The 63359-nt window shown below is 35.2% G+C and overlaps 2 protein-coding genes across 2 annotated transcripts; one reads left to right on the top strand and one right to left on the bottom strand.

Moving 5' to 3' along the window:
- LOC109826782 (protein FAR1-RELATED SEQUENCE 5-like) lies at nt 6782-8291 on the bottom strand. Its single transcript, XM_020393802.1, has 4 exons — nt 8208-8291; nt 7569-8129; nt 7322-7387; nt 6782-7210 (listed from the first exon to the last, which is right to left on the bottom strand). Exons 1-4 carry the CDS (start codon nt 8289-8291, stop codon nt 6782-6784), a joined length of 1140 nt encoding a protein of 379 aa, XP_020249391.1.
- On the top strand, nt 27376-29039 carry LOC109825520 (UPF0496 protein 3-like). Its single transcript, XM_020392372.1, is given in 4 exon segments — nt 27376-27404; nt 27531-27591; nt 28023-28134; nt 28136-29039. Coding segments are annotated over 3 exon segments (957 nt in total). The 5' UTR covers nt 27376-27404; nt 27531-27539; the 3' UTR covers nt 28929-29039.

The raw sequence follows: 63359 nt of genomic DNA on the forward strand, positions 1-63359 counted from the left end.
TATATATATATATATATATATATATATATATATAGGGAGAGGTTCTAATAAAAACCTAGAAAACTAAAAACCAATCCTAACCCTACAATCTATTTCATCTGATGGTCAAAATTGAAAATGGCAAAATTAAAAATAAATACATCTTAGATACACATCAGCTGTCAAAATTAATGTAAAAGGGGTAATTTAGGAAAGATTCATTAATGAAACACATTGTAATTAATTAGCAAAACCTGTCAAACACTCTTTTTTACGAACAAGTCCTTTTAGTTTCACTCTATCAAGCTTTCTAAGCAAGTTTTCTCTCTCTATCGTCTCATATTCTATCTACCCGAACAACTAAATTCTTCACATTCCGTCGATATCTCAACATTTCGTTTTCTTTCAACATCTCATTACAACTCGAACGAAGACGAATAGCTAGCATTCGACGCTGGAGATGAAGAAAAACAACCCACAGACTCCAAAACCCTCGTCTTCAAGAAGGGGTAAAACGATTCCAACCCGCGTATTAAAAATGCATATTTTTATCAAAGTTTGAACATTTTTCATAGATTCAGTGAGGAAAGTTTTGAAATTTTTAGATTAATCACTTGCATATTGTTGAATAAGTTTTTATTTTTTTTAGCTTTATAAAATGTTATCGATGCATGTTCTAGTTTAGGGTTTTTATTTTTTACAGTTTCATTGTTCTTGTGAGAATAAGTTTTTTAATATTGTAAGATGTTTTCATTTGTTGTAAATGAGTAGCGATTAATTTTGGTTGTCTGGATTTTGCATTATGCACTGTAGTTGAATCTCGATTCACTTGAGTGAATCAAGATTCACTGCAGTGAATCGAGATTTAGTACAATGAATCGTGGAATCACGATTCACTAGAGTGAATCAAGATTCACTCAAGTGAATCGCGATTTAGTGCAGTGAATCTCGATTCACTAAAGCATAGTGAATCTCCATTCACTAAGGTGAATCCAAATTCTTCATAGTGAATCGAGATTCATATATTGGATTTCCTGGCCAGTTGTGGAAAAATGATTGTTCTTTAAACTTTTACTTTATCATGATTGTTTGTTTGTTTGTAAAAAATAGCAAATATGATCTGAGGCCGAGTATATAGGATGGAAACTTTACCAAATATGATCCGAGGCCGTGTATATAGTATGGAAAAATTATATGCTTTATGCATACTAACAGTGAAATGAAACTGTAGCGATGATCAGTTTTTCCTTGTTGTGTTGAGGGATGAGCCACTGAAACAATGTATGGTATGGGATGGAGTTGGTTTCATATCATTGAATCTGGATTTACTTTGCTGAATCTCGATTCATTTTGTTGAATCTGGATTCACTTTGCTGAATCTCAATACATTTTGTTGAATCTCGATTCACTACAGTGAATCGAGATTCACTGGAGTGAATCGAGATCCAGTGGAGTGAATCGAGATTCACTGTAGTGAATCTCGATTTAGTGGAGTGAAACGAGATTCATTTCCGCGAATCGCTATTCACCCCAGTGAATCGCGATTCAGATTATAATATCTTGATTCAATAATATGATTCCAACTTCATGCTTACCATGCATTATTCAAAGGCTGGTCTCATTAAAAAATAAATTGTCATGGGTTTATCAGGTCTACGATCTAGCTCAAGGGATAAACAAACAACATGTGTTGAGATTGTTGAGGTATTTATACCTATACCTCTTCAAGTTCAATTGCCAGATAAAAAGAAATAAGACAGGAAACAGAGGACACCACGCACTGTGAACGTGCCCAGTAGTGACGAGGACTTCATCAACCCCCCAAATAATCCTGCCGGTGAGGATACATCAAAGCGTAGGAGGGATCAAGACAGTGAACAGATCACAAAAGGAAGGAAGAGGATGAAAAATGTTGGTGTACTAAACATCTTTAAATTTTTTTTGTGTATTAACTGATGGATAATTTGATCTAATTATATTATTTTTTTCACAGGCGAAGGTTGGGAAAAAAACAAATGTGAAGTCTGAACCTAAGGAGTTGACTAGGATACGGGTCTCTCCAAAGATATTCTCTGATATGGTTTTGTCACTCTCTGACTCCCAAAAAGAATGGGTGAGACTAGCTGGACTTGGAGGCCTTTTACAATTTGGATTAAAGGAACTGCCACATATGTTGGGGTACCAGATTCTGCACTCCTTTGACAGTGAGGCTGTTGCGCTTAATCTTCCCAGAGGATCAATCAGTATCACAGAGGAAGATGTACATCAAGTGATGGGATTACCTCTGGGCAGGAAGTGTATACCAGCCTTCAGTATTAGGAAGTCAGCATTGGTGGATGAATGGAGGGCTCAATTCACAGACAATGTTGGTTGGAAAATTACTCCAGGGGCTGTGTCTGAGAAACTGAAGCAGAGTTCTAATGTTAACCTGCTTTTTAAACTGAATTTCTTGGTTCTCTTCCACAACAGCATGATCCAATCGCTTAGTAATCTGTATGTTAACCAACAGATTCTAGTTCTTGGTGACAATGTTGATCAGTGCTCTGAATACAATTGGTGTTCTTTCTTGCTTGACTCAATGATAGAAAGCCAACACAAGTGGAAGGTAGACCCGACAAAACAATTCTACACGGGTCCTCTTGCATTTTTGATTGTAAGTCACTTGTATAATATTGATTTATTTTTACATTACTGTAGTTAAAGTAGTTTTACTTGATGATTACTAATTGGTGTGCTTTATTTCTTATCTCCGTCTTTCTAGCTGTTCTATGCCGATCAGGTTCTGTTCAAAGGGAGGAGGTTGGTTGAGAGAACAATCCCTACATTTTTAGGCTGGATTGACTTAGCCTTGAAGGAAAGACAGGCAGAGGAAATAAGTACAAATTTATTTGGCAAATGTGCATTTACAGAGAGGGTTGAACTTGCACCTTCATCTCGAATGCAGAGTGGTATTGGAAACTCGCCTAAAAGTGTTAAGACAATTCGAAAGGTTAGCAAATTAAGTTGCAAGACTTTGTTTATTCAATTTAATCTCAATTCAGTAGGAGTGAATCGAGATTCACTTAAACTGAATGTCAATTCAGTTCAATGAATCGTTTTACTAATACTGAATCTCATTTCAGATCAGTGGTTATCGATTAAGTTAAACTGAATTCCGATTCACTTAAGTGAATCTGGATTCAATGATACTCAATCTCGATTTACTGAAGTGAATCTAGATTCACTGATACTGAATCTCGATTCACTAAAGTGAAACTAGATTTACTTTAGTCGACTCTAGATTCAGTCATTTGAATCTCGATTCAAATACATTGAATGTAATCTCAATCTATCGAATCTAGTCTCTCGCCATGTTAATAATTTATGGTGACCAATGTCTGTGATATTCAAACTACAGGATTATATTAAGAGGGTGCAACGGAGAGCTGCAGAGTTAGAATCTGCAAAAGATAGATATGATGCTGAGTGTGAGACAATGAGAAAGCTGTTCCCCAATGACAACGAGCTCTTTCAAATTCAACAAAGAGTTTCAAATGTTCTTGTGCAGGGGTGTGGACATCGTGGAAGTACCTGTGACAATGAAACAGCTGTGGGAAACATTATTGATGATACCCCTAATGTGAACACCAAGGTGAGTAGAGATATGCATGGTTCCCCTGCTATTGATCCAATATCAGCTGAGTTACCACAAACACAAGTCTCCCCAAATTTTATTCAAGAGGTTGATAAGATTATAGAGTCTGTTAGCATAGGTAAGGTTGACAGACCAGTGAGGCGCAAGCTCAGCGAATCTGGTACCCCACAGACTGAAGAACCTAGTTTTTCTCTTGGGCTGACACATGATACTCAGACTAAGATAGTGGAAATGGTTGATGTTGTTCAGATTGCTAGAGCTTGTGAATCTGAGATCATTGATGACTCTATACGAACAACTGATAAACAAGCTGAAGATGCTGCTGCAGTAGATGAACAAAAAGGTAAAAAAGTTCATGTGACCGAAAATAAGGGACATGCAGGAAGGGGGAAAGGAAAGAGGATGGTGAAGCCTGCAACGTCTCTTCGGTCACCATGGGTGCAGAGGGTATCTCAGATTACTACTAGGCAAAGTCAGCTGGAAAGCATCATATGGAATTGGGTGCATAGAGAAGAAGCAAGGCATTCAGGTGATGATTCTGCTAAAGAAGAGAATTTGTGAGTTCTTAAATCTTATTTGATCTTTTATTTTTAGGTGTGAGACTCACTGTTTTTAGTATTTTGTCGCTTTATTAAATTGAATATTGTTACTGTTTTTTCAGTGAAATGGTTTTTAAGTGGAGACAAATTGAATGTTTCTTACCTGCTTTCAAGACTTTCCTTCCTTCTGAGGACATTGAGGCAAATTTAATCAGCATTTGGTCCTATATTTTGAACAGCAGAAAAAAATGAAGTCTGAAAATTCTCCACTTAGATTCTTCTGTAATGTTGAGACAACCGTACGTATCTTCCTTTATTTAATTTAAAATAACACTTGAGTTGCATTTTATTTAACCAGTTTTATGTTGTACAGTTTTGCAACATTCATCACACAGATGAGTCCAATGATGAATTGAGATACAGTAGGTTTGCTTCCTGGATGGATGAGCAACTTGCTCTGTATCCACATATGAAGTTTAATGAGATTGATATGGTAAAGATTTGAAGATAATGTTTTTGTTCTTTAACCCAATTTTAACTATATCTGTAAAATCTCTGATTAAATTTCACAACCATTAGGTCTTCTTCCCCATAAATGCGTTTGAGCATTTCTACATTGTGTGCTATGGGCTAAAGAATCCAAGTATGGAGCTGATTGACAATAGCAAAAACTGCCCAGACTACAAGGAAAAATACCAAGGTCGTCCTGAGGGTTTGGTATGTTTTTCCACCTTACGTATGTGCTTTAAGCATTTACTGGCAGAATACAGTAATAAGTGAATCTGGATTCACTAGAGTCAGAGAATTCCAGATTCGCTAACTCTAGTGAATCTCGATCACTAGAGTTAGTGAATCTGGATTCACATCTTACTGTGAATCTCGATTCACTAGAGCTAGTGAATCTGTGTTCACACTAGGGAATCATGATTCACTATCTATAGCTAATTCTAGTGAATCCAGATTCACTAGTGTGAATCCAGATTCATTAGAGTGAGTCCAGGTGAACTAACTCTATTAAATCCTGGCGAACTAGATCCAATGAATCGTGATTCACTGTCATGAATACTGTTTCCATATAAACAACCAAAATAATTTGTATATTACATTAGACATTACTGTATGATAATTTGGATTTTTTATGTGACACTGATTACTTTTGATTAAACAGCACAAGAATTTTGTGAGATATTTGGCACACAAAAAACATCACAAGTCGAGTGAAATAAATACATTAAGGCCTGACAGACTTGAGATGGAGTGGAGAACGACCAAAAACGAATTTGATTATGGTATTTTTATCATGAGACATATGGAGACCTACATGGGCGGTGGTACAGCAAATTGGAACTCTGGTTTCCATAGAGAGGGTGTAAGTATTTAAACTAATAATGTATTGATAATTTACAGTTAGTCTTTATGAATTAGTAAAATTTAGAATATAGCTACCGAATCTTGAACTGATCTTTTGTTCATATCGAAAGGAGTGATTAAAAAAATCAGCTACATAGACTGAGGTCTATATACTATTACCAAATTCTTACTGATTCAACAAATGAATTGGCCAAAGAAGTCATCAGGAAAGCCCAACAGTACCATGCTGAAACTGCCCACAAGATCTCAGAGAAAATGATATTCTGTCATCAGCATAATTTTCTATGTTAAAGTTTACAGTTATTGAGTACATTGGCAATTAATGTTATAGAATATAACAATTTGTTTTGAACTGCTTTTCTATGTAAATATACTTTATAATATATAATAGCTTTGTCATAATTTTATTTCTAGATTTGTGAATAGTTTGGATATATAAAAATACTGTGAAGGTAATGAATGCAATTGGAAGAATTTCGATTTAAGCAGAGAATGTGAGTTATAATTCAAGGTTTTGTGTAAGATTCAGTAAATTAATCATACTTATTGTGGATTGTATGTTTTTAATCTGGAATCACTGGTTCAATATTATCTTAAGTTATTAGTAATTTATTTGATTGAATCTAGATTCACTATAGTGAATCTAGATTCAATTCAGTGAATCCAGATTCACTACAATGAAAGATTCAGTAAATTAATCATACTTATTGTGGATTGAATGTATTTAATCTGGATTTACTGGTTCAATATTATCTTAAGTTTTTAGTAATTTATTTGATTGAATCTATATTAACTATAGTGAATCCATATTCAATTCAGTGAATCCAGATTCACTACAATGAATCTAGATTCACTACAATTAGTCCAGAATCACTTAAAGCGAATCAATCAAATAATTGGATTGTTTGATTGATTATAATGAATCCCTATAGTGAATCCAGATTCAATTCAGTGAATCTAGATTCACTACAATGAATCTAGATTCAATATAGTTAGTCCAGAATCACTTAAAGCGAATCAATTTTAATTTGATAACTGCATACAACTACTTTATCATTCCTATTGAAATAATACAACTAATAATAATGAAATTCACATGCTATATGAGTACATCTCTATTCAATATACTAACATGACACAACGTAACCATGTAATTAATAATCTAGTAAATATATGTTGTTAAGAATTACACAATTCAGCAATTCTAATAAGAAATGTATTACTAAACATGATTTTGAAACGAAATATGACAACTAAATTAAACATCACTCTGCTGTAATGTTTTCTTTAATGGGCATGTCCGTGTGTCATGGAAATCGAGTTTTTTGCACATATTACACAGCCTTGGCACCTTCTTCTTTCGTTGACTAATTGATTTCTCATAATCACCAACAATTCTCCGTCCACACCCCTTGTTTCTACCTTCAATGGGAGGTTTAACATTCACTTCAGCTGGTATTTTTGAGCTAATAAAAAACTTCATTATATCATTTTTGTTTTGTGTGTCAGATTTCCAACTAGATTCACGCAAACTGTGCTTCAACTCCTTCAACTTCCCTTCCAAGTAGTCAAGTCTCTCACCATCTAAACCTGCCAAACTCACACAGGATTGGAAATCATACCATATATCATTCAACTTGTGATTTGTAACTTCAATTGCATTGCACTGTTCTGATATTTCCTTGAACTGCAATGAATGCCTCATCTCAGCACCTTTTGTCCATCAGTTCACAACAAGATGTCTTGGTATTTTTGTTACATCAGCTTGGTTCAGTGCAAAAAAACCATGTCTACATACTATACCCATTTTCTCAAACATCCTACACGTACATTGCACATCATTGTTCAAAACAGCATGTTTCACCTAAAATTCAAAAAACAATGTATATTAGCACCGAATAAAAAAAGAAAATGACAAGCGTATGAAATAGTCACTGAATCGCGATTCAGTGGTGTGAATCGAGATTCACTTCATTGAATCGCAATTCACTCTATTGAATCGTGATTTAATTTTTATTTTTTCAATCACCATTATTAACTTTTACCTCAAACATTTTTCCATGTCTCTTTTTGTCATTTATAGAAAAAATCTTCACACCATCTTGTTCTGATATACTGTTGATACTCATATCATAACAGGATGATATTATCTCTTTCTGTACCTCATAAAACATTGTTCGAGTGTACAACTCTACCGCATCCCTCTCCAATAACAATGGCGTGTCCATTCTTGGCATCGACTTTGTTCCTTCATAGTTTAATCTTACGTTTGTATGCATTTGCTTATCCATAGCACTCTCGTATCGGAGGTAAAATTCTGTCAATGTGTCAGATCTACGGTTGAATTTGTCAAAGAAACTGTTCTCACTCTCTGATATTGATGTAGTACGAAATAACCCAGCCATTGGATCATCAGCATAATAGGTTGGAATCCATGACTCCCGAATGTTATACAGTTCACACAACCATTCATTACTTTTAAGCTTAAATTCTTTCATAACATCTTTCCAACCTACTTCAAATGTTGCTGGATCTATATCTATACTCCAAATCAGTGCATTTATCTTCCTCTTGAAATCATCCATCTTTGAAATGCATTTTGCCAACTACAATATAAATATATAACAAAAGATTCAGTATTTATCTAATGAGGATTCATGATGTTTATATGTGGGATTCATTACCTTTTGATTAAATTTCTTCATGATGTGCCACATGCACAAACGGTGACGTGCTTCTCTAAAGACGGTTGGTATAGCTTGTTTCATGGTAGGGTACTGATCTGTAACAATACACTTTGGCTCGCGAATCATGCATTTCATGAATACCTCAAAAATCCAGACATAGTTGATAATCACATTTTATTACAGTTTTATACCCTCATTATCTATTTTATATGAATAAATATACCACTAATAATTACTTTTATCTTTAATTACAGGTTAATGAAGAATAAATCTCAACCTCCCATCTCTCAACAAAAACCCATTGACTAAATGAAGAAATGATTCAAGAAGCCAAAGTAAAATTTTCGAATTTGTGAAGGCCCAAAGCAAAAAGATTACACAAGGGAAACAAGACCGGATGCAAACAAGATTGGATTTTTATGCAAAGTTGGAATGAAATGGACTTGGATGCAAAGAGTGAAATGAGTTGGGCTTTTATGCAAAAGATTATGAATTGCTACAGTGACCGAACTCATCAAATGACCGGACTTATAGTGCTGCTGGAGACTTGGATTTTCATGTGAATGGACCGGAATTGATTTTTGTGAAATAAAGTTTCATGGACCAAATTGTTGACTGCCAAAGAATGGATTGCTTCATGGGCCGGACTTTGTTTTGTTTGAAAATCAAATGGGAAGGTTGAGGACCTGGACTTGATTACTTCATGGGCCGGCTCTTCATTTTATATTTTGAAAATCAAATGGGAAAAATGAGACCGGACTTGGAATTTGGACATCTACAGTGGCCGAAAATCAATTGGACCGAATTTCTCTTGGAAAATCAAATGAAGATTGGAAAATCAATTCAAAGGTGGAGATTGTGGCTTGGGGCTCAAGACAAATCCAAGGGCTCATATTCATTGAAGATTACTATAAATAGGGGTAGAGAGTGAGGGGTTAAGGGTGTGAAAATTTTGTAAACTCCTTTTGGAGAGGAGGGCTACTCTTAATTGAGAAGGCCTTCCAAAAATTGTAACTTTAGTTGCAATTAATAATAATAATTTTTTCCTCTTTAAATTTGTTCTTTCTCCTCTTGTTGAATGATGAGGATGGAGATGAAGAGCAATTTGAAGGTTTGCATTTCTTTTCTCTTTTATTTCTTTTTTGTAATTTCTTTATTATTGCTTATTAGTTAGATTTAAATTCATGCTTGTAGTATAGATTTACTTTCTTGTCTTTTTTATTTTCTTTTTGCACTTTAATTTGTAGAATAGATTTATTTTCTTGCATTTAATTTCTGCAATTTATTTTGTAGTTTAGATTTTTATTTTCTTTGTAATTAGATTTATTTTTTGTTCATAGTTTAGATTTCTCTTTTCTTTTTATTTTTGTAATTAGTTCCTTTTCTTCTTTCTTTTATTTCTTAAGATGTGAATTTAATTCTTGTAGGAAATTTAGAATTATATGAAACTAGTCTAATTTCCTTTATATTGTATGAATTATTCTCTTGCACTTAAAATGTTCATGTTTAGGATAATCAACTAGAGAACTAATCGGTAGAAGAAGAATTTGATAATCTATGCTTTCCTTAAATGGTTTGATAGGTTATGCTTATGAATTCTAGGATTATTATCATGTTGTTGTTCTTATCATGAATAGTAATTTTAACTTAGATGATAATTTGATAGGTTACACTTTCCTTAAATGGTTTGATAATCTATGCTTAATAAATCTAAGTTGAAATATGATAAAAAGAGAATAGTTTATATTTTGTAATTGAAATTGGTTAGTGGATTATATTCTAGATTTCTTACCTCTTTTGAATCCTTCATCTTAACTTTCTTAAATTTTCTTTTCATTTTTGGTTTTATTTCTTGATTTTATTAATTCATATTTCTTGCCTTATGATTTCATTTATTCTTTAATTCTTCCTTCTCTCCTCTAAAATTCAATTTATTACCTCTTGCATATAAATCAAAACAACCACTCATACAATCACACTTATTCTTTATTCCTAATTGTCACGCACAAAATATAAGAACCAAGTTTAATAATCTCTTAAAATCACCTTCTTCGTGGGATCGATATCTTTTTATACTATAACTTGATAAATTGTGCACTTGCAATTTTGGTACATAATTATGCCGCATCAAGTTTTTGGCGCCGTTGCCGGGGAAGGTGCTAAAATAGGATTTTATTAACTTGATTCTTTAACTTGTGTATTTTTCTTGTGAAGGAACCGCTTGGAGCTTGAAAATCTTGGATTGAAGATCAAGAATTTGGAGCATTGCTTTCGGGTAAGTCTTCTTTCTAGTTTTCAATTCCACCCTCTTTAGCTAGCTTCACAATTAGAGACAATTAGGATTTAAAAAAAAAGATTTTATTTATTAAAAAAAACTAATTTTCTTTCTTCTTTCCTTTATTAAAATAAAAAAAACTAAATTTCTTTCTTTCCTTAAAAGAAAAAAAAACTAATTTTCTTTCTTTCCTTAAAAAAAACTAATTTTCTTTCTTTCTTTAAAAAAAAAATTTGTTTTGGTGTATGCAATTTTGGGTTCGGGATAATTTTCATCGCTTAATCCGTGTTGAACCAATCCAAGAAATGGCAAATCAACCAGTTCTTCAGGATATGTGTTACCCCACCAGAAATGCAATTCCATCTTGCATAAGACTCCCCGAAGTAAATGGAGCAAATTTCGAGCTTAGACCGCATTTCATTAACATGCTTCCCAAATTCCTAGGTAATGAAACAGAAGATGCATATATATTTATCTCGGAATTTGAGGAAGTATGTATTATGATAAAAATGAGAGAATTAACCGAAGATGCGATTAAGCTTAGATTTATTCCATTTGCTCTAAAGGACAAAGCTAAAAAATGGCTGTACAGCTTACCGATAAATTCTATCTCAACTTGGGAGGAATTTGTCACCGTTTTTCTCAAGAAATTTTTCCCTATTCACAAAACGGTAAAGCTTAGGAACAGCATTCAGAATTTCAAAATTGTCCCGGGAGAGCCATTCTGGAAATACTTTGACCGATTTAAAGATCTTTTAATCCAATGTCCTCATCATGGTCTAGAAAAATGGCGATTGTGCCAAGTCATATATGAAGGATTGGACTATTCTTCAAAAACATCTTTAGAATCGATGTGTCAGGGAGATTTTATGAGAAAAAACGCCGATGAAGCTTGGGAATTCCTAGAGAGTCTATCCGAGAAAACAATGCAGTGGGAAAACTGTGATGACAGGGTTTCATCTGTTTCCCAATCTAAGTCTAGTGGTCTTTCCCTGGAGTCAAACATTGCATCTGAAGCGAAGATGGCGACGATTCTGCGGAGGTTAGAAGCCTTAGAAGTTAAGGAACGAGCTCCGGCTCAAATCAATCATATTTCTGCCCCGGGATGTCATAACTGTCAGTCTCCTACCCACGTTTCAGAGGAATGTCCTCTTCTAGGAAACAACCATGCTTTAGAACAGATGAACGCTGCATTCCAGCGCCCTAGAAATGATCCATTTTCTCCAACCTACAATCCAGGTTGGAGAAATCATCCCAATTTTGCTTGGAACCAAGGAAATTCTCATGGAAACCAAAACTTTATTCCCGCGTCAAACCAACAATTCCCTAGGGGAAACACTGTCCCATTCAACGCACCGAACAATTTTTCTAACCCACCTTTTCCAAACCAACATCCTCATCCTCACCAGCCTACAAATCCTTCAAATTCTGATCATGACAAACGTTTGAGTGTCTTAGAAAAGGGTTTAGAAGCTATGATCAAAGCTTCTACACAAACTACCAACATGTTGACCCAATCATCCACCACTCTAAATTCATTCATGCAAACCACCGGCCAAGTGCTCAACTCGAACACACAAGCCATAGCCCGGTTAGAAACCCAACTTGGGCAACTAGCCGCTGCCGTGAGTGAGAGAGAAAAAGGAAAATTTCCAAGTCAACCTGTTGCAAACCCTAAAGACACTGGATCCAGTTCCAACAACCCAGCTCAACTGAATGCAATTCACACTCTGAGATCAGGAAAACAAATAGACAATCAGGTTAGAATGCCACCGGATCAAACCCCTTCTCCCATTCAAAACACTCCTTCCGATGACCAAAATGCTGAACTTGAGATTGAGCCTGATCTAGATAGGTATAGGCCCGTTGCCCCCTTTCCAGATAGACTCAAACCTAGGAAAAACTCCCCGCAGGTTGAGAAAATCCTAGAAACGTTTAAACATGTCAAGATCAACATTCCTCTCCTAGATGCAATCGAACAAATCCCTTCTTATGCAAAGTTCTTGAAGGACTTATGCACTAAGAAAAGAACCACCAATGTCCCCAAGAAAGTCTTCTTAGCTGCCAACCTCAGTGAAATTTTTTCGAAACCCATGCCATTGAAATACAAGGACCCTGGTTGTCCCACAATTCCATGCGTCATAGGTAACACTCACATTGATAAGGCACTTCTAGACTTGGGAGCCAGCGTCAACCTCCTTCCGTATTCGGTCTATCAACAGCTAGGTGTAGGAGAACTTAAACCGACAAGATGCACTCTACAGTTAGCTGATAGATCTGTAAAAATTCCCAAAGGAGAGGTAGAGGATGTTCTGATCAAAGTTGGAGAGTTCATTTTCCCTGTTGATTTTATTGTCTTGGAAACGCAGCCCGTTTCCAATCTCAAAAGTCAAATCCCCGTCATTCTAGGAAGACCGTTCTTAGCCACCTCAAATGCTTTGATAAACTGTAGAACCGGTCAGATGAAACTATCTTTTGGGAATATGACTGTTGACCTCAATATCTTCAACTTAGGGAGACAGCCTAGTGATCCATCTGATGAACCCATGGAAGTGAATTTCATTCAAGGAATATCCAGTGAACAACAAGAGGGAGAGTGTGAGTCTGATTCAAATGCATCTGATTTAATGATTGAGGAGCTTTCTGATGACGAACTTGAGATAGAACCGCTGGTCAATCATGTTTTTGCTGTTGGCTGGCAACGAGAACCTTTAGAGATAGAACCCCGAGTCCAGCTTCGCCCATCTGTGGAGGAACCCCCTAAGTTAGAGCTCAAACCTCTACCCGAAAATCTAGAGTATGCCTACTTAGGGGAGAACGAGTCTTTACCAGTTATCATTTCTTCTGAGTTGACTACCGGTCAAAAGGAAGCTCTCTTAGCTGTTTTAAGAGAGAATAGGGAAGCCATTGGATGGACCATGGCTGATATCAAAGGGATTAGTCCAACCATTGTTCAACACCGAATCCATTTGATAGATGATGCCAAACCTACTAGAGATGCTCAACGTAGGTTAAACCCAGTGATGAAAGAAGCCGTTAGGAAAGACATTCTGAAATGTCTCGATCATGGGATCATTTATCCCATTTCTGATAGTTCATGGGTGAGTCCAGTCCAAGTTGTTCCAAAGAAATCTGGGATCACCGTGATCCAAAATGAGGCTAATGAGCTGATTCCCACTCGAATCCAAACCGGATGGCGAGTTTGCATTGACTACCGAAAGCTCAACTTAGCCACTCGGAAAGATCACTTCCCTCTTCCTTTCATTGACCAAATGTTAGAGCGTTTAGCAGGACACGAGTTCTACTGTTTCCTGGATGGATATTCAGGTTACAATCAAATCCCTATCGCTCCAGAAGATCAGGAGAAAACCACCTTCACTTGCCCGTATGGAACATTCGCATACCGACGCATGCCTTTTGGCCTGTGCAATGCACCGGCCACATTCCAACGTTGCATGATCAGTATTTTTTCCGACATGGTAGAGCGATTTCTCGAAATTTTCATGGATGACTTTTCCATTTTTGGTGACACATTTTCCCAATGTTTGCATCATCTTAAACTGGTCCTAGAACGGTGTAGGGAGAAAAATCTGACTCTCAATTGGGAGAAATGTCATTTCATGGTCAAACAAGGCATTGTCTTAGGACATGTAGTTTCCAATAGGGGAATCGAAGTGGACAAAGCTAAGGTAGATCTCATTTCCAATCTCCCTCCTCCCAAAACTGTCAAAGATGTCAGATCGTTTCTTGGTCATGCTGGTTTTTACCGACGTTTCATCAAGGATTTCAGCAAAATTGCTAGACCCTTGACCAATCTCTTAGCCAAGGATACATCATTTGTCTTCTCCCCCGACTGCCTCAAAGCTTTCGAATATCTGAAAAAGGAGCTAACCACTGCTCCTATCATTCATGCACCGGACTGGACCTTACCCTTCGAACTGATGTGTGATGCATCTGATTCTGCGATTGGTGCTGTTTTAGGACAACGGTTTGATGGAAAACCGCATGTGATCTACTACGCCAGTAGGACTCTGAATGATGCCCAGCAAAACTACTCTGTCACAGAGAAAGAGTTTTTAGCTGTAGTCTTTGCCTTAGAAAAATTCAGGTCCTACCTCATCGGTTCCTTAACCAAAGTTTTCACTGATCATGCCGCACTAAAGTATCTTTTGACCAAAAAGGATGCTAAAGCACGGCTCATTAGATGGATTCTCCTTCTTCAAGAGTTTGACATTCAAATTCTTGACAGAAGGGGAACAGAGAACCCCGTAGCAGATCACCTATCTCGACTCCCAAATGCACCAACATCAACCGTTCCTATCAATGAGCATTTCCCTGATGAACAACTCCTAGAAATCCAATCTGTTCCCTGGTTCGCTGACATTGTGAATTACATAGTCATGAACCAGATCCCTTCTCATTGGTCCAAACAGGATAGATCTCGTTTTCTCTCCCAAGTAAAATACTTTTACTGGGATGATCCATATCTGTTCAAATACTGTCCTGATCAGATCTTTAGGAGGTGTGTTCCCACAGAAGAAACTAGGAGTGTTCTATCCTTTTGTCACGAGCAAGCCTGTGGGGGCCACTTTGGCCTGAGAAAAACAGCTGAAAAAGTTCTCCAATCTGGGCTGTATTGGCCCACTCTCTTCAAGGATTCATTCGAGTTTTGCAAAACCTGTAACCGCTGTCAGCTTTTAGGGAAGGTCACTAGAAGAAATATGATGCCGTTACAACCCATATTATCTGTTGACCTTTTTGATCTGTGGGGTATCGATTTCATGGGACCATTTCCAAATTCCTTTGGAAATGTCTACATTCTAGTAGCCGTTGAATACATGTCAAAATGGGTTGAGGCGGTAGCTTGCAAAACTAATGACAACAAGGTCGTTGTCAAGTTTTTGAAAGAGAACATTTTTGCCCGGTTTGGAGTACCTCGAGCGATCATCAGTGATAACGGTACACATTTCTGTAACCGTTCTTTCGAGGCTTTGATGAGGAAATATTCAATCACACACAAATTGTCAACTCATTATCATCCCCAAACCAGTGGACAAGTAGAGGTCACAAACAGGCAGATCAAACAAATTTTAGTTCAATCACACACAAATTGTCAACTCCTTATCACCCCCAAACCAGTGGACAAGTAGAGGTCACAAACAGGCAGATCAAACAAATCTTAGAAAAAACAGTTAATCATAACAGAAAAGATTGGTCTGTAAAATTGTGTGATGCTCTGTGGGCGTATAGAACAGCTTTTAAGGCCAATTTGGGGATGTCACCATACAGATTAGTGTTTGGGAAAGCTTGCCACCTACCAGTAGAATTGGAACATCGAGCAATGTGGGCAATAAAACAGTTAAATTTTGACTCAGACTCAGCAGGTAAGAACAGATTGCTCCAAATAAATAAGTTGGAAGAAATTCGGAATGATGCATACATAAACTCAAAATTTTACAAAGAGAAAACAAAAATTTTTCATGACAAATCAATTTTGCGAAAAAATTTCTCTCCAGGACAGAAAGTTTTATTGTACAATTCAAAATTGCATCTTTTTCCGGGAAAATTGAGATCAAGATGGACTGGTCCATTTTTTGTTAAACAAGTTTTTCCACATGGAGCTGTCGAGATAGAAAATCCTAAAAATGGTAATATTTTTAAAATAAATGGTCAACGTCTGAAACCATTTTTAGAATTTTCTACGCTCAGAGAGGAAGAGGTGTTGGTTCTTCATGAACCTCATTATCTAAAAAAAAAAAAAAAATTGAATAAGTAACATAAAAAAAATAAATAAATAAATAAAAAATAATTACTTACAATTTTTCTCTTATTTGATTTCTTCATCCTCATACTAACAGTAATTGCAGATCATTATCATCATTGTCAACTGAACAACTGTAAGTTCTTCAATTTTATCTGCTTTACTTTGTGCTTCAGCGAATTTGCATTGAGGACAATGCAAAATTTAGGTGTGAGGGTAAGAAATACATATTTTCCTCTTTATTTTACCCTTTTAGTTGTTTTTTTTTCTTTCCAAAAAAAAAAATAAAAAAAAATAAAAATATTGTCACTTGCCAAGTTAATAGAGTTAAGTAATAATTGATCAAATTATTAGATTTTAAATTTTCTAATTCTTAGTTAGTGACATATTCAAGTTCACCTTTTATGATAACTCCAAATAAAATTCTTAAGAAATGATTTTTCAACTAGTATACTTTGCTTAAGTCTTACCTTAGACTTTTAATTAAAAATAATGAAATTTTTGCATGCTTAACTTAGAGTTGAAAATATTTTTTTCAAGTCATCTTGATTTACACATTTTTTTTAAAAGACTATATATACTTACACATATATATATTAAAAAAAAACTAACCTAAAACTCTTTAATTCAATGTGATTCTATCTTATAAAGCCTAAGTTGACTGAGTAATTAAGTCCAAGGAGTATCTCTATACTTAATGACCTAAGCCCAATTGGGTTGGGATTCATTGGCCAAAACTCGTTAAATGGTCACTTAGAAAGCCCGTTAAAATAGAAAACAATCACCAAGAATTAGAGAGTGAAAAAAAAAAAATATATATGTATATAACACTAACCATTGTTTTTATATATATACTGTTGTTTTGTATATATGGTCTTGAAAAACAATTTTTGATCAAGAGACTTGAAAGTTATTTAAAACAAAGAGTTGGCATGTTCTTTTCAAAACTTTTTAATTAAATTTCTAAGATTTGACTTGGTTTTGTATTGCTATAATGAAAAAGATTTTCTAGGGGATTTACATTGGAGTTATATCCTTAGAGTTATATATAAAAATGTTTTCTTGAGTGATAACTGGCTCCAATTAGATTATCTAAAAGTTATCAAGTGAATTTAGTTATTTACTGACTTCTTTAACTTGGCAAGTTGACCGAATTTTGTGGGTATATTCACTGCAAACCCTCACGAGACTACAACTCGTCCACTAGGGTAACCTAGGGGTTTAAAGGCTTGTTGTATGCGCTAAATACAACCGCGATTCCTGCGAAAGTGAGTTAGGATTTTCTTTTTCTTTCTTTGCTAGAGGACTAGCAAGAGTTTAGGTATAGGGGTTATTTGATAATCACATTTTATTACAGTTTTATACCCTCATTATCTATTTTATATGAATAAATATACCACTAATAATTACTTTTATCTTTAATTACAGGTTAATGAAGAATAAATCTCAACCTCCCATCTCTCAACAAAAACCCATTGACTAAATGAAGAAATGAAGATTTTTTTTTTCTCAATGGGCCGCAGCTCTTTGAACCAAAGGCTGAAGATTAAATGAAAAAAAAATAGAAGAAGACCGGTTGCAGCTGGCCTTTGAATGGGCCAAAGAAATGGATTTTGATTTTCAAAAGAAAATCAAAATGAATCATATGCCATTGGATTGCTTCATGACCGGACTTGGGCATATGGACCGGACTTCACTTTGCTGCTGCAACTTGATTTATTTTTGGATTTTGATTTTCTTTTGAAAATCAAATAAATCAAAGGTGGAGATTGTTGCTTGGGGCTCAAGACAAATCCAATGGCTCATATTCATTGAAGATTACTATAAATAGGGGTAGAGAGTGAGGGGTTAGAGGTGTGAAAATTTTGTAAACTCCTTTTGGAGAGGAGGGCTACTCTTAATTGAGAAGGCCTTCCAAAAATTGTAACTTTAGTTGCAATTAATAAAAATAATTTTTTCCTCTTTAAATTTGTTCTTTCTCCTCTTGTTGAATGATGAGGATGGAGATGAAGAGCAATTTGAAGGTTTGCATTTCTTTTCTCTTTTATTTCTTTTTAGTAATTTCTTTATTATTGCTTATTAGTTAGATTTAAATTCATGCTTGTAGTGTAGATTTATTTTCTTGTCTTTTTTATTTCTTTTTGCACTTTAATTTGTAGAGTAGATTTATTTTTCTTGCATTTAATTTCTGCAATTTATTTTGTAGTTTAGATTTTTATTTTCTTTGTAATTAGATTTATTTCTTGTTCATAGTTTAGATTTTTCTTTTCTTTTTAATTTTGTAATTAGTCTTCTTCTTCTTTCTTTTATTTCTTAAGATGTGAATTTAATTCTTGTAGGAATCTTAGAATTGTATGAAACTAGTCTAATTTCTTTTATATTGTATGAATTATTCTCTTGTACTTAAAATGTTCATGTTTAGGATAATCAACTAGAGAACTAATCGGTAGAAGAAGAATTTGATAATCTATGCTTTCCTTAAATGGTTTGATAGGTTATGCTTATGAATTCTAGGATTATTATCATGTTGTTGTTCTTATCATGAATAGTAATTTTGACTTAGATGATAATTTGATAGGTTACACTTTCCTTAAATGGTTTGATAATCTATGCTTAATAAATCTAAGTTAAAATATGATAAAAAGAGAATAGTTTATATTTTGTAATTAAAATTGGTTAGTGGATTATATTCTAGATTTCTTACTTCTTTTGAATCCTCCATCTTGACTTTCTTAAATTTTCTTTTCATTCTTGGTTTTATTTCTTGATTTTATTCATTCATCTTTCTTGCCTTGTGATTTCATTTATTCTTTAATTCTTCCTTCTCTCCTCTAAAATTCAATTTATTATCTTTTGCAAATATTCACAACAATCACTCATCACATTCACACTTATTCTTTATTCCTAATTGTCACGCACAAAATATAAGAACCAAGTTTAATAATCTCTTAAAATCACATTCTTCGTGGGATCGATATCTTTTTATACTATAACTTGATAAATTGTGCACTTGCAATTTTGGTACATGTTTATGCTGCATCAATAGTTATCAATGTCCTCTTTAGCTATCAATCCTGCTGCAAATACAAAACACTTCTTATAATTGTCGAGACCAGTGAATGGAACAAACTTCATGTTGTACCTATTGTATCACATACAAAAAAAAAAGATTCACTATGATATATAATTCCAATATTGAAAATCGTAAGAGATTAACTATAAAATCTTACTTGTTTGTGGAATATGTAGAGTCAAATGATATCACATCTCCAAATACATCGTAATTTCTTCGTCCAATAACATCTGCCCAAAAAATACGAGTTAATCGACCCCCTTCATCGACTGCATAATCATAGAAAAATATATCACACATCTCCTTATTATCCGTGAACTTCTCGATGATCATTTGAGCATCTCGATCACCAATATAAAGCTTCACATCCCTACTCTAATTTTTAAACTCGGTACACGTATCACCAACATTAGAATAATTTCCACACAACTCCTTAGCAAAGTTATATGTTTTGTTAGGCCCCATGTTGGCTTTTGCACCATCAAATATAAGTTTCTTATGTGCGAGACCCAGAACTCTATTTGACTTCAAAAATTGTTTCCCACTCCCGGACACCAAAAAATGAGAATGCTCTTCAACGAATGAGAGAACATTATATCCTTTCAAACCATCGAACTTAAAAACAACTTTAGCTTTGCAACCACATCTACTAGATACAGTTCTCCTTCTCTTTTTCGAAATGCTACTAAAATCCTCAAAATCAACATCCATCTTTGATTCATTGCTGTCAGCTCTACTGCAAACAATGTGTTTAAGAAGAACTGTACCGTCAACATCCATCTTTGATTCATTGCTGTCAGCTCTACTGCAAACAATGTGTTTAAGAAGAACTGTACCGTTCTCATGTTTCTTCTCTGTATGCCGTCTGATCTCAAACCCACTTTTACGTCCATACTCGGTAAAACTCTATACCATCCTCTAGTGATCGGAAGCTTTGGTTTAGATAAGGTTTAAATTCAGCTTCAACCCGAGGTTTCCAATACATACCACCACCTGGTGATTGAAAAGGAATCGAGCTAACTTCATCTATTCCATCTTCCCCAAAATCACTGTCCGATGCATTTATAACATGTGGTTCCTTTATTTGTTCATTGCTGCCTATAACTGAAAATAAAACAACATAAATCATATGACTAAGTTTTGATATACTGAATCTGGATTCATTACAATGAATCTGGATTCACTGGAGTGAATCTCGATTCACTGTATTAAATCCAGATTCACTACAGTAAACATGTGAATTCAGGTGAACACGTTCTAGTTGTTAGAGACTGCAGTAATCATAATGTATTCACATGTTTACTATAGTGAATCTGGATTCAATGCATTGAATCCAGATTCACTACAGTAAACATGTGAATACATTATGAAAACCACTACAGTCTCTAACAACTAGAACGTGTTCAACTGAATTCAAGCTCTCCAATTAAATCTACATAAAATATTTAAGAATGTAAGCTCCTAGATAATAAGTCATATGACTAAGTTTTGATATACTGAATCTGGATCCATTACAATGAATCTGGATTCACTGGAGTGAATCTCGATTTACTGCATTGAATCCATATTATTGCTAATTAATCTGGAGTGAATCTCGATTCACTGCATTGAATCCAGATTCACTACAGTAAACATGTGAATACATTATGAAAATCACTGCAGTCTCTAACAATGAATCTCGATTCAATGCCGTGAATCTAGATTAACAACTAGAACGTGTTCAACTGAATTCAAGCTCTCCATTTAAATCTCCATAAATTGTTTAAGAATGTAAGCTCCTAGATAATAAGTCATATGACTAAGTTTTGATATACTGAATCTGGATCCATTACAATGAATCTGGATTCACTGGAGTGAATCTCAATTTATTGCATTGAATCCAGATTCACTAGAGTAAACATGTAAATACACTATGAAAATCGCTGCAGACTCTAACAACTAGAACCTGCTCACCTGAATTCAAGCTCTCCGTTTAAATCTCCATAAAATGTTTAAGAATGTAGCTGATGGATGATGAACGAGAGAGCTGAAGGACGATGAAGGAGATCTGCTGGTTGTGGAGTGACTAGAAGACGATTTCTCGATTGAGAGAGAGCTGAAGGACGATGAACGAGATCTGCTGGTTGTGGAGTGAGAGATCTGCTATTCGTGACTGATGGGTTGCCTGAGCCGTGAGATTACATGGGAAAATGGAAAACTACACTTGCATGGAGAACTCAACAGACATGCATTCATTACCTCTCTTTGGTGGCTGTTAAGTTTACCTGATTACCATTAGGCAGCTGTAATAGTATTATAATCGCAGCCATTGGATGAATCTAGATCCAATGGAGAGGACTGGTTTTTAGTTTTTAGGATAGTGAGGTTTTTATTTGAACCTCTCCCTATATATATATATATATATATAATTCTCTCTTGTTCTCTCTTTTAAGTTTTTTGTTTTTTGTTTTTAGTTTGAGTTTGAGATTGAGTGATGCTTGCTTTCAAGTTTTATTTTGAGTGTTTGTAAGATAAGTGTGTGCTAGTACTACTACTCCGATGCTGAGCAGTTCATCACCGAGCTACTGGTTTGTAAGTTTTTAAGTTTATTTTCCATCAAGTATGTAAGTGTCTCTTGTTAATACTACTACTTATAGTTTGCTTCCACCGTTACTGTTCATTATTGTTTATGCTGTTACTGTTCATTAATATTCATTACTATTTTTCTTTTCTTTTTGATATACATGTGAACGAGAAGAAGATATAGCTATAAACAGTATCTATATCCTCTCCTCCGTCTACACAGTATACCCCACGAGCTAGCTCTGTCGTATCAAGGCTAAAACAGTCTTGCTCACGATTAGTATCAGAGTCAAGTTAGCCGGTGGTGGAGTCGGCCAGTGGTGGTGAAACCTAAACCCCGGCTCGCCGGTATATATATATCCTCTCATGCCACCTCTTCCGCCTCCATGGCAAATTGTTCTACTAGAGGGAAGAGAGCTTATAATGATTGAAGAGCAAGGGTGAGGGTATATGCCTGCGATGAAGTTCAGGGAATTGAGTGGTGATCCTAAAAGAGAGGAAACAAAGTTTAGGGGATGACTGGAGCTTGGTCAAAAATGGAAAAGGATAAATTTTACAAAAACCTCAAGACTTTGCGGCGTTTCTCATGAAATCCTCCTATCTTTTTCTTTATCTGATTTGATGAGTAGATCATGATAACATGTTCCTCTTTAATTGTATATACCCATACCTATATAATTATTTAATGAAAATAGTGGGGGCAAGCAAAAAAAAGGGAGGATGAGAAGTGAACATTTCTTCTATTCGTATTGCATCCAGAAGGGTAGAATCATAATTTTATCGTATTTCCCTTTCTTTTCATTTCTCTTTTTTTCCTAGAACTTTCTAAAATATTAGCATGAGCTTTATTAGTAAAGCTCATTTATAATATATTGATTATATTACATATTATAAGGGAAATATGAAATGATAAAGTTTTTTAAATAGATATAAATAAATACAATAAAAAATAATTGGAAATTCATATGTTCCAATGTAAATATTATCGAAAGTGTATATCTAGATACTTAGATAAAAAATTATCAAATAAAATAATTTAAATAAAAAAATACTATTCTAAATAATATTATTTTAGAAAATTACGTCATTCCTCAACTTGGTATATTTGTAACAGTTAATTTCATATAAAAGAATATAAAATATAGCTTATCAAATAAACAAACATCATAAAAAGATCTTGCAAAATTTTATGATACTTTACAAAATTAAAATAATTAAGTTTTAATTTCTGTTGCACGTGTATTTGAACAAGTAATAATGCTAGCACAATATGTTTTCCAGTAAGTGATGGCGGTCGGCGTTGCCAAACAGGCCTGAAAATATTTACAAGGTCCAAGTTTAGTTGGCCCAAAGGTTGGGCCAAAGCCTCAACACTCCCGCAAAACTCTAGTAGCATAACGGTTGCTGCCAAGTCATACAGAAAACATTTTAAACTGCCACATCATCCAAACATTTGGAAGATGCATAAGCTTACGTGGCATATTGTTGTGTTGACACGTCATCAACAGAAGTGCTGGTGCATGAGAAACGAGAAATTGATTGCGTGGCCCTTACACTGAGGGCCCGTTTGGTTAGTTTATTTTGAAGGGGAAAACTGCCACAGATGTCCCATATGTGGTAGCTTTCAGGCAAAATCGCCTCTAAATTATTTTGAAGGGAAAAGCTGCCACAGATGTCCCATATGTAGTAGCTTTCAGGCAAAATCGCCTCTTTTAGAGGCGATTTTCCCTGAAAGCTGTCACAGATGAGACATTTGTGGCAGCTTTCAGTCACTTTCCCCCTAAACGATTTTCCCTGAAAGCTGTCACAGATGAGACATTTGTGGCAGCTTTCAGTCACTTTCCCCCTAAAAAACGGGCAACTAAACGGGCCCTGAGAAATACACCTGCTGGCGATGTCCTTAAAATGCGGAGAGTTGGAGAGGTTGGATTAAATACTTTCTTACCCAAAGTTTGAACTGCTATGTATTTTGAACCCAAAATTTCAAAGTTATGCGGAGACACAAGTAAACAAATATTTTTTTGAGACAAGTGAATACATAGATAATTATATGAAATTTTTCTCTCTAAAAACTAGTGAGGAGGGCACGTGGCAATGCCCGTGCCGGCTCCATTTTGGGTTTATGCAAAGTAGGGGTGTGCAACGGTCGGTTCGGTTCGGTTTTTACCAAAATTTGAACAACCGAACCGAACCGCGGTTCGGTTTTTACCAAAATTTGAACAACCGAACCGAACCGCCTATAATTCAAAACCGAACCGAACTGTATTACAAGTCGGTTCGGTGCGGTTCGGTTCGGTTTGTTCGGTTCTAACTTTATCAAACTTCTTATCAAACAACAAACTGTGTTAAAAAAAAGATATCAACAAAGTAGGAGATTATGAAGCATTAAACACTGATATAATGATATTGTTTTTAACCCATAATGATTCAGAAAATGAGTTTAGGGTTTGAGTTTTTGACTCTTTGGGGACGGATCAGGTAGGTTTGAGATCGAAATGGGTAGTATTGCACTATATTCGGTCGGTTCGGATCGGTTCGGGTTAAAAAGTTTTCAAACCGACCAGAACTGCTCTACTCATAAAACCGATTTTTCTGGATCGGTTCGGGTCGGTTCGGTCGGTTTTTTCGGTTTGGACCAAACCATGCTCAGCCCTAATGCAAAGGGTTATCTAGAAATTAGTCCTTTAAATTTTCAATGATCGATGACAGTCTCCTTAAATATTTAACATTTCTCATAAATTATAAGTTCTCTTAAACCTTTGAAATTGCTCACAAGTCGTGAGTCCTTTAGATCCCAAGGGGTCTTGCAATTTTGTCCCTTAATGACCATAATACCCATTGTGTAATATTTTTTGAAGAGTTACTTGCAATATGGTTTTTTAAAGTTTAAACTTTTCCAACTTTGATATTACAAAGTCTTTTCGACACTTCGCTACCTCAAAGGCTAAACTTTTTTTTAATAACTTTGATATCCCATGTTTGCACATTCTTTATCCCAAAATTCACATTCTTTAACTATCATATCCTAAAGTTTCCTTATTTTTAACTTGGTCCGATGTTTATCTTTGACATGATTAATAATAAGACGTACAATTGTGCCACATGAGTAGAAGGGACAATTCCACTCTATCCCAATCAAATTTTCATTATCATTTCAATAATATAAAAAGACTGAAGAAAATACTGAAGCATCAGTAGCATATATTCACTTTCCTCTATTAAAAATGAGGGCTTTAAAGACTGATACTTTACAGAAAACTATCACGAGCAATTCGATCTTTAATTTACCACTAACAAGTTTGCCACTTATGGCCCATTTATTATTTGTCACTCATTTATGGTCCATTTAGTCCCTATGCCCATTAGCTCCTTAAGTTGTTACAAAGCTTCAAGAAATGTCCCGAGAGCTTCCCAACTGAGAGCTTAGATCAGAGGAGAAATGAGGCTCACTGTAGTGGAATTAGGAAAAGTGGACTTGGAGGTGGAGGATGGGATGATATTCATGCAGTGACTTCATCCATGAAAGAAAGGGAGATAAGCGGCATTGTAAGGGCATTATGGACATTTCATAACCTAAGTAGGTAACATGGATGACAAGCACCGTAGCAAAATTACCTCTTTATAAGTAAAGGAGATCAGCCGAAAACATTCTTCATAAAAAAAAAAGATAAGTTGAGAAACAAAAGTGAGGGTAACCAAAGGCTACTGTAGCACTAGACTCTTTTTATATAGAGATCGAAAACATTCTTTATAAAAAAAACCAGCCACTGTTCAAACACTAGTGGCCAAGAGGGGAGTAGTCTAATTACTGTTGCAAGACGACTCTTCATCCCATGACATGGCTCAAGTGGATGATAACTTCTCAGGAATCAAAATGTTGATCTAACTCTCTTTTGTACTTACTTACATACAAATATTGTCTAATCTCTTTTTGGTTTTGATGTAAGTACTAGCTCCATGGTAGCTAGTGACGGAGCCATGTGTAGCTTGCCCTGGGTAGTTGCCCAGGGCAAGATTCAACTGCTAAAAGATACACTAGGCAAAGGAAACTCAAATGTACCAAAACCAGAAGAGAAGAGTCCACTTGTAAATGGAGTTGGGAGTCAAATCAAGCCAGGTAGTGTACTAAACAACTATGAGAAGAAAGAGAGGCCATGAGGAAAAGAAGAAATTGAAATGCTACGAAAAGGGATGGTAAAATATCCAAAGGGAACGTCTCGGAGGTGGGAGGTAATCTCAGAGTATATTGGCACCAGAAGATCAGTTGAAGAGATACTGAAGGCAACGAAGACTGTTCTTTTGACAAAGCCAGATTCTACTGGGCCCATCAGTCCTCGGCTGCATCCACGGATTTCCCGACAATGTGTTCCCCAAACGCAACTTGACAGTGCTCAACACAATCGCCAACATCGGCCTCCTCTACTTCCTCTTGCTCAACACAATCCCTTTATTTTTCGTCCAGGGTAAAAATAATCCTGGCTACGCTACTGGTGGTAGCTCTAAACAATGTATACTCTCCCTTTTATCCTTTTCTAGCCTGTTTAGTCTGAGTTCTCTGTTACAACTTTCTCTTTCCTTGGTAATAAGTGTCGGCTATAGCCCTCTCCTTATTCTTTGGTATGGACAAATTATTTTCTTCGATATTCAGACTATTCACTTCTAAGTTAGGATAAGTTTTTGGTAACTTAATGATACATGAACAGAGTGCCTCACCTTGTTTCTTTCTGTCAAAAAAAAAAATCAGCGAAAAACAGAGGGGGGGGGGTGGGATATCTGACCCACCTAAGTAGGACGCCACAAATGAAACCAAAAACTATTGTATCAGTAGCATCTTTTTATATAGAGAGTGAAATATACTGTAGATATTTCTCATGAATAATGCCTGGTTATCTAATAGTATAGTTTTGAGAGAAATCTTACCAATTTCCTGATATTTATTCCCCCCCCCCCCCCCCCATTTTTTAAAAGTAGATGCTATATATATTTTGATCATAAAAGCCAAATTTAACAATGCATATATTTTTTTCTTATGTAATCTATCATTTCAATTTCTATATTTACTTGTGGTATGTTGTATGCTCTAACGTCATAGATATCTCAGCAGATGGGGAGGAGCAGAGAGTAGAGAGTATGCGTGTCATATTGATGTACTTTAGCTAAATTCTCAGCATGTAGATTAATTTTTGGTTTTGTCACAAACTTAAATGACATTTGGATGTAAAGGAAATTATTTCCAAAATTTTGGACATGGAAGCAATCTCTCCCGAGCTGTACTTTTTCAAAATTTGCCACTAAGTTTCCCTTGAGTAGCTGCAATCTTTTTGCTTTACTTGCAAGCCTCCGCGAAAACACTTTAGCCAATCCTCCAAGTCTCCAACACTTTCAATAACCAATTATTATTGCGTGGCCTTAATTCAAGCCTTCAAACCAAAGCCCCTCACAAAACAAGAGAGAGGGTTGCACATTTTGTGACTTGATTCTAAAGTTTGCACTACCTACTCGCAATACATAAATATTTATCTGGTTGGTCCTTTAATGCCTATAAAAGCAAAGTTCCGTCCTCTTCTTTTCTTCTTTTACTTTTAGTTAATGTTAATTATATTCTCTCCATTGCTTGATATTTGTTATTGTTATTTATTTATTTTTCAGTAGAAGAAAATGCGTATGAGTTTCGGAATTTTTCGAGGTTGCAAACACCAAGATCAAACAGTTATTTAGTACTTTCAACGGGTTATTTTTTCCCCTCACTTTTATTGAGGTTTGAGTCTACGTTTTCAAATTCAAGTAGGCACATTAGTTCGGATGAAATTGTTTTGCATTTATGCCCCAATGCTAAAACTATACGGTTAAGGTTTAATGTCAAATATGCATAATTTATCTGGCTTACCTTCTATGGTTAAATCATGATTTTTGTGAAGTTTTTAGGTTAAAACATCCTAGTATTAGACATGTAGTTTGCGGGAACGAACAATTATCGTGCACGATATAAATCTTCCAAATATAATGTGGTAAAAAAGATGAGGGATAAAAGCTCACACAATTACATTCTACCTCCAACTAGATATTAGCCTTGTTTTTCTTTATCTGGAACGAAAATTTACGCTGTATTTTTTTTTAATCCAAACTCCCTTTTATGACCAGTGAAATGTGACCCGGTGGCCCCCATCTCATACACAAGCGTCAACCTTCGCGAGGAGTACGCCAACGCGTTCCGCACAGAGTCGTACAACGAGTTGTGGGCCCGGGTCCTCGACCCCCGACCAGCCTACCGTCACAAACATTCTCGCCCGCACCCACGCCAGCACCCACCCAATCGCCCGTACTCTCCTCGCTAACTTCTTCTCAGAGACCGCCGACGCCTCCCTCCTCTGTGGGCTCTTACTGAAGGGCATCGACCATATCCGTACCCGTTATCGCCCGCTAAAATCCGCCATCGGATCCGATAACCCGCAGTCCGTTAACCAGCTACTGACCGACTTGAACCCGTTTAATTCTTCGACCTCAGCTCAGTTTCAAGCGGTCCAATCTGGCTCGACAGGTTTGCTCAAGCAGCTCGAATTAAACCGGAAGAAGACCAGGGCAAAGTTGCGGGCAGCTACGCGTGCGAGGCACGGGTCAGCGGTCCTGTTCGTAGCGCTGGTGACCGCAACTTCCTTGTTCGGCGCGTTCGTCGCGGTCCACGGGCTGATTGCCCTTGCCGCGCTCCCTGGTCTGGTTCTTGATTGCGGTCGGTTAGATCGAACCCTGGCCCAGCTCGACGCCGCGACCAAGGGGATGTATATTTTGAATCGGGATTTGGACACGGTAAGCAGGCTCGTGGAGCGGTTGACCGATGAGGTCGAGCACGTTGTTGGCCTGGCGAAGTTCTGGGAGGAGGAAGGGAGCCTGATGAACGAGATCAGAAGAGAGGTGTCGAGGAACGACGCGAGTTTCAGCCAAAAATTAGATGAACTCGAGGAGCATTTGTACCTCTGCTTCTTGACTATCAACAAGGCTAGAGGGATCGTGATGAAAGAGGTTTTGGTGGGGAATAAATTGCCAATTTAAATCTGATTTTACAATGCTGTTTGAGGTTACATTTTCATGCGGTGAGGATTGTGCAGCGTTAAATTGTTGGAATAATAATGTAAAGCGCGCAATTAATTTTTTTTTCCCTTCTCCTTGTATAAATGTCTGGTAAATGTAATATGCCTGTTGGTTTCAAGATAGGAAATTCGAGTTACCTTAAATAAAAGATAGGAAATTTGAGGGTTAAATGAGTACACTATTCTTTTTAGGAAACCTCCGTGTTGTGAATATTACCTTTTGCTTGTTTTACTATCCACTTTTGACGATCATGAATATTATAATTTATGAACTTTTTTTTTGATATTTTAGTATTATACTTTCTGACCTTTTTTTATATCTTACATTTCAAATCGTATCATATAATATCATACTTATTCTCTTTAAAAGCACAAGTTCGGGAAAATTTTTCGATAGATAAAAAATACCCTTAGAATTCAAATACTAATCCATTAAGTAAGAGTAAGTTGATAAATTGATGAATTCTTATTGGATATACATAGTATGAAGATAAAGATATATAGTTTAAATTAAAATGTAAACCTGAATGAAAATATTAAATGTCAAATTTAAAAATATCTATTCTTTTTATCAAATCTCCGTGTTGTGAATATTACCTTTTGCTTGTTTTACTATCCACTTTTGACGATCATGAATATTATAATTTATGACCTTTTTTTTTGATATTTTAGTATTATAATTTCTGACCCTTTTTTATATCTTACATTTCAAATCATATCATATCATATCATATCATATATATACTCTCTTTAAAAGCACGAGTTCGGAAAAATCTTTCGATAGACAAAAACACCCTTAGAATTCAAATACTAATCCATCAAGTAAGAGTAAATTGATAAATTGATGATTTTTTATTGGATATACATAGTATGAAGATGAAGATATAGTTTAAATTAAAATATAAATCTGAATGAAAATATTAAATGCCAAATTTAAAAATATCTACAAGATGAAGGGCGTATATATAAAAACCAAATAAATTAACGAGACAAATAACGTCTGTCCCAAAGGTCGAACCCAGGAACAGTACAGACCTACAAATGTACATAATGTGGACGAGATATTTGTAAAATCCACCAAATAAATTAAAGAGACAAAAGTTATTCTTAAAATTATAAAAAAATAATTAAAACAAACAGTTGCGACCTGATGACACAACGTGGCGATCTCTCTCTGACTAAAATTCATAATCTATTTACCCTTTAAAAGAGGGAGTTCATGAAAAACTTTACCTACCCTAAATTGCTCTTCAACAAATTTAAATATATCAAAGTTATCCCTCTGCATTCAATGACATGTTAAAAGGGAATTAGTTAATGTGAGCAGTAATAAATAATTTGATATAATAAATAATTTATGAAATTATTTAATAAATTATTAAATATTGATTATTTAATAAAGTAATTTAATAAATTAATAAATTATAATAAATAATAAAACTCGTACGAGTTTGGCGTCGACAGTTTCAATCCCACGAGTTTAGTGCTTTAGAGGAGATTTATTCGTATAACATCTTCTTTGTTTTTATATTTATATAATAAATAAATATATGTCTAAAATGGTTCCGCCTCCTTTACATTTTGAGAGGGGGCTATTCGCAAAAAGGGTCGGCTGCTATTCTTTTCGCTTCTCCTTCCATCGTTTCTCCTCTCTTTAGAAATCAAAAGCCCTAGAATATCCCCGTCGGTTACGCCTTCTCTCCAGTAACGCTTCTCCTCAGCCAGCGTCGTCCCACGATCTTAAGCCATCAATTGCCCAAGATGATTACTATTGTCATCATCATCAACGCAACGCCTCCGCCATCTCCTAAGTTCTCACATTTGCCATCATCTATCTCTCATCGGCCTGCAGCTTTGGAGTTTGGCATTGAAAAACTTTTTATTCTCCTTTATCAAGGTACTATCTCCCTTTCTCCTCTCTTTTAATTGTCGACTTATGAGGTCAAAGTACAATTAAAATCGATTTTGTTTGACTTTATCGACACTCAGCTCGCAAAAGTGCACTCAGAGACGAAAGCTCTAAGCTTTCGGCACAACTGCGCTTCTCTTTGTGCTCTGATGCTTTATTATGCCCAAAATGGAAAATTTTCCAATGCCCAAGCTTTATGGGGTGAGATCATAAGTAGTTCATATAAGCCCAGCATTGAAATTGTTTTCGCCCTTATGGAAGCTTATGCAAAGTTTGGGGAATTTGATGAGATAGTTAGAATTGTGCTGGAATCCTTTATCCATATTAACACTTCTATAATGACACATATATCTGTGCTATACTAAATTATATAATTATTACTCTATAATAATATGCTGTACATGTAATATAATCTCTGTTTATGTCACTACTGTAAACCCATCTTCATTGTGCTTTGCATAAATCAAGAAAGCTCCATCAAATGAAAACACAAAAAAGATATGACACAGTCTTACAAATTCAAAGAAATTAAGAGCAAAACAAAGTCTTAAAATAAGATAGAAAATTCAAATGAAGGTTAAATTAATTGAATCCAGTCTTTAACGGAGAAACCGCAAACAAAATCTACTTAAAACCGCTATAGTAGGATTGTTGCATGAGATTTAATTCTTGCATTTGAATTTAGTTTATTTTCTTGCACTACAATTAGTTTTTATGGCAATTGATATTTTTCTAATTTTTTCTTTTATGTTACAGGAATAAGTATTTGAAGGTTGTTGATTTTCCCATTTATCCAGGTAAATATTAATGTTTTAAAAAAAAATGAAGTTGGTTTATTGGATTATATATTTATTGATTGAATTAAAATAGAAAACAGAAATTATTTTTTGGTATGCATGCTTTTATTTAGTTTAAATATATGTTAAATGCTAAACTTTCAATTCTAAAGAGATGTTCTTAGCATCCTCAAGGCATCGTCATTTACTACTTGGGTGTTGGATGATTTATTCTTAGGCTTGAATTCAAAACAGATCTAATTATAAAGTCTGTCAATATAGTTTATAGTGCTTATTGTAGAAATGTAGAATTATATTGTATTACTTTTCTTTAGGAACTTATGTACTTTATTTATATTTATATGTTTTTTTTCATGTTTTGTGATATAAACCTTTATATCATAGAAAACTAATTGATATAATTCGGAAGCGCATTTTTGATTCTAGCAGACGAAATTTCATTGGTCTAATTTTTGGCTACCCGATATATATTTATTGTATTTACTATCTAAATTAAATAAAGATGGAGATAATATCGAGCAAGTCCTTACATTTATTTTTGACCATAGAGGCGCCATATGAAGCCAAGGTTACTCATCTTCCTCCAATTTTCTTGCATTTTTGTTGGTTCCAACTTTGCAGAAACTGACAATGTATCTTTTATTTTTGTTTTAACAAATACTTTGCAAATACTTTGCAGAAACTTTGCAAAAACTGTAAACCTTCTAGAAAGTTTTTAATATTTCTGTGTATTATTACAGTAGACTATTGATTAATTATGAAAATATCATGTGATGCACAATGATAATACAAAATGTAGGTATGCAGTTAAAATCATAGTTGAAGATGAGACGGGTACTGCAAGAGTGACACTTTTTGATGCAGCAGAAACTCTTATAGGATGCAAGGCACAAAAATTCATGGCTGATATAAAAGAGGTAACTTCTTACTTTATTATATTTTAAACATATAAAACCATATGTTTCATGTATAATTAATTAATTGTTTCCTAATTAAAACAGAAAAATAATCAGAGTTCGTTATTCCAAAAGTTTGTGCTAAACATTGGAAAGACATACACATTCCTTGTGAAGTTAGATGAAAACTCAAAGGATGAACGAGCACAAGGAAAGACAATAGCACAAGAAATTCAACTCCAAGAAGACAACACAATCAACATTGAAGACGATGATGCAATTCTTGAATTACCAAAAAAGAAGATAAAGGTCGAGAATGAATGATCAACGAAAAAAAGTTTAACATGAACAATTTTAAATTTTTAATACATTTACAAATATGTTGGAGGAATTTTATTTATCTTTTTGTATGCTTTTATGAGGATTAACTTATGAATGTTATTTGTTAGAACAATTTATGAATTACAACAATATGCACATATTGTTGTCTCATAAATATTGCATGCTTTGATTTTTTTGCTGTTATTAGCTTAAACTTATCGCTCAATTATGTCAAGCTAATTACATATTTAACAAATACTTGACTTTATTACTTTTAAAATGCATTTGAAATATTTTTGGGTTATCTCGACACAATGTTATGTTGACGAGTCTTTGAAAAAAAAGGATTCAAATCATGGACAAATTCTATAAGATGTTATTCAAAAGTGTAATGCCAAATATTTTTGTATGATGGCTTTCATGTGTGTGGATTGACTGAGATCTATGCCTATCGTCTGCATCTTTGTTCTGAGCTCCCTCCTAGCGAAATCTGGACTAAGAAATCTGGACTCTATGCCTATCGTCTGCAACTTTGTTCTGAGCTCCCTCCTCGCGAAAGGTATTCAAAAAATACATTTGTTTGTTAATTTTATTTCTTTATTAATAATCAATTTCAATATACATACCATTTGCTTTCACTGATAACAAAGTGTTTGGTGGGATAAGTTCAATAGCCATAGAATGGATTATACACGACCACATCTCATTGACCTGACATACTCAACACGAATTGTCATCATAAATCTCACCTTCAGAAACTTTTCGTTTTGGAATATCCAACCAGTTTATTGCAGGTTTTTTCCCTTGTATCTTTTAAGACTTGATCAACTCTATTTTTAAATCTACTTGTTGATGCACGAGTGAAACTTTAATAAAAATACAACAGACTTGAGAATATTTTTGCTGGATTAAGAGCCAAGTCTTTCTCCAAAATGTCATAATCATTGGCCCGCTTGATTATCCAAACACAATTGTAATAGATCCAGGTTAGTTTCATAATTTTTTTTAGTACATTGAATAATATATTTATTGTTTGCCTTTAAACATATAGCATTTTATATAAGTAACAAAAATCATAATATATGTCTTTTGTTTTAGATAGAAAATATTATTGCGTTTCTCATTTAAGCATTAATAATTAATTTAGAAGTTAATGGTCTATTTGACTGTATTTTTGTCTTTGATAAAAACTTAGAGATGCAAAAACTGCATCAAATGATTGTAGAATCATCTACCTTCTGGTGACTTTTGCCTTATAATGTCGTTATTTTTAATGTTATAATATCGTTCATAGTTATGTATTTTTCTTATATTCTATGCCAGCATATGGAATTTATTTGTTGGCAGACTGATTTGCTATATGGTGAGGTTTTTGCATATGTTTCTTGTGTCTTACTTACATTTTAGTTTGTGATGGTTCCATTAATTTGATATATGTTCCCAAACAACAATTTTTCTACTTTGGGCATGGTTAGCATTATTCTTGTTTCTTGCTTTTCATTTGGGGAAGAGGACAACATGAGCAATTTTTCATGCTTAGCACATTGGAAAAAATACTCTTACAAAAAACCAAAATGGTCTTGAACTCATGCAACATAAGTCTTTCAGTCCTATTAATATAACTATCAGTCTTCTTCCATGTATCCTGCTTGATCGGTTATTGTCCATAGTGTAGTCGTAAAAGCTATAATTATGTTTTCTGCGTTGTTTATGTGATTAAGTAAATTTATAAATTTCCTTGCTGTGGTAGGAGCGAAGCGCCTTGTCAAAGTAAGCCTAGGAGATGATGATCAGTGCATTGAAGATGACTTCACTACATGGTAACAACACGTTCATGTTGCTGCTAAACTTAAAGTAACCATTAAATAAATTGTGCTGCTTCCTGATTTGCAAAGAAATTCCTAGATAAATTTGCTTTTATTATATTATTGTGTTTAAATGTTCCATATGCTGAAGTTTTGCAAGTAACAAGGTATATATTCTTACAGGAAAAAGCAATTATGACCAGAATTAGATCAGTTGCTTTGAGATCAAGATGATGCCTTAGGTGCATCTACCACTTACACAGCCAATGTTACTGAATTGAGGGTTGTGTTTGTTGACTCAGAAGCCACATCACATTTGGAAAAGAAATAGAGTCTTAAAATTGGTCATGTCATTCATGATATTCATCATCCATGCAGATACTAAAGGAATGTTTTATATTGAGACATGGATTTAAGTTCATCTAATAATGGAATAATACATGATATCCGATCTTCAGAGCTAATATAGTTGTGCGGAAAGAGCTCCACACTCTAGCTTCTGATCGTTCTTGCATTCATCTGGAGTTTGACATTGCTCGAACTGGTCTTGCGTAGCATCTTCATTATTTTGAAATACCTACAAGACAATATTTTAAATGTTGCAATGTTTTGACATATTACATTTTAACAATAATTTTCTTAAGTTGCAAAATTAGACTTCAATTAATTGAAGCTCTCTGTTTGTGTCATCATAGGAAACAGCTTGGAGGAAAACTTGGAAGCTCTTTGCAAAGTAATCTCGGAGTGAATACTCTTGGTGATCTAATTAATTTCTCTGAAGAAAAGTTATAAGAGCTTTATGGCATTATCACAGGGTTGGTGACTTGGTTTATTTACCATGATTGAAGGATATGTTTGTATGACATGTATGTTCAATTTTACCTACCAGATAAATGAGTAACTTGTGCAGCAAGTGCAAGCCTTTTATTCTACTCTGATATTATGTTGCTTATTTACATAACATTTTGAATCCATTCACAAGTATTTTATTCACAGAAAATGTACAATGTCATAAACATCATTATTTAAGATACTGCAATATAAAATGATTTAGTACATGTACTCGTTTGCTTCCATTATTGGTTTTGAAATACACGTATTACCAGTGAAATTTAAGATAAATTTCAAAATTTTACCACGTGCATTGCACGTGTAATCCAACTAGTCCTTTTAAAAGCACGAGTTCAGAAAAATCTTTTGGTAGACAAAAATACCCTTAAATTCAAATACTAATCCATTAAGTAAGAGTAAGTTGATAAAATGATGAATTCTTATTGGATATACATAGTATAAAGATAAGGATATAGTTTAAATTGAAATGTAGATCTGAATAAAATTATTAAATACCAAATTTATAAATGTTTACAAGACGAATGGCGTATATGCAAAAACCAAATAAATTAACGAGACAAATAATATTTTCCCCAAAGGTCGAACCCAGGAACAACGCAAACCTACAAATGTACATAATATAGACATGATATTTGTAAAATCCACCAAACAAGTTAAAGAGACAAAAATCATTCTCAAAATTATTAAAAAGGAAAATTAAAACAAACAATTGCGACCTGAGGACACAACGCGGTGATCTCTCACCGACTAAAATTCAAGTAGTTCACGGTACTGTATAATTAGTTTTAAAGTTTAATTATACTATTATTATTTAAATAGAATTCTATTTATTATTGTTATCCTCTCACATGTAACATCACGTACTAATATATATAAACCAAGAAATTACAACAATTTTTATAGCACTTTCATCTCCTTCTATAGGTATGTGCCTTTGTTATTTTATTCTTATTAGATTACATTAAATTATTTTAAAGTAATTAATTATATTATATATTTAGTTTTTTTTCATATAAGAAAAAATAGCATTAATTTTCACAACACTTTCATCTATTTTCTTCTTATAAGGTTAGATTAGATTATTTTAAAGTAATTAATTATATTGTATGTTTGATTTTTTTCAGATCAGAAATTATAATAATTTTAATAGCACTTTCATCTCTTTCAACATGTATATGCCTTTATTATTTTATAAACAATGAATTATGAAATTGCAACAATTTTCATATTATTTTTATTTATTTTCTTCTTGAAGGTTGCTTGCATTAAAAAAGTTATGTTAGAGGGCCCATACAGTCTGTTTTTAGTTTAAGATTGTCAACACATTTTGTCTCTGATGCATATCAGTTATGAGTAATAATATAATTTGATTAATCGAAGTATATCCTAATATATTTCTGGACAATTACCTTGTCCTTTTCTCTCTATTATATACCAACTTGATATCATAATTAATGTAGACAATGAATACACTACAGTAAATTTGCCTAGGAAAAAAATAAAGGTGGAGAAGGATTGATATCGGCTCAACTAAATATGAAAAAAGAAGCAATAAAAGATAATATTTTTTTAAAATATTTTATAGTAAAACTTAATGTTTTGAGTAAAATTAGGAACTTTAGAAGTGATTTTCATGCAAAATTTTTAATATGCTTAAGTGAACGATTTTGTCATATAAAATTATACTAGAGTTGTCATTAATCTTTGATATTTATTTTTTTATTTAAGTCAATCAATAATTAAGATGTCTTGTAGTCTTTTGAAAAGTATGTGCTCTGTGCTGAGCTTATAGAAACCATCTTAATATTAAGTATTTGGTTATATTTTTATTAACACATCAACAATATATTATTCTATTTTTTTCAAACGTAACACTACATTTAATGACTAAAATAAATAAATTGGAGATCGATGATTTGATCGGATAAACAAATATGTTACATGAAGTTTGATATAATTTAAAAAAATAAATGTTGTGTATGCAAGTATATAAAAGTATATTGATCCCAGTTTTACACACAAATCTATTTCATATTTTTTTTTAAAAAAATGTTTAAATAAAATTTATGGGAAATATATGTTAGATCTAATAAAAAACTTGAGATCTAAACCATAAAGCCATGATTAATTCGAAGAGATTTACAAGAATCAAAAGAGCGGAAGCTTATACCTGAATCCATAGATGAAACTTGAGATGGGTTTTGGATCTTCTAACCTTAGGGTTTATATAGCCAAATTTCTCTCTAGATGGGGGTGAAAAGAATTAGAGAATGTAACCCTAGATTAGGGACCATAACCCCTTATTTATAGATGTTGTACTTTTGTAATTTGGCCCCTCATCAAATCACAATTACAACCTGGTATCTGCACATATAACCCCATGACTTATTTAAATACCCATTAACCCAAATTAATTGATCACTTTAGTGGGTTATCCTGAAGGATAGCAATACATATTAATTAATCATATGTGCTCACAAATAGATTTATTAGATTAAATCCAATAATCTCCCATTTGGGCACCATATGATTCCTTAAATTGTGTATAACCTTATGAGCTCAAAAATTGCTATCACTGAAAAGGTATTTCCGAACAATCTCGTCCATTGACTATATCAATATAGGATCAAAGCGGCCTTCGTCACATTTATCGTGACTCGACCCATCAATGGTCACATATACCAATACAATCAAACGACATAGATCAATCATGGATGTGCAGCATGAAAATTACATGCAATGTGATCAGTACATGTCTATTTTCAACTGGTCCTCCTTTAGTGAGGTCAAAACCAAACATAATGTAACAGAGTGTCTTAACTGAATACTTTATTCTGATCAGACAATACAACCAAACATAAAGCACCAAAAATTACAAACTCCCACTAAATCATGATATCCTCAAATAACACCACACCCATATGAGCAGTGTGCTCATGAAAGACCTTGGGTGGTAATCCCTTAGTAAGAGGATCATCTATCATGGAGTTTGTCCCAATGTGCTCTATGGATATCTGTCCACTCTGTACCCTTTCTTTCACAACCAGGAACTTAATGTCAATATGTTTTGACTTAGTTGAGCTCCTGTTGTTGTTGGAATACATTACTGCAGATTTATTGTCATAATATAACCTTAGTGGTCTTTCCATATTTTCTAAAATACGCAGTCCCGTGACAAAGTTTCGCAGCTATATTCCCTGATTGAATGCCTCATAGCAAGCTACAAATTCTGCTGCCATAGTGGATGAAGCTACAAGTGTTTGTTTGATACTTTTCCATGATATAGCTCCTCCCGCTAACATATAAATGTAGCCTGATGTAGACTTTCTGCTATCTTGGCATCCAGCAAAATCAGAATCAGAGTACCCAATGATCTCTAGCTGTTCTGATTTTCTGTATGTGAGCATGTAATCTTTTGTTTTCTGAAGATACATCATAACCCTTTTGACTGCTATCCAATGATCCATACCAGGGTTGCTTAAGTATCTGCCTAACATCCTGACAATGTACGTAATATCTGGATGCGTACATACCTGAGCATACATTAGACTTCCTACAGCCGAAGCATAAGGAATCTTCTGCATTTTCTGAATTTCAAGGTTACCTTTAGGGCACTGATTGAGACTAAACTTGTCTCCTTTAGCAACAGGGGTGTCACCTGGTCTGCAATCTTGCATGCCAAACCTTTTAAGTACCTTATCGATATAGCTCTTTTGTGATAATCCAAGAATACCCCGAGAGCGATCTCGATGTATCTGGATCCCTAATATAAAAGAGGCGTCCCCAAGATCTTTCATCTCAAAATTCTTTGATAGAAATCTCTTGGTTTCGTGCAACATGCCTATATCATTAGTGGCAAGCAAGATGTCATCCACATACAGAACCAGAAAAATATACTTACTCCCACTGAACTTGTGATATACACAGTCATCAACAATGTTCATCTCAAAACCGAACGAGATAACTATTTGTTGAAACTTATGATACCATTGACGAGGAGCTTGCTTGAGTCCATAGATGGATTTCCTTAATTTGCAGACCATATTCTTTGGGTCTCCCGACACAAAGTTTTCTGGTTGCACCATATAGATCATCTCATCAATGTCTCCATTGAGAAATGCAGTCTTAACATCCATCTGATGTAACTCAAGATCATAATGAGCAACAAGTGCCATGATTATTCTGAAAGAGTCTTTCGATGAAACCGGAGAGAAAGTCTCTGTATAATCAATGCCTTCCTTTTGAGTATAGCCTTTAGCCACAAGACGTGCCTTATACCTCTCCACATTACCATTTGCATCCCGCTTGGTTTTAAAAATCCATTTACAACCAATTGGTTTTGCACCTTCTGGTAATGGGACAAGTTCCCAAACCTTATTGTCTTGCATAGACTTATACTCTTCATTCATGGCATCAATCCACTGTTGAGAGTTAGAACTTTTCATGGCCTGAGAGAAGTTGATTGGATCATCTTCTAACATTCCACTACTTTCCTCATGTTCTTGGAGAAATACAATATAATCATCCGGAATAGCATTTCTCCTTTCTCTCGTGGATCTCCTTAATGGCACTGGTTCTTGAGGTTGTTGAGTTTGTTCTTATGGAACAGGGAGTTGTTCAACATTGTCATATTGAGGTTCCGGATTTACTTCTTGAGCAACAACAGGTATAGAAACCTGAATATTGTCAAAAGTAACTGTATGGATTGGATCTGAAGCCAATTCCTCCTCAAAACTAATGTCTCTAACCTTATTTCTTCCCCCAAACTCAACATCCTTAAAGAATGTTGCTGTTCCCGTCTCAAAAATATTCTTTAGTGTGGGATCATAAAACTTATAGCCCTAGAGCGTTCAGAGTACCCAATAAAGTAGCTGCTAACTATTTTGGAGTCCAATTTCTTTTCATTTGGCCTATAAGGCCTGCCTCAGCTGGATATCCCTAAATATGTAAATGCTTTAAACTGGGCTTTCGACTAGTCCAAAGCTCATAAGGTGTTTTAGCAACTGCTTTACTTGGTACTCTATTCAGAATGTAAGCTGCTGTCTTTAGTGCTTCTCCCCAGAGAGACTCTGGTAAAGAAGAATGAGTAATCATACTTCTTACCATATCCTTAAGAGTCCTGTTTCGTCTTTCAGCTACACCATTCATGCTAGGTGAACCCGGCATTATGTACTATAGGACGATACCACATTCCTCTAGGTATCTAGCAAATGGTCCTGGACGTTATTCACCTGAACCATCATATCTGCCGTAGTACTCACCACCACGATCAGATCTAACGGTTTTAATTCTTCTGTTGAGTTGATTCTCAACTTCAGCTTTATAGGCTTTGAACATGTCCAGAGACTCAGATTTTTCATGAATAAGATGTAGGTGCCCATAGCGTGAGTAATCGTCTATGAACGATATAAAATATTGTTGAACATTCCAGGATTCCGTAGGGAATGACCCATAAATATCCGTATGTGTCAATTCTAAGACATCCGAAGATCTGTTGGCACATAATCTCTTAACTTTGGTCTGTTTTCCCTTGATACATTCAACACATACGTCGAAGTCCAAAAAATCAAGGGAATCCAAAATGCCATCAGACACAAGACGCTCAACTTTACCTTTTGAGATATGACCCAAGCGCTTATGTCATAATGTCGCCGAATTTTCCTTATTTAATTTACGCTTAGTACCATGTGATTCCACATGCAAGGATTCATTATAAGAAGCAATTATATCAAGCAAATATAGGTTGTCATAAGTACTCAAGTAACCGGTTCCCACAACATTTGAATTAAAAGATAAACTGAATTGACTGTTTCCAAATGAACAAGAATAACCTGATTTGTCCAATACAGAAACAGAAATTAAATTCCGTTTAAAAGACGGTACTACAAAAGTATCTTTCAAATCCAAATAAAAACAAGTTCCTAACAACAACCTAAAGTGCCCAATTGCTTCCACATCTACCGATTGTCCGTCGCCCACAAAGATGTGTCTTTCAACATCACTTGGCTTTCGGTAGCTCAGGCAACCCTGCATAGAAACACTTATGTGAGTAGTAGCACCAGAGTCTAACCACCAAGTGTTTCTAGGTACTGAAGCTAAATTAACCTCAGAACAGACCAAAGTAAGGAACGTACCCTTATTAGCACGCCATGCGTGATATTTTGTACAATCCTTCTTTACGTGTCCAGCCTTGTTACAGAAGAAACAACCCTGATTATCCTTATGTTGTTTCTTCTGAACTGGACCCTTAGCAGCTTCCTTATCATTCTTCCTTTTCTTGCCCTTATCCTTAGAGGCATAGGCCAAATGAGCACTTTCTGTCTTATCTTGCTTCAACCTGTCTTCTTCTTGCACACAGTATGAAATGAGCTCATTTAGAGTCCATTTCTCCTTTTGACAGTTATAACTGACCTTAAATTGGTTAAACTGTGCAGGAAGAGACAACAAAACCAGATGCACTAATAACTCGTCACAAAGATCGAGTTTAAGTGCCTTAAGCTTTGAAGCAATATGAGACATTTCCATAATGTACTCCCTGATATTTCCTTTGCCCTTATACTTCATCGAAATCAAGCGAGCTAAAAGCGTGCTTGTTTCTACCTTATCGTTTTTCGCAAAACGCTTCTCAATTTCGGCAAGGAAATCTTTAGCCTTAGTAATCCCTTCGGATTCTATGCCCCTGAAGGCTTCCGGAACGCCGCGCTTAATGATCATAAGACTCATGCGATTTGAACGCTCCCACTTCTCATGCTCCTTCTTTGCATCAGGAGTGCTATCCGCATTGAGAGGTTGGGGTTGTTCAGTTCTTAATGCATAGTCAAGATCCATGCAGCCAAGAACAATTAATATGTTCTCTTTCCAAACCTTGAAATTTGTCCCATTTAGCATGGGAATTGAGTTGATGTTAGCAGAAATTATTGCAGCAGATGCATTAGCTGAAATAAAACAAAAATGCTCACATCAATAACCATAATTAGTAATCAATAAAATTCAAATAATAACAAATCCCATCCAAGATATCTGGCACAACATTAATATCAAGTCTTTGGACAGTAATATTAACTTGTAAGTGGTATCTTGTTGCAATGATCAAACATTGACAATAACTCATGTCAAATAATGAAACTATCTTTGGATCGATTCATTATTCACATGTAAACCTTATAATTGTCACACGCTTATCATCGCAGATGTGTATACAGTCTAAATAAATATTAACCTTCCTTTGGGCCGATTAAATATTTACACAAAAGCATACACACAAACATCTCACATTCCTCATGAACAATGTACACAAGAGAGGTTACTTTGGCAACTTCTTGTTTCAATTAATCAATTAGAGTGAGAGATAACCTTAATACCTTAGTGTCATAATATTTAAATTAAATAATTGATTAAAAAACCAAATTAGATTTAAATTAAAAGGTTTTAATTTAAATCAACTGAATTTCCAAAAAAAACTTAATTGGGGTCTCATAGCTTAATTAGGGCCCATAACTTAATTGAATAAATTAAGTATACCAAAGTGGACCCATGAAAAGCCGAGGCTTAACCATAGTGAACACGAAGTTCGCTTGACTTCGAACGTGATGTTCGACTGTATTGAGTACAAGACTCACTTAAGCACGAACGCGAGGTTCGTCTGAAGATGAACGCATGGTTCAACTTAAGAACGAACACGAGTTTCGTTAAAAAATGAATACAGAACGAACACGAGGTTCGTTTGAAAAATGAACACAGAACGAACGCGAGGTTCGTTTGAACTATGAACGCGAGGTTCGACTTGAATTGAGCGCGAGGCTCACCTTAGAGCTGAGCGTGAGGCTCACCTGAGATCTGAGCGCGAGGCTCAACTTGAATTGAGCGCGAGGCTCACCTGAGAACTGAGCGCGAGGCTCAACTTGAATTGAGCGCGAGGCTCACCTGAGAACGAACGCGAAGTTCGTTAAAATTGAGCGCGAGGCTCACCTGAGTTGAGCGCGAGGCTCACATGAGAACGAACGCGAAGTTCGTTTAAATTGAGCGCGACGCTCACCTTATAACGAACACAAAGTTCGGTTGAGGTAACCACCTCCTTAATTTTCGCCACGATTAATCGCACGAACCCTTAGGGTTTCAATTTAATTTTCGCCACGATTAATCGCACGAACCCTTAGGGTTTCAAACTGAAACCGCCGCCGCCATTGCTCTGGCACCCAAGCGGTCGAAACCTTAGGGTTTCCTGACGCCGCCGTCGGGGTTGAGAGCGAGGCCGCCAGTGAAAGTTCGCCGGCGAGGAGCACAAGACCGAAGATCAAACCCAAAAAATCCGAAAATTCCTTTTTTATTTACTGTTCATCCGGGAAAATATGTTACTGTTCACCCCAAAAAACATGCTACTGTTCATCCGAATTTTTTTTTCAGCAGCAATTACTGTTCATCCGAGAACAGATCTTAACCCAAAAACCAGAGATTTAAGATAAAAAAAACCCAATTTTAAAACTATCCCTAAGAATTAATCAAAGGTGGCTCTGATACCACTTGTTAGATCTAATAAAAAACTTGAGATCTAAACCATAAAGCCATGATTAATTCGATGAGATTTACAAGAATCAAAAGAGCGGAAGCTTATATCTGAATCCATAGATGAAACTTGAGATGAGTTTTGGATCTTCTAACCTTAGGGTTTCTCTAGCCAAATTTCTCTCTAGATGGGGGTGAAGAGAATTAGAGAATGTAATCCTAGATTAGGGACCATAACCCCTTATTTATAGATGTTGTATTTTTGTAATTTGGCCCCTCATCAAATCACAATTATAACCTGGTATCTGCACATATAACCCCATGACTTATTTAAATACCCATTAACTCAAATTAATTGATCACTTTAGTGGGTTATCCCGAAGGATAGTAATACACATTGATTAATCATATGTGCTCACAAATAGATTTATTAGATTAAATCCAACAATGTACTGATCCATATTTATAGATTTTAGCTCAAAATGAATCTGACTTATTTTATAGTAAGAAAATAAATAAATTTTAAATAATTTTGATATTTAACCACATGTCATTGCACGTGCACAAGAACTAGTCTAATAATAATCTATTTGATAAGTAAAATCACAGTTCATACACTTGTAGTTTTGACAGGAAGGGAAAAAAAAAGGAACAGGGAAGGAAGAAGAAGAAGAAGAAAGGAAGAGGGAAGAGAAGAGAGAGATTCTTTAAAATGTAAAATTATTAAAATGTGTTTCCTGACGCAATTAAATAAAAATTAAAGCTCAACCATGAAAATTGCTACCAAATACTGGACTTCACTAGAAGGGCGTTTTTGTAAGAAAAATACCCATTTCATGGACCAAATCTAAACTTCGATAAAAATAGGAAGTCTTGAAGTAATGGCCCATGCAGGTCTCGAACCTGCGACCTTCGCGTTATTAGCACTGAGCTAATAGGCCATCGCATTACAAAACTTCTTGATATTAATATGTTCCAAACATTAGCACGTACACAGTAGAACACTTGACCCAACCCAATTCCGCAAAGTTTAGAAAGATGGATAAACAACTCATCCATGTTACTCTTGTATTACCACTAATAAACGTATGAGGTTCTTTCTTGGAAGTTGTCAAGAAAAAGTGTGAGTTATCATGAACCCTATTTTTTTTGTTTGTGAGAGTACAAAAGTAATACAAATTTTATAGTATAGTTATAACTACTTTTTTTTTTAATCAGAGGTCACATGGAACTTCTAGTACTACTGCCTTAGCATGAACTCAATTATATCCCAGTTCTTTCCACAATTTAGTGATACTAGTTTAGTGCACGTGTTTTTGGTTTTTGATTTGTCTCGTAGACAAAAAAAATGAAAAAAATAAAATATTTAAAGTAAAATACTTTTTCTAAATGTTTGCATATAATATTACATAAATTTAAAAGTGAAATTACAGTAGAAATGATTTAGTAAACCCATGTGAATCGGGATGGATGAACATTGCCTGATTGTTAATTGTTGACATCTTAAGTTGAGTATGGATACAGTTGTGCTTGAATATATGTATATTTTTGAGGTCATCAATAAATAATTATCCATTAGTTTAGAAAATTAAGACTTATTAAGAAAAATTAACATTAGCAGTTAAGTATTTTAAAGAAGTTTTAAATATTTAAATATAATATAAAAGCATGTAAATACAAAAGTGTAAGGAATATAAGAGATTTAGTGAACCAATAAGTCGTCCTTGAATTCGACATCTGTCATCGGCTGAAAAATGAGGATGTGAAATATGTGAAGTTCACATTATTTTAAATGATATTTTTGGCCTACCTTTAGCAGCCAAATTTTTTCTTTATTTTACACTCTCTTATTTTGGAGCTTATCAAGGATCCAACATATTCTCTTTTGCATATTAGCACAGATGTTAGCCAATTTCAGTTAAATTTTCAAAAAAATTAATCTTTTTGGATAATTTTATATTTAAAACCTTAGATTTAAATTAATATTTTAAACAGTTTATGCTAAAATATGTTTTTATTGAAACAATGACTATTTATTAGAAAAATTTGGACATAAGTAAGTGCATGTTTGACAACTTGGTCAGTGCATTATAACCCACTATTTCATGTTTGGTAACCATTTTTAGAGTGGATTATTTTGGATTATAATCCACCAAGAAAGAATCTAGGATTCCTAAGTTATATTTTGTTTATTATCACACATTATTTTGGATTATAATCCACCAAGAAAGAATCTAGGATTCCTAAGTTATATTTTGTTTATTATCACACATGTTTGATCAAGAAATGACAAAAATGAAGAATCTAGGATTCCTAAGTTATATTTTGTTTATTATCACACATGTTTGATCAAGAAATGACAAAAATGATCATTATTATTTTTATTAATTTTGTTACTCTTTTCTCCTTCCACTTTTAAGGATCTCCCCCCTCATGTTAACAAAAAACACATGGATCATAAAATCACCCTCTTTACCAAACATCAGAAAGGATTAAATCCACTAATGTTACAATCTAGTAATGGATTCTAACCCTTGCGGATTATAATTTTGAATTACCAAGTATGCCCTAAGTTTTTCGGATTTGGATCCTCTCCAATTGTGGTAATTAGAGAATATCCAATCACTCCAATCTTAACCTTCTATTTCAATTCAAATGGCTGAAATGAAGCCATGTTGAATTTCACTCTTGCAATACCAGTTTTCATGATAGTGGTTTTGAAGACAATAGTGGTTTTAAAATAATATTTAGAATCTTACATGGCTTTATCACAACCGTGCAAATTGAAACGAAGGGATATGATTGGGGTAATTGGACATGCTCCAATTACCATCTTTAATTAGCACATAGTTGGAGAGGATCTCAATCTAAGTTCTAGTTCATTTACCTAAATTTTAGGGATAATAAATTACCTTTTAGTTTCTTTATTTAGAAAATCTTTGGACTTGTTTTCATACATATGAGCTAAGGTAAATTATGTTTCCTATTCCACATTTTCTATTTTTTTTATTATTTCCTAAACTAAACTATTTTTTGCTTCTGTTTTGTATGATAGGATAGTCATAGAAGTTTCCATAGCGATCTAGATTCCATAATTCTTAAAATCTAACGAACATACTAAATTCCATAATGCTCATTTGTTTGTGAGGAAGCTGTAGACGGGAAACTTCAACATTGCTATAAGTTACCAAATAAAATGTGTATCAATTATACAGTTTTTATATTATAAGATTTTATGCAACTTTTATATGATATACTTTAGTTTTCATAAAGCTGTATATGTGAATTAGAATGGATGAATGGTTGATCAAGCCATTATTGTTTGACTTTAACATCTGAGTATCGATAAAATTATACAATATAAAAGTTGCAAAAATATGTAAAAGTTTGTATAAATAATAATTTTAATGAATTTTAATAATTTTAATTTTATATTTAGAATTTTAATAAATAATATAGTTTCGATGGCTTCACCATCATAGATTCCACGCTTCACTAAGTTTTTTAGTTTTTAATTTATTAGTAACGATAACAAATTAATAATGATATTATTGAATTATTCAGTAATTAAAAATTAATATTTTAATTTCACAACTAATGATATTATTATTTTGGGGTTTTTCCATATTAGCCCCTTAAAGTTTCTTATATTGAATTAGTCCCTCAAATCATTAAAATTGCTATCTGGCCCATTAAATTTGAAGTTATTTTAAATTAATCTCTCAAATTATTGAAATTACAATTAGATCCCCCATTTTCTTAAGTTAGTTTGAAGTTATTCTCTAATGTAAAGTGCGGAAGCAGCATTTAAAGAGTAATTAGTTCCCCAAATTATTGAAATTGCTATTAGGTTCTCAAAATTCTTATAAAATATTTTAAATTAACCCCTCCAATTGCTATTTATACTTTGATTGGAAGGACTAATTTCAAAATCAGCTAAAGAATTAGTGCCATAATAGCAATTTTAATGATTTTAGGACTAATTTCAAAATAAATTAAGATTTGAGCAACTTGACAGCAATTTTCATGATTCGAGAGACTAATTTCAAAATATAAAATGTATAAGGGGCTAATTCTAGTTTTAACTATATTATATTTAGGGACTAATATGAATGATTTAAGTGACTAATTTTACAAATCCAATCATTACAACTTATTATTAATTTGTACTATTTATTATAAGATTATTAGCAATACTTGGAAATTACTGATAAATGTATAACATATTTGTTACGCACTAATAATATACTATAAAAAATAATAAAACAAAATTTAAAATTAATAATAATTAAAATATTTAATATATTTTTAATTTTTACTACTTTTACAAATATATTTTGAGAACACTTTATTTTTAATTTATAATTATTTTTAATAATATATTGTAAATTTAGTCATATTATTGTTTTTACAACTTTAATTTTATTTCTCATCATTTTAATGTTAGTTTACTTTACTACATTAAAGTTTAAAAATATTAACAAATAGATTAATGGTTTAACTGCTTTTTAATTTTATAAACAGTTAAATACAATCAATGGTAATGCAAATCCACAAGAACATGATACGTATCCATTAATTTTCATCCAAGTTATTATTCTATCCTTATCAGAATAAACAGACATGAAAAAAGTGAAAGAAAATAGTTACAATATTTCTTTTCTTCTTTCTTTCTTTCTTTTTTTTGAAAGAACAGTTACAACAGTTCAACTATTGACAAACCTCTCTTTAAAAACAACAAACTCACAAAATAGAATTAATTAAATCTTACAAGTTGGGCAATATACAGTCAGTTACAACAGTTCAACTATTGACAAACCACACCACCATATGTTTGTCCGCCATGCCTAGCTCCATCGACATCATCGCTGGCTCCCCTCTACCTAAAAGTTCGGCTATGCTGCCAGTTCCTCCCCCACCTTCATGCTCGGCCAGGGGGTCAACGCTCACTATACTTCGTGAATTGTACCCGCTTAGGGCCCACATGCTTCCGTTAGCACCACTGCTAAGTCCACCACTACCATCTTCACTGGATGATTGCATACTCTGTCACCATTGCCAAGCTTACCATGCCTGCCATCATGGCCGAAGCACGATAGTTGGTCCTCTAAACCCAAATTTTTCGAAAATATAGTTGCATTGGTAGAGCAAAGGAGCAGCAAGAAGAAAGAAAACATGAATAATAGTACTAAGTTATTTTGATTGAGTGTCAGTTTAATTTAATAAGAGGAGGTTGGGGCTTATATACGGGTTAGAATATGAAAATAAGGGGAAAGTTGGAGGGTGTTGATTTATTAAGTAAATGATTAGTTAGAGAATGTCAAGAGTTGTTTAAGATGTTGTTCGACCTTCATGTAACTAATACATCCACTAATTTTGATTACAGGCTGATCATTCAAGGGAAAATGTATGTCGATTTGCTATCATTAATATTATGTGAGAGAATTACTTCTTCATTAGCATTATATGAGATAATATTAAATTTGATATTCACGTATGCATCATCCACTTTTCTTATATGCATCGAAATGTCATTTTTCATATTCATATTGATATTATTGTTGTCAATTGAATTTTATATTGTGGTTATTTCTAGAAAAAGTTTTAATACCCATTACACTTTTATAATAGTATAATATAAGACTAATCATTATAATTATGTACAACAATTTATTAAATAAATAATTTTAAATTTTGTATAATTAATAATTCTTTATAACAAATTGTAATATATTTATGAATTTTATTATGATTATAAATTATTACTATATACTAGTGAATGACCAAATAATTTGAGAAAATGAAGATGTACATAGTTAATGAAAGGTTATGGATCATTAGTTTTATAAATAATAGTATAATTATGAGTTATAAAAAGTTGAGAGGGTAAAAAAGAAAATTAAAAGTTTTGACATGTGTATTCTCTTTTATAAGTGGTATAGATATAGATATAGATAAATGGATATATCAATTTTAGCAACCTATATCATGGGTTTTGTGATCAGGTCTCTGCAACTTCATTTTAAGGCTAGACCATATGTAAATATCATCATCATAATCATCATTTTCTTGAAACCTTAATGATATCCAACTGCAGGATGGCTGTTGTTTCATATTTTCTGATACTGATGTTGCATTGTTTATCGTATACAAACTATTACTGCCAAATTGCCAATCCTCATTACAAATTCAAAGTTCTGTTATAGTGAAAGTGAGTTTAACACGACGTTAAGAGTAACACATGAAAAATTCTATTGGACTAGAAATCACAATTATTGATATTTATAGAGAAAATTAAATGAACAATTTTACCAGCCTCGGAGAAAGCGTGGCCAGCCACTGTCCTAAAGAGATATCTGCCGATTTCGTACGATCAGCCAAGGAGAAATACTCCTTAGGTGTACGATCCATTCTCTATCGGAACTCTAATGTGCGAGACCACGTTGGGGATGAAGACCCTTGAGTAAGCAGCCAAAAAATCGTACCAAATATTTGATGGAGGAAGAAGAAGAAGAAGAAGAGAAAAGATGAGTTTTTAGTTTCTGTGTATATTTTATCTCCTCACAGGGTCTCTTTTTATAATGAAAAAAAGGACCCGTTATGTGACGCCCCTGGGTTCACACAAGGCTGCAGTTCGAGGTGAAACCAGAAATGTCAAACCTGCCATGCACCACACCGTGCAATAACATGTTTCACCATCACAATTACTATCTCTCTAGTTGAATCAACAATAGGTGTAGGTACAAAGCAAGTAAAAGATTTTATAATAAATACATGATGAAATGATAGATTTTGGATTTAGACATCTCATCAACCAAATAAGCTGGAATACAAAGTCAATGTCTGAAATGGATAATAACAGTCTGGAGATCTCAACATGTCTCAAAATACAAAACATCTGATACATGAAATAAGGCACACAGCCTTTACAACTCTAGAATAATAAATCTCTCAAGTCTAAAAATATCTCGAGTGGAGTACAAAAATGAAATACATCTAATAAGAGGATAAGCAGGCACTAATAAAGAAAAATCGCCCTCAACCTACGACTCTCCGGGCTCCGGGCTCGTTACCTGAAAGGGGGAGGGACAACGAGCGTCAAAGCGCTAGCGAGCAACATCACAACCAACCCCAAGGGGTAGGGCTCATTGTATATAAAAATACAGTTAATATATAAAAATATAAAATTATTTATACTAACAATAGTGGGTTTTAGTACTTAGAAAATTACAACACGAGCATAGGTACGTCGAGCGAAATAATCCAAACAAGGAAACCCTCATGTATATACTTTGTATCTCAAATTGTAAATTCCTAAATACTAAACCCGAGGTTTTACACAAGAAACAATAAAGAAAAGAAAATCAAACCCATCTCTACCGATACAATTTAAACGTGTCAAAGCAATAATAAATGTCATGTCCAGCCTAGGTAGCTATCATGTCCCAGCTTCATATAATATGTCGTGTTCCAAACTCGGTTAAGAAACATACTCAAGGTTTAGCAATTATCCAACATAAGACTGTAATAGATTATAGTCCAACACGAGGACTCAAATGGATTATAGTCCACACGAGGACTTTAATGGATTATAGTCTAACACGAGGACTTTAATGGATTATAGTCCAACACGAGGACTGTGTGTATGAAACATGGAATACTAATAGTATAGGTATACATATTCTACCCTTGTACATGCCTCGCTGTACAGATCTAAGCTTGTGTCAGAAAAGTCATTTTTACATGTGTAGATAAAATCATAAATACTACAATTTAATACCCGATAAACAAGGCAACTTCTCATGTTCAAAAATGATAAACGGAACCCTCGATCATATATGAACACTGTATGAAAGTATAAGCACAGTAGGTGATCAAGGAGAAACACAACGAAATAGGAAAAACTTCGATGAGTCAACTCATAATCAGCTATGAGTCGACTCATGACTCATGGGTCGACTCATGAACTGACGAGTCGACTCAGCAGACACAAATGAATAACATGGATTGACTTAGTGAGTCGACTCATGACAGTCATGGGTCGACTCAACCTGATGAGTTGACTCATGAAGAGTCATGAGTCGACTCACGGGCTGAAAACTAGATATTTTACAACTGCAGCTCGTCCATCTCGTTCCATACTCCAACTATACTGATCTTCACCTCCATAACTATCAATTCTAGACTATGAGGCAGTGATAAATTCATGTATAGCATGAGAAACGAACACTAGCATGTTAGACCTAACTTTTAACTCCTAAACATGAGTGAAAGCATTTAATCAAAATAAAAAAAAAAAATTCCAGATCTGGGTTTTCATCAAAAACTTGTTGGTGAGGATTTCAAATCTGAAACACATGATTTCTAGCATTCACCCTAATAAGAGCATTGATTTATACTTGAAAATAAGTCTTAGGCTCAATAAAACTCATGAAAAACGTTTGTAAACTTAAAAAAAAACATGGGAGAGGATTGTGTGAGATGTTACTCGCCTCAAGTGCTGACAAATCCCCAGAAGATGATCCTCCTTCAATCTGAACCGTGAAACCCCACCGAGAATCCTTCGAAACGCCCCAAAAACGCCAAAATCCGAGCTAGGGTTTAAAGAGGAGAGAGAGGAGGGGGCTGAGATTATTAGGGTTCAAAAGAGGGTTCTGAGAGCTTCAAAATGAGTATATATACCTAGGGTAGCAACCGGGTTTGGTATAGATAAAACCCAACTCGAAACAGAACCGAAACTGGCGTCTGCACGCCCAGCGGTCGACTGCCTGACAGTCTGCACACAGATTAAGGTTTGGTATAATAGCCATAACTTTTTTATACGACCTCGGAATGAGGTGATCTAAGATTATTTAGAAAGCTGTTGAAGATACCTACAACTTTGGTCTTTTGAGTTTTTCCATATTATAACTGAAACAATATGTAAAACACATAAACTCTTAACTAGCCATAGATTTCCAGATTTATACATCGAGCATGAAATGTGCATTTGCTCTTATATATATATACATATATACATTGAATTGATCTCAAATCAATTTCTAGCATACTCAAACATCATAATATATTATTTATAAATGTATAATATATTTATTAAGAATTTTACTCTTGATAAGCATATATGGATATTTATATTTAACAGTCCAGGATGACTATATTCCCACTCAACCCTTAATCGAATGGAACTAGTACGTCGGGCGAAAAATCCAAACAAGGAACCCCCCATATATATACCATGTGTTCCAAAAGATTAAGAATTAAGTGAAAATATCCTCATTCTAGCGTTAAATCTAAATATAACCACACAAATAATCGCACACATAAATCAATCCACTTCCTCAATAGGTGTAGGAAGTCGCGCGACATAACATCTTCGCGCTCCCGAAAATCATCTTCGATGTCTACACTTAACCATCCAAAATGTAAATACCCCCACTTAACCCCTAATTAAATAGAACAAGTATATCGAGCAAAAAATCAAAACAAGGAACCCCTCATATATATACCATATGTTCCAAGTACTTAGGAGATAAGTGTTAATACCCTCATTTTAGTGTTAAGTATAAACATCACCATACAGGTAACCATAAGCCATAAACAAGTCATACAAAAATTTAATTTACTTGATCAAACAATTGTGGGTAGTCGCGATGTATATCCTCCTCGCACTCCCGAGAAACCTCCTCAACTCCTTTCCGATTCCACTGAATTTTCACCAAGCGAAAAATATCTTGTTTCTAAATTTCTTGTCTTCTCTAGCAAGTATACAAACTGATATTTCAATCGTAGTCAAATCATCCTGAAGCTAAATCTCTGATGCGTTCAACACTCACTGCTGCTCTTATCATGAAATTGCTTCTTGAACATTAAAACATGAAATACTTTATGTACACTAGATATCGGTGCTGGAAAGTTTAGTCCATATGAAATAGCTCCAATAAGCTCCAAAATCCGAAACGGTCCAATATATCTCAGCTCAAGCTTTCTCCGCCTTCCGAATCGCTGAACGTCTTTCATAGATGATACTTTCAGCACAACTAACTCTTCAAACCTGAAACTCTAAATATCCTCATCTCTTATCTGCATAGCTCTTTTGCTGACTCTGAGCGGCTAGAATATGTTCTCTGCTCAATGTTACTTTCTCAGTAATCTGTCTCATAAGCTCTGGCCCAAGCATTAAACTATCCTCCGGCTCTACCCAACACATAGGCGATCTGCAATGCCTCCCGTACGATGCTTCATACGGGTCCACACCAATTATCGCTTGATAACTGTTGTTATAAGTGAACTCTATCAGTAGAATATGATTCCTTCCATCTACCTTGAAAGTCAATGACATAAGCCCGCAACATGTCCTCCAACATCTGATTTACTCTTTCCGTCTGACCATCCGTCTGTGGGTAAAATACACTACTGTAAGAAAAATCTACTGCCAAGTGAATCTTGGAAACTCTTCCAAAAGTGCCTCTTTAAGTCCTTATACATCTTAGTTATTCCTGGATGTACTGAATCGCGAATTCATAGTCCTCAATAAACTCAATCCACCGTTGCTGTCTCTGGTTGAGTTCCTTCTGGAAGAAAAGATACTTCAAACTCTGGTGGTCGATGAACAACTCAAATTGCACTCCATACAAATAATGTCTCGTGACTTCAGTGCAAATATCACTACTGCTAACACCAAATCATGAGTGGGGTAGTTCTGCTCGTGCACCCTAAATTGTCATGAGATATATGCTTCTATCCTCTGAGTCTGCATCAAGATGCCTCCTAAACCTGCCAATGATGCATCTGTGTAAATATCTTGTTTCTAAATTTCTTGTCTTCTCTAGCAAGTATACAAACTGATATTTCAATCGTAGTCAAATCATCCTGAAGCTAAATCTCTGATGCGTTCAACACTCACTGCTGCTCTTATCATGAAATTGCTTCTTGAACATTAAAACATGAAATACTTTATGTACACTAGATATCGGTGCTGGAAAGTTTAGTCCATATGAAATAGCTCCAATAAGCTCCAAAATCCGAAACGGTCCAATATATCTCAGCTCAAGCTTTCTCCGCCTTCCGAATCGCTGAACGTCTTTCATAAACGATACTTTCAGCATAACTAACTCTTCAAATCTAAAACTCTAAATGTCCTCATCTCTTATCTGCATAGCTCTTTTGCTGACTCTGAGCAGCTAGAATATGTTCTCTGCTCAATGTTACTTTCTCAGTAATCTGTCTCATAAGCTCTGGCCCAAGCATTAAACTATCCTATGGCTCTACCCAACATATATGCGATCTTCAATGCCTCTCGTACGATGCTTCATACGGGGCCACACCAATTATCGCTTGATAACTGTTGTTATAAGTAAACTCTATCAGTAGAATATGATTCCTTCCATCTACCTTGAAAGTCAATGACATAAGCCCGTAACATGTCCTCCAACAACTGATTTACTCTTTCCGTCTGACCATCCGTCCGATCCGATACAATCGTGTCTGAAACTCCATGAAGTCAACTATCTCCCCAACAAATATCCTCGCATATGCCTCAGCGGTATAAGTAGTCCTCACTGGAATGAAATGTGCTGACTTTATTAGTCTATCCATTATCACCCAAACATAATTATTTTCTTTCTTCGACTTCGGCAATCCTACAATAAAGTTCATAAAAATGTTCGCCCACTTCTGTTCCGAAATGGGTAAAGACCGAAGTGTTCCTACCGGTCTCTGATGTTCCACCTTCACTTGCTGACAGGTACGACACTTAGCTATATACTCTGGAATCTTCCTACGCCTATCACTCCACCAAAAGTGCCTCTTTAAGTCCTTGTACATCTTAGTTGTTCCTGGATGTACTGAATCGCGAATTCATAGTCCTCAATAAACTCAATCCACCGTTGCTGTCTCTGGTTGAGTTTCTTCTGGAAGAAAAGATACTTCAAACTCTGGTGGTCGATGAACAACTCAAAATGCACTCCATACAAATAATGTCTCGTGACTTCATTGCAAATATCACTGCTGCTAACACCAAATCATGAGTGGGGTAGTTCTGCTCGTGCACCCTAAATTGTCATGAGATATATGCTTCTATCCTCTGAGTCTGCATCAAGATGCCTCCTAAACCTGCCAATGATGCATCTGTGTAAACAACGTATGTCCTGTCGCTGCTCGGAATAGTCAAAACCGACGCTGTAGTCAACTTAGTCTTTAAAGTATCAAAGGCCTTCTGGTACTCCGTGTTCTAAATGAATTGTACACCCTTCTTCGTAAGGCGTGTAAGTGGAGCCGAAATCTTCAAAAAGTCTAGGATGAACTACCTGTAATAACCGGCTAACCCAAGAAGCTTCAAATCTCTGTCACCATCTTTGACGATTCCAAATCAAGAACTGCTATAACCTTAGCCGGATCCACTAATATGTCCTTTCTATTGATGACGTGGCCGAGAAATTCTGGCTCCTGAAAGTCAAAACTCGCACTTGCTGAATTTGGCTAGAACTGATGCTCCTGTAGAGTCTGCAAAGCTAACCTTAAATGCTACTCGTGTTCTGCCTCCGATCTCGAATATATGAGAATATCATCGATAAAGACAATCACAAATTGGTCTAAGAAGGGACAAAGAACTCGGTTCATCAAATCCATGAATACCACGGGTGCATTAGTCAACCCAAATGGCATGACCAGAAACTCGAAAGATTCATATCGAATCAGGAAAAACAGGTTTGGGAAAATTCATCTCCCGAACTCGAAACTACAATAACTCAAATCAAAGATCAATCTTCGAGAAAAATATTGCGCTTCCCACAGCTGATCGAACAAGTCAAAAATCCTAACAAATCCGAACAGTGAACTTGTTCATATCATAAAAATCTACACATAATCATAGGTTACCGTCCTCATTCTCCCGAAGAGGATCAGTATTCCCGTAAATAAAAGATACTCCAGTGAGTAATACTCTAAGATAATAACTTATTTATCTAACTCTATCTGTAGCTCCTTCACCTCAGCAGGTTTCATACGATAGGGTGCTCGGGATATCGGTACTGTGCTCGACTACAGCTCGATGTAGGAACCAACCTCTCTTACTGGAGGAAATCTAGGTATGTCCTGAAAGACATCCTGATACTCTGAGACAACTCTGGTCTCACACAAATCAGTACTCCGATCCCTCAGCATTAGCTACTCGATGTATACGAGAAATGACATTACATTTCGATCACCCTGTGAGGTTGCTACTCACAAGCTGACTGTTTCAGTAAAATAGTCGATACCAATATAGTATGATGATAGCTAATCTATACCAAGAAAAGAAAAATGTTGAAATTTGAAATCAGCAACACGATCAACTCGATGACTAACTCAGACTCATCTAGTCTGATGACACATCTCCTACAGATAGAAGAGACACTCCTTCTAGAGGAGTAGAGACTGACAACGAAATAACTATGGATTGTGCTACAAGCTGAAGCCTATCAACGAAGGTATGAAAGATAAGAAGTAAGCAAATTTCCTAACTCAAACTAGATCCGAGCTGAAAAGGAAATTACGAAGAAAGCTCCGCTCGTAGCCTGATCACGCGGTACTACTAAATAGACTCTGCTGGATAACGTAAATCTCCTGGATAATGCAAATATGGCCTGCTGACCCTTAATCCTCGGATTAACAAGTAATGCCTCTATTTCCCTACTGCTGGCTGTAATTACGACTCTGAGACTGTCGTCCGTGACCTCTATCTTGCTGGCTCCCTGCTGGTGTACTGCGATAATTCTTTCGCTCTTTGTTCGATCTTGTTGTGGTTGTAACATGTACTCCGAATTCTGTGCTACTTCGGCGCTCTCGAATCATATTGTGCTCCTTTCTTATATTGTCCTTGTTGCTGGGTTAAAATCATTCTCCCGTTGCTAGGATTCTCTTGTCATTGTCATTTTTACTATTCTGGTTTTAATTTCTTTCTTCACTACGGGTATATCTCCCTGCTTCACGTAGACTAGTTTTAACTATTGTTGAAGTAGTGACTAAAATTCTCCCAAATAGATGATAATTGCTACCCGTCAAAAATCTGGATGTTGTTGCTACCCTCTAGCTATGTCCTTAGTACTGAATACATCTAGCTTCTGCTTGGTACTAAGTCGACGTTAAAGAAATTTTCACATACTCCTTCCCTTATAGGTGGTAAATGAAGTTGGTGCGCCTTGAAACTCTGGTGCTCTTATTGTATGATATCTTTTTTTTTATTCTTTCAGAGTTAAACCTCCTACTTTGCGGCTCTATAAACAGCTGATTGTGATGGTGGTGCCTTCATAAGTATTGCTTCTTTACTTTCACGACGGGTACAACCGGTGATGGATCTCCTAAAAGTAGTACTGCTGACGGTAACGGATACACTTCTAGCTTCTCGAGTGTTGTAAGATCTTGTTGCTAACAGTGCCATGAAGTCGATCAAATACTATGGAGCCTGCTGTGGCTCGGCTCTGCATGCCCAGCTCTCTAGGTACGAGTTTTACCTCGACCACATCCTCGTTTCGATATTTATAATATCAAAAGGAGAGCTTAATTATCACAGTAAGTGAGATAATAAATATATATATATACATCGTATCACAATACGAATTCATAACACATAGTATTCACGCAAATACCTTTAATCAACATAAAATAGTTATCATAAAAAAACATTCTCGAATTTTGAGATATACGCAGATACCGTCCTCACTCATACTAGGAAATATTTAGCGGACTATATATATGAATCCTAAGAAACTCTAACATAGCTCCACGACTCGACACAGGATGATCCTAAGGATACTGGAACTAGAGCTCTGATACCAACTGTGACGCCCCTGGGTTCACACAAGGCTGCAGTCCGAGGTGAAACCAGAAATGTCAAACCTGCCATGCACCACACCGTGCAATAACATGTTTCACCATCACAATTAACATCTATCTAGTAGAGTCAACAACTGGTGTAGGTACAAAAAACAGGTAAAAGATAATACAAGGAATACTGATGAAATAATAATAGTCACATAAATATCTCATCATCCAACAACATAGAAGTACATAGTCAAGATCTGAGTAGATAAACTGAAATACTCAATAAGTCTCAAATACAAATATCTGACAATAAGGAAATAAGGCTCACAGCCTTTACAACTTCTAGAATAATACCCTCAAATGTCTAACCTCACTACAGTGGAGACCAAAGAAAATAATACATAGCTAGAAAGTAAAGCTGAACACTAATGTGGTCCGCTATCAACCTGCGGCTCTCCGTGCTCCTGGCTCGTGACCTGAAAGGGGGAGGGACAACGAGCGTCAAAGCGCTAGCGAGCAACATCACAACCAACCCCAAGGGATAGGGCTCGCATGTCCCAGCTTCATATAATATGTCGTGTTCCAAACTCGGTTAAGAAACATACTCAAGGTTTAGCAATTATCCAACATAAGACTGTAATGGATTATAGTCCAACACGAGGACTTTAATGGATTATAGTCCAACACGAGGACTTTAATGGATTATAGTCCAACACGAGGACTTTAATGGATTATAGTCCAACACGAGGACTTTAATGGATTATAGTCCAACACGAGGACTGTGTGTATGAAACATGGAATACTAATAGTATAGGTATACATATTCTACCCTTGTACATGCCTCGCTGTACAGATCTAAGCTTGTGTCAGAAAAATGTCATCTTACATATGTAGATGAAATCATAAATACTACAATTTAATACCCGATAAACAAGGCAACTTCTCATGTTCAAAAATGATAAACGGAACCCTCGATCATATATGAACACTGTATGAAAGTATAAGCACAGTAGGTGATCAAGGAGAAACACAACGAAATAGGAAAAACTTCGATGAGTCAACTCATAATCAGCTATGAGTCGACTCATGACTCATGGGTTGACTCATGAACTGACGAGTCGACTCAGCAGACACAAATGAATAACAAGGATTGACTTAGTGAGTCGACTCATGACAGTCATGGGTCGACTCAACCTGATGAGTCGACTCATGATGAGTCATGAGTCGACTCACGGGCTGAAAATTGGATATTTTACAACTGCAGCTCGTCCATCTCGTTCCATACTCCTACTATACTAATCTTCACCTCCATAACTATCAATTCTAGACTATGAGGCAGTGATAAATTCATGTATAGCATGAGAAACGAACACTAGCATGTTAGACCTAACTTTTAACTCCTAAACATGAGTGAAAGCATTTAATCAAAATAAAAACTCATATTTGTTATTCTTAAAAAAATTTCTAGATCTGGGTTTTCATCAAAAACTTGTTGGTGAGGATTTCAAATCTGAAACACATGATTTCTAGCATTCACCCTAATAAGAGCATTGATTTATACTTGAAAATAAGTCTTAGGTTCAATAAAACTCATGAAAAACGTTTGTAAACTTAAAAAAAAAAACATGGGAGAGGATTGGGCGAGATGTTACTCACCTCAAGTGCTGACAAATCCCTAGAAGATGATCCTCCTTCAATCTGAACCGCGAAACCCCACCGAGAATCCTTCGAAACACCCCAAAAATGCAAAAATCCGAGCTAGGGTTTAAAGAGGAGAGAGAGAGGAGGGGGCTAAGGTTATTAGGGTTCAAAAGAGGGTTCTGAGAGCTTCAAAACGAGTATATATACCTAGGGTAGCAACCGTGTTTGGTATAGATAAGACCCAACCCGAAACAGAACCGAAACTGGCGTCTGCACGCCCAGCGGTCGACTGCCTGACAGTTTGCACACAGATTGAAGTTCGGTATAATAGCCATAACTTTTTGATACGACCTCGGAATGAGGTGATCTAAGATTCGTTGGAAATCTGTTGAAGAGACCTACAACTTTGGTCTTTTGAGTTTTTTCCAAATTCTAACTGAAACGATATGTAAAACACATAAACTCTTAACTAGTCATAGATTTTGGGTCTAATTCAACCCGCAACCAGAAACATTTAGAATTTTACTCTTGATAAGCATATATGGATATTTATATTTAACAGTCCAGGATAACTATATTCCCACTCAACCCTTAATCGAATGGAACTAGTACGTCGGGCGAAAAATCCAAACAAGGAACCCCCCATATATATACCATGTGTTCCGAAAGATTAAGAATTAAGTGAAAATATCCTCATTCTAGCGTTAAATCAAAATATAACTACACAAATAATCGCACGCATAAATCAATACACTTCCTCAATAGGTACCGGAAGTCGCGCGGCATAACATCTTCACGCTCCTGAAAATCATCTTCGATGTCTACACTTAACCATCAAAAATGTAAATATCCCCACTTAACTCCTAATTAAATGGAACCAGTACATCGAGCGAAAAATCCAAACATGGAACCCCTCATATATATACCATATGTTCCAAGTACTTAGGAGATAAGTGTTAATACCCTCATTTTAGTGTTAAGTATAAACATCACCATACAGGTAACCATAAGCCATAAACAAGTCATACAAAAATTTAATTTACTTGATCAAATAATTGTGGGTAGTCGCGATGTATATTCTCCTCGCGCTCCTGAGAAACCTCCTCAACTCCTTTCCGATTCCACTGAATTTTCACCAAGGGAAAAATATCTTGTTTCTAAATTTCTTGTCTTCTCTAGCAAGTATACAAACTGAGATTTCAATCGTAGTCAAATCATCCTGAAGCTAAATCTCTGATGCGTTCAACACTCACTGCTGCTCTTATCATGAAATTGCTTCTTGAACATTAAAACATGAAATACTTTATGTACACTAGATATCGGTGCTGGAAAGTCTAGTCCATATGAAATAGCTCCAATAAGCTCTAAAATCTGAAACGGTCCAATATATCTCAGCTCAAGCTTTCTCCGCCTTCTGAATCGCTGAACGTCTTTCATAAACGATACTTTCAGCATAACTAACTCTTCAAATCTAAAACTCTAAATGTCCTCATCTCTTATCTGCATAGCTCTTTTGCTGACTCTGAGCGGGTAGAATATGTTCTCTGCTCAATGTTACTTTCTCAGAAATCATTTCATAAGCTCTGGCCCAAGCATTAAACTATCATCCAGCTCTACCCAACATATAGGCGATCTTCAATGCCTCCCGTACGATGCTTCATACGGGGCCACACCAATTATCGCTTGATAACTGTTGTTATAAGTGAACTCTATCAGTAGAATATGATTCCTTCCATCTACCTTGAAAGTCAATGACATAAGCCCGCAACATGTCCTCCAACAACTGATTTACTCTTTCCGTCTGACCATCCGTCTGTGGGTAAAATACACTACTATAAGATAAATCTACTGCCAAGTGAATCTTGGAAACTCTTCCAAAAGTGCGGAGTGAATACTGAACCTCGATTCGATACAATCGTGTCTGAAACTCCATGAAGTTAACTATCTCCCCAACAAATATCCTCGCATATGCCTCGGCGGTATAAGTAGTCCTCACTGGAATGAAATGTGCTGACTTTATTAGTCTATCCATTATCACCCAAACAGAATTATTTTCTTTCTTCGACTTCGGCAACCCTACAATAAAGTTCATAAAAATGTCCGCCCACTTCTGTTCCGAAATGGTTAAAGACCGAAGTGTTCCTACCGGTCTCTGATGTTCCACCTTCACTTGCTGACAGGTACGACACTTAGCTATATAATCTGGAATCTTCCTACGCCTATCATTCCACCAAAAGTGCCTCTTTAAGTCCTTGTACCGAAGTGTTCCTACCGGTCTCTGATGTTCCACCTTCACTTGCTGACAGGTACGACACTTAGCTATATAATCTGGAATCTTCCTACGCCTATCATTCCACCAAAAGTGCCTCTTTAAGTCCTTGTACATCTTAGTTATTCCTGGATGTACTGAATCGCGAATTCATAGTCCTCAATAAACTCAATCCACCGTTGCTGTCTCTGGTTGAGTTCCTTCTGGAAGAAAAGATACTTCAAACTCTGGTGGTCGATGAACAACTCAAATTGCACTCCATACAAATAATGTCTCGTGACTTCATTGCAAATATCACTGCTGCTAACACCAAATCATGAGTGGGGTAGTTCTGCTCGTGCACCCTAAATTGTCATGAGATATATGCTTCTATCCTCTGAGTCTGCATCAAGATGCCTCCTAAACCTGCCAATGATGCATCTGTGTAAACAACGTATGTCCTGTCGCTGCTCGGAATAGTCAAAACCGACGCTGTAATCAACTTAGTCTTTAAAGTATCAAAGGCCTTCTGGTACTCCATGTTCTAAATGAATTGTACACCCTTCTTCGTAAGGCGTGTAAGTGGAGCCGAAATCTTCAAGAAGTCTAGGATGAACTACCTG

The sequence above is a fragment of the Asparagus officinalis genome, chromosome 10, assembly GCF_001876935.1.
Source record: "Asparagus officinalis chromosome 10, Aspof.V1, whole genome shotgun sequence".
Taxonomy (NCBI): domain Eukaryota; kingdom Viridiplantae; phylum Streptophyta; class Magnoliopsida; order Asparagales; family Asparagaceae; genus Asparagus; species Asparagus officinalis.

Bases quoted from the DNA above. Each gene is read 5' to 3' on its own strand.
- LOC109826782 (XM_020393802.1), bottom strand. From the start codon at position 8,291: ATGAAACAAGCTATACCAACCGTCTTTAGAGAAGCACGTCACCGTTTG. The intron at 8,130-8,207 runs GTAATGAATCCC...TTTATATTGTAG, and splicing joins TGAAGAAATTTAATCAAAAG to TTGGCAAAATGCATTTCAAA. The intron at 7,211-7,321 runs GTATGTAGACAT...CATTCATTGCAG, and splicing joins TGTTTGAGAAAATGGGTATA to TTCAAGGAAATATCAGAACA.